At 37.1% G+C, this 72,089-nt stretch overlaps 2 protein-coding genes across 3 annotated transcripts; one reads left to right on the forward strand and one right to left on the reverse strand.

Moving 5' to 3' along the window:
• The first annotated feature begins 17,524 nt into the window (after positions 1-17,524).
• Positions 17,525-20,485, forward strand: LOC142167079 (uncharacterized). The gene is made up of 3 exons (XM_075227235.1): positions 17,525-17,570; positions 19,105-19,449; positions 19,995-20,485. The coding sequence occupies exons 1-3, from the start codon at positions 17,525-17,527 to the stop codon at positions 20,483-20,485; spliced, it is 882 nt and encodes a 293-aa protein (XP_075083336.1).
• An 8,516-nt stretch (positions 20,486-29,001) lies between these two features.
• On the reverse strand, positions 29,002-35,745 carry LOC107817143 (MADS-box protein AGL24). 2 transcript variants are annotated; one of them, XM_075226308.1, is made up of 11 exons: positions 35,424-35,642; positions 35,110-35,134; positions 34,827-35,009; positions 32,062-32,140; positions 31,520-31,581; positions 30,839-30,938; positions 30,691-30,732; positions 30,375-30,416; positions 30,086-30,243; positions 29,410-29,466; positions 29,002-29,217 (listed from the first exon to the last, which is right to left on the reverse strand). In XM_075226308.1, the coding sequence occupies exons 3-11, from the start codon at positions 35,006-35,008 to the stop codon at positions 29,202-29,204; spliced, it is 738 nt and encodes a 245-aa protein (XP_075082409.1). In that variant the 5' UTR covers position 35,009; positions 35,110-35,134; positions 35,424-35,642; the 3' UTR covers positions 29,002-29,201. The 2 variants fall into 2 exon arrangements, with proteins under 2 accessions (XP_075082409.1, XP_075082408.1); XM_075226307.1 differs by lacking the exon at positions 35,110-35,134 and having other exon boundaries at positions 35,424-35,745.
• Positions 35,746-72,089: the final 36,344 nt, after the last annotated feature.

A 72,089-nucleotide genomic window follows, 5' to 3' on the forward strand; every position in this document is an offset into this window, starting at 1 on the left:
ACTCCGGTGGGAAATTCTATTATTGCCTCCCGCGTTTATAGGGGTTGTGTGATTATAATTCAAGATCGAGAGACTACGACAGATCTCATTGAGCTTGAAATGGTTGACTTTGATGTGATTATGTGGATGGATTGGTTATACAAGTATTACGCCATTCTTGATTGTCATGCTAAAATGGTCAAGTTTGAGTTTCCTAATGAGTCAGTTCGTGAGTGGAAAGACAATATTGTTGAGCCTCGAGGTAAATTTGTTTCATACCTTAAGGCAAAGAATATGATCACGAAGGGATGTCTATATAATTTAGTCAGAGTCATTTACACAACTGCGGAGGTAACAAGCATTCAGTCTGTGCCAATTGTTAACGAGTTTCCTGATGTTTTTCCTGATGAGCTTCCGGATATTCCACCAGATCGGGTTATCGAATTTGGGATAGATGTGGTGCCAGATACGCAACCGATATCTATTCCCCCGTATCGAATGGCTCCAACCGAGTTAAGATAATTGAAGGAGCAATTGAAAGATTTACTGGATAAAGGGTTTATTAGACCTAGTGTATCACCTTGGGTGCGCCAGTATTGTTTCTGAAAAATAAAGATGGTTCTTTGAGGATCTGTATGACTTCAGGCAACTTAACAAAGTGACCATCAAGAATAGGTATCCATTACCTCGAATAGATGACTTGTTTGACTAGTTGCAAGGGGCGGAGTTCTTCTCAAAGATTGATTTAAGGTCGGGTATCATCAGTTGAAAATTCGAGAGAAGGATATTCCCAAAATAGCTTTTCGGACCCGCTACGGGCATTATGAATTTTTGGTGATGTTATTTGGGCTAACAAATGCACACACAGCTTTTATGGATCTAATGAATCTGGTTTTCAAACCATTTCTTGACAGTTTCGTGATTGTTTTCATTGATGACATATTCGCTTATTCGTGAAGTCAATAGGAGCATGCCAATCATTTGAGAATAGTGTTGCAGACACTTTTAGAGAATGAGTTTGTCACGACCCAAAATCCCACCACAGGCGTCGTGATGGCACTTAGTCTCTAAGACTAAGTAAGCCGAATATAAATACAATTCAAGCCAATTTGTATTTTGTTAAAATAGAAACCAACCGCGGAAATAATTACAAACAACCTCCCAAGACTGGTAATACTGAGTCACGAACTCTAACTGAATATATGAAATAATCTCAAGGATCGAATACTCAATAATGTTTGATTAATAATTAACAGTACAATAAAATGGAAAGACTCCAAGGGACTGCGACGACCAAATAGCTCTATCTTGAATCCTTGCGATCACACTATAACTCTGTCCGAGTCCGATATCTCCAATACCTGACTCTACACAAAAATGTGCAGACGTGTAGTATGAGTACACCACAGTCAGTACAAAAATGTGCATAAATGGCATAACATCGACTGGTCAACCTTCTTCATAGATTTGCCGCCATTGATACGCTGCTCCTGACAGCTGAAATGTGGTAAAGGCAACTCCGCTCACTTCCACAATACCCATGGTGCAGAGAATACTGTGACATTTTTCTAGAAATCCCTGGGCATCCTCTGTAGCAGTGCCACTGAAGGTAGGTAGACTATACCTCTTAAACCTCATCTCTTTTGTTCTTCTTCCGATGCCTCTGGCCCGACCTCTGGCTGAAACGGAATAACAGGTTGTACCAATACTACACCCTGAACCTGACCAATGTGAACTCGCTGCTCTAGAATACGAGCGGTAGGAGTCTGAGTTACTCCCCCAATCTATGAAATATTTTGCGCAACGGAGATCAATCCTGCCTGAGTTAATGTACCAAACATATTCAAGAACTGTGCTAAAGTATATTGAAGTCCGGGGTAACAATAGGTGTTTCCGGTACCTGTCCCCCAACTGGAGCTACTGGAGGCTCCTCAATTGCTACTCTAACAGGTGCTCTAGTCGCAGCACGCGCCCTTCTTCTGCTTCTACCTCGGCCCCGACCTCTTGCGGCCCTAGCAGTATGTGCGGGTGCCTGCTCATCTGACCCGGTAGTATGTGTCCTCACCATCTGTGAGAGAATAGAGATATAAAGGCTCAAATTCCGCAATCAATAAATCCGCACGACATGAATGAAAGAAGTGGAAATTTCCTAACAGTTCTGTAGCCTCTAGAAGATAAGTACAGACGTCTCCGTACCGATCCGCAAGACTCTACTAAACTCGTTCGTGACTCGTAAAACCTATTAACCTAGAGCTCTGATACCAACTTGTCAAGACCCAAAATCCCACCACAGGCGTCGTGATGGCACTTAGTCTCTAAGACTAAGTAAGCCAATTATAAATACAATTCAAGCCAAATTATTTTTTGTTAAAATAGAAACCAACCGCGAAAATAATTACAAATAACCTCCCAAGACTAGTAATACTGAGTCACAAACTCTAACTGAATACATAAAATGATCTCAAGGATCAAATACTCAATATTGTTTGATTAACAATTAAGAGTACAATAAAATGGAAAGACTCCAAGGGACTGCGACGACCAAACAGCTCTACCTTGAATCCTTGCGATCACACTCTAACTCTGTCCGAGTCCGATATCTCCAATACCTGGCTCTACACAAAAATGTACAGAAGTATAGTATGAGTACACCACACTCGGTACCCAGTAAGTATCAAGACTAACCTCAGTGGAGTAGTGACAAAGTACAATCAAGATACTCACTAGTCTAATAACCTGTGCAATATAGTATACAAAAATAATAGGAAAACAAATAACAATAATGGCAACATTAATCAACCAGTGATATACACAGCAGGGCAACAAGAACACCATTAATATTGCTCAATAAATAATAAGTACAAGTACATCCAATTAATCAAGTCCTTCAAATATAAATCTTTCGCCTATATGCTTCTCAAATAATAATCTTCAGGATATAATGCTTTCTAATAAAAATATATTTCGGATATACTCCCTTCAAATAAATATCTTTCAAATATGATTCTTTCAAATAAATCTCTTCCAAATATAATTCCTTCAAATAAATATCTTTCAAATATAATTCCTTCAAATAAATATCTTTCGAATAAAAGTCACCCTGTGGCTTCTCATTTCAGAATCATAAAATACGGGTCATCCCACTTTCATATTTCCACGGGACCTCGTGCTAATTTCTCTATCACAACCGCATGGACAACTCACATGTCAATATCATCATCATTTAACCACGGCACCTTGTGCCCACATTTCATATCACAACTGCACGGACAATTTACGTGCCAATATCATCATCATTTAACCACGACACCTCGTGCCCACATTTTATATCACAACTGCACGGAAAATTCACGTGCCAATATCATCATTATTTACTCACAGCACCTCGTGCCCATATTTCATTTCATAATCCGCCCGGCAATAGCCACAAGCTCCTAATTTCAACATAGATCACACTATTGTCAAGTTTACCGAAACAACAAGACAAATTACACAAGATATAAAAATAAACATAAGGAAAATCACAACATCACATAAAAATTACCAACGCAATAACTCCACATCATCACATATCATCCCTCACAATAGCTACCATTATCTCTCCTATAGCCATCCTTATCACTCCTATAATAGCCTCCCTTATCCCTCCACCCTGACAATATCAATCGACACCCTTATCGCTCCGTATAATAGCCACCCTTATCACTCCGCCCAGACAATATCCCAACACACATAACCACAGTGAAATGCTACCCTTTGTAACGACCCGACTTGTCGTTTTAAGAATTTATGCCTTGTTCAGCTACTAAAGGTCTCGAGCAGCTTCGTAATATATATTATGAATCACGTTCATGGTCGAGTTTGGTTTTCGGAAGATTCGGAATTAAATTTAAAGAAAAATTCTCATTTTGAAGCTTAAATGGAAAGAGTTGACCGGAGAGTTGACTTTTGAGCAAACGACCTCAGAATGGAATTTTGATGATGTCAATAGTTTCGTATGGTGATTTCGGAGTTAGGCGTGTGCCCGAATTTGGATTTGGAAGTCTGTAGGACAATTCGGTGTATTTTGGCGAAAGTTGGAAAATAGAAGATTTTTGGAAAGTTTGATTGAGAGTTTTTTTTTGATATCGGGGTCGGAATCCGATTCTAAAAATTGGAACAACTCCATTATGTCATTTATGACTCGTGTGAAAAATTAGAAGTCATTCCGTATTGATTTGACACATTTTGGCGCAAAATATAAAAGTTGGACGATTTAAAAACTCATAATTCGATTCGATGCGCGATTCATAATTTCGGTGTTGTTTGACGTGGTATGAAGCCGGGACTAAGTTCGTATTATATTTTGGGACATGTTGGTATAATTGGTTAAGGTCCCAAGGGCCTTGGGTTGATTTCGGAAGGTAAACGGAATGGATTTCGGACAAAGAGGGTTGCTGGAAATTTATGTTGCAGAGCTGTTCGCCAGAAATTTTTGGTGCGTCGAGCCAACTTTGGAAGCTTATATCTCGCAATCTATAAAGAATCTGAAAAAATTTAAAAATGTCAAAGTTTTAGCCCTTTGATTCTAGTTTCCATAAAGGTAAACCATTCATTATTTGGAGATTTGTACAGAAAGTTAAGTTGGATTGAATGAACGCTATTAGAGCAGTTTCGCCAGAAATTTCTGATGTGTGGAGCCGACTTTGGAAGCTTATATCTCGCAATTCATAAGAAATCGGAAAATTTTCAAAACATGAAAGTTGTAGTCTTTTGTTTCTAGTTTCCATAAATTTAAACCACTCATTATTTCGAAATTTGTACATAAAGTTATGATCGGTTGAATAAAGGCTGGTGCAAGTAAGTTCTGGTGTGGACTTTTAGTGACGGAAAATGGACTTTTAGTGACAGATGGACAGAAACTTAAGGACCAAAAATGGTCATTTCTTTCATTTCGTTTTGGATTTTTGGAGCACGGTTCTTGGACGATTTTCATGGGAAAATATTGGGGTAAGTATTCCTTATACTATAATGATTATATTTCATGATTCCATACTCATTTACATCATGAATCCGTGAATTTATGGAAGAAAAATCAAGATTTTTGCAAAATCTTCCAAAAACGAAAATTTAAGATTTGGAGGTCGAGTTGTTATCGGAATTTGATAAAATCAGTATGGTTGAACTCGTATCGGAATGGATATTCAAATTTCGTGAAAATTATGTCGGGTTCCGAGAGGCGGGCCCCGTGTTGGCTTTTGTTGACTTTTTAGAATAAATTTTCAATTCGACGTTTTATTATCTGGAATTATTTTCAATGAATTTTAATGAAGTTATACAATTAATTTGGATAGATTTAAGTTGTCCGGAGGTCAATTCAAGCAAGAAGGCTATTTTGGAATATCGGCCTAATTTCAAAAAGGTAAGTATCTTGCTTAACCTCGAGTGGGGGAATTACCCCTTAGGCATTGAGTCTTATGTGCCATTTGTGAAATGTGAAAAGCCGTGTACGCGAGGTGACGAGTACGTACTCGGGCTTATATGTGCAAAATTTATTGAGTTAAAGTCTTGGGCATATTGTGTAATAAATTGGATAATTATTGGTATATATTTAATCATCTAATTGTCATGCCTCAAATCACAATAATTGAACTTGTTTTTATATGACAATTCGATGTAATTATTACTTGTATAGTTATGTGATTTCCGTGAGTTTGATGGTTTGATATTTCTTGGAATTTGATTTCCTTATGAATTTTCCCAATGCAAATAATTAATTAAGCAAGCTTAAGAAGAAGTGTTAATATAATTATCTAAATTTGGATTAATGAAGGTATGCCCTATGTTGATTATTTTTCTATCTCTATTGATTATTTTTTAGGTTTTATATACATTGTGTGGAGCCTTGGGCTATTTGTTGTGAAATTAATTAATTTTGTTATATCCTTGGAATTGGTTGTAGCCATTGGGCAAATTGTGATATGAATTAATTTTTGTAACGTTGCCGTGAGAATATTTCGTGTAAATTATTGTGTTAATTGAGTTATCATTTTGAGGATATAAGGGTGGCATCTCACTGTTGATATTATATGGGCATAAGGGAGGCACTTAACTGTTGTTATGTGTGTTGGGGTATTGTCTGGGCGGAGCAATAAGGGTGGCTATTGATATTGTCAGGGCGGAGGGATAAAGGAGGCTATTATAGGAGTGATAAAGGTGGCTATAGGAGAGATAATGGTAGCTATTGTCAAGGATGATATGTGATGATGTGGGGTTGTTGCGTTGGAAATTTTTATGTGATATTGTGATTTTTATTGTGTTTATTTTTATATCTTGTGCAATAAGTCTTGTTGTTGGTAAATTGGTAATAGTCTGATTTATGTTGAAATTGGGGTCTGTGGCCATTGCCATGCGGATTATGATATAAAATTTGGGCACGAGGTGTCGTGAGTAAATAATAATGATATTGGCATCTGAATTATCCGTGCAGTTGTGATATAAAATGAGGGCACAAGGTGTCGGGAAAATATGATGATTTGATTATAGGCAGGAAGTGCCGTGAAAATGTGAAAGTGGGCTGAGACCCGTGTTTATAAAAAATATGAATGGGCTGAGACCTGTAGTTGTATGATTATGAAATAAAGTATCACATGGTGACTTTTTACTTGAATGAATTATATTCACAATATTTATTTGGAAGGATTTTTATTCAAAAAGATTTATTTGAAAGAATTACATTCGAAAGGTATTTATTTGAAGAAATTATATTTGAGAGAGATTTGTTTAAAGGAAGTATATTTGAAAGATATTTATTTGAAGGAATTATATTGAAAGAGATTTATTCGGAAGAATTATATGTGAAAGATATTTATTTGGAATACTTGATTTAATTGGGTGTACTTATATTTATAAATTGTTGAGCGTTATTAATGGTGTTCTTGTTGCCCTTATTGTTATTTGTTTCCTATTATTTTGTATATCTTATTGCACAGGCTATTAGACTAGTGAGTGTCTTGACTGTACCTCGTCAGTACTCCACTGAGGTTAGTCTTGATACTTACTGGGTACCGACCGAGGTGTACTTATACTACACTTCTGCATATTTTTGTACAGAGCCAGATATTAGAGCTATCGGACTCGGACAGAGTTAAAGTGTGATCGCAAGGATTCAATGTAGAGTTTCTTGGTCATCGTAGTCCCTTGAAGTCTTTTTATTTTATTGTACTGTTAATTATTAATCAAACAATATTGAGTATTCGATCCTTGCGATCATTTTATGTATTCAGTTAGAGTTCGTGACTCAGTACTACCAGTCTTGGGAGGTTGTTATATTCATATTTGTTCCACTGTTGGTTTTGATCATCTATTTAATTCAGATTCTATTAAAAATAATGGCTTCGAAATGTAATGGAAATCAGCTTACCTAGTCTTAGAGACTAGGTGCCATCATGATGCCTGTGGTGGGATTTTGGGTCGTGACAAGTTGGTATCAGAGCTCTAGGTTCATAGGTTCTACGAGTCACGAACGAGTCTAGTAGAGTCTTACGGATCGGTACGGAAACGTCTGTACTTATCTTCGAGAGGCTATAGAACAATTAGGAAATTTCCACTTATTTCATTCCTGTCGTGCGGATTTGTTGATTGTGGAATTTGAGCCTTTGTATCTCTATTCTCTCACAGATGGTAAGGACACGTGCTATCGGGTTAGCTGAACAGGCATCCGTACATACTGCTAGGGCTGAAAGAGGCTGGTGCTGAGGTAGAGGTCGAGGAAGGTCACGTGCTGCGACTGGAGCACCTGTCAGAGCAGTAGTTGAGGAGCCGCTTGTAGCTCCAGTTGGGGGACAGGTACCAGAAGCACCTATTGTTACCCTCGTACTTCAGGATACTTTGGCACAGTTCCTGAACATGTTTGGTACATTAACTCAGGCGGGACTGATCTCTATTTCACCAAATCCTACAGCCCATACTCCAGAGCAGCAGGTTCATATTGGTCAAGTTCCGGGTATAGTACCAGTACAAATAGTTATTCCGGTTCAGCCTGAGGTCGGGCCAGAGGCATCAGAAAAAGAACAAAAGTGACTTGAGAGGTTTAAGAGGTACGGCCCACCTACTTTTAGTGGCACAACTACAGAAAAGTGTCACCATATTCTCCGCACTATGGGTATTGTGGAAGTGAGCGGAGTTTCCTTTACTACATTTCAACTTTCAGGCGCAGCGTATCAGTGGTGGCAACGCTATGAAAAAGGTAGACCAGCCGATGCAATACCACCTACTTGGGCTCATTTTTCAGAGATATTTTTGAAGGAATTTGTTCCCCAGACCCTCCGAGATGTGTGGTGCACAGAGTTTGAACGGTTGCGTCAGGGCACAATGACAGTGTCAGAATATGCCATCAGGTTCAGTAAGTTAGCTCGTGGTGCACCTACTTTGGTTCCTACCGTTAGAGAGCAGGTCCGCAGATTCATTAAGGGGCTCGATTATGATCTTAAAATATGCATGGCTCGAGAGTTGCAAACAGATACTCCATTTCGGCAAGTAGTGGAGATTGCGAGGATGATTGAGGGTGTTTTAGGTGAGGAAAGGGAGTCTAAGGAGGCCAAAAGGTCTCGAATCTTTGGAGGGTTTAGTGGATTTTACTCTTCTTCTATGACCCATTAGGGCGGAGGTTCGGGCAGTCGGCTAGCTCAGTCTACACATCATATTACTCGGGGTGCCCCAGTAAGTTCTTATAGTGCACCACCGACACAAGATTCTTACAGTGGTTATTCCAGTTACCCGGTACAGTCTCAGTACGAGCAACCGCGACCGCATATGGATTTTTATGAGTATGGTGTTACTAGGCACATCATGAGAGATTGTCCCTGACTTGGGAGAGGTGGATTTCATCAGAACACTCAGGCTATAGGCCCAAATGCAGTTACTACCCCACGTGCACAGCCAGTTAGGGATGGAGGACAGGCGGGTAAAGGGCGCTCTAGAGGGGAGGCCCAACCCGTTGATATATTTGCTATGGTGTGGTTGAGGCCACTGCACCAGATGGTGTCATTACAGGTACGATCTCAATTTGTTATAAAAGGATATTTTTTCCTTAATTTGATTCGGTTCTGAATATTGAGGCGAGTACTCCATTATGCTCCGTTTATGAGTGAGCATCGTAATTTTGTGACCTACTTATATGTTTATCCCTGTTGGGAGATTTGATGATGTTAACCCGTGTCTATCATTCTTATTTTTATACACTAAGGAGGGTTATAAGTCCAAACGTGACTTGCTATTACTCACTACAGTAGGTTTTGATGTAATTTCGAAATAATTGATTTCAATTTTATGAATTGTATGCCCTATTGGTATGGGGGTTCATTATATGTTGTGAAAATTGTTTACGAAATTTATTAAAAAAAGAAGAAAGAAAGGAAATGGAAAATTTCAATTGGCACAATGTGCAAAATACTTGTGATTCAGAGTTGAGGGCGAGATCCTCGCATTTTTATATGATGTGAAATATTTAAACTGGACTACAAGCCGTGGTGGAAGTTATATAAGGACGAGATCCTTCTCGTGAAGAATTATGACTTTAAATTCTCCCTTTGTGAAATTTAAATTGTACTATAGTACTAATAAGGAGTCATGCCTGTTAGGCTTATTAGATAATTGTTCTATGTATTTCTGTTCATATTTAGCCATAATTGTGCTGTAAATATTGAGTTTTAGCCTATAAGGTGAATGTCGAGATGGCGTTAAATGCGATTCATTAATTCGGATAAATAATTATGAGGTCTTCATGCCTTGCGTGTTGCTGTCAGTGTTGTGAAAATGTGAAAAGAGATTTTGATTAATATGAGGTTAATTGAGGATGCTGGATTTAATTATGAACAGCTATTACGACCAGAGATGTGGTTATGGGCATACGTACAATGTGTGCAGGCACGAAATTGCTATAGCCGGTTGAGACCAACACAGTGTGTTAATATGATAATCAGGCTTTCTGAAATTGATTGGAGTGTAAGAAATTGGCTTTAAAGCTATAAATATGGATTAAAGAAATAATCTCAACTGAGATGGTATTGTCGGACACATGCTAATATGCAGTGATAGAATCACCCGCGAGTATGTATGTAATAACATACTCAGTAATTTAAAGTCCTCAAAATAATTCTTGGCACGTTCGAGGACGAACATATGTTTTAAAAGGGGGAGGATGTAACGACCCGAATTGTCGTTTTAAGAATTTATGCCTTGTTCAGCTTCTAAAGGTCTCAAGCAGCTTAGTAATATTTATTATGACCCGCGCGTGTGGTCGAGTTTGGTTTTCGGAAGATTCAGAATTAAATTTAAAGAAAAATTCTCATTTTGAAGCTTAAATGTAAAGAGTTGATCGGAGAGTTGACTTTTGAGTAAACGACCTCAGAATGGAATTTTGATGATGTCAATAGTTTCGTATGGTGATTTCAGAGTTAGGCGTGTGTTCGGTTTTGGATTTGGAAGTCCGTAGGACAATTTGGCATTTTGGCGAAAGTTGGAAAATAGAAGATTTTTGGAAAGTTTCACCGAGAGTTGACTTTTTGATATCGGAGTCGGAATCCGATTCTAAAAATTAGAACAACTCCATTATGTCATTTCTGAATCGTGTACAAAATTTAAAGTCATTCCGGATTGATTTGAAACGTTTCGGCGCAAAATATAAAAGTTGGAAGATTTAAAAACTCATAATTAGATTCGTTGCGCGATTCGTAATTTCGGTGTTGTTTGACATGGTATGAAGCCTCGACTAAGTTCGTATTATATTTTGTACATGTCGATATAATTGGTTAAGGTTCGAGGGCCTCGGGTGGATTTTGGAAGTTAAACGGAATAGATTTCGGACAAAGAGGGTTGCTGGAAAATTCTGTTGCAGAGCTGTTTGCCAGAAATTTCTGGTGCATGGAGCCAACTTTGGAAGCTTATATCTCACAATCTATAAGGAATCTGAAAATTTTTAAATGTCAAAGTTGTAGCTCTATGATTCTAGTTTCCATAAAGTTAAACCATTCATTATTTGGATATTTGTACAAAAATTTAAGTTAGATTGAATAAAGGCTGGTAGAGCAGTTTCGCTAGAAATTTCGCCAGAAATTTCTAATGCATGGAGCCGACTTTGGAAGCTTATATCTCGCAATCCATAAGGAATCAGAAAATTTTCAAAACATGAAAGTTATATATTTTTTTGATTCTAGTTTCTATAAAGTTAAACCATTCATCATTTGGACATATGTTATGATTGATTGAATGAAGGCTGGTGCAAGCAAGTTCTGGTGTGGACTTTTAGTGACGTAAAATGGACTTTTAGTGACGGATGGTCAGAAACATAAGGACCAAAAATGGTCATAAATTCATATGTACACAAAGTCATGATCGATTGGATGAAAGCTAGTGCAAGAAAGTTCTGGTGTGGACTTTTAGTGACGTAAAATGGACTTTTATTGACGGATGGGCAGAAACTTAAGGACCAAAAATGGTCATTTCCTTCATTTCGTTTTGGATTTTTGGAGCACGGTTCTTGGGTGATTTTTGGGCGATTTTCACGGAAAAATATTGGGGTAAGTGTTCCTTATCCTATATTGATTATATTTCATGATTCCATATTCATTTACGTTATGAATCCGTGAAATTATGGAAGAAAAATCAAGATTTTTGCAAAATCTTCCAAAAACAAAAATTTAAGATTTGGAGGTTGAGTTGTTATCGGAATTTGATAAAATTGGTATGGTTGAACTCGTATCGGAATGGGTGTTTGGATTTCGTAAAAATTATGACGGGTTCCGAGAGGCGGGCCCCACGTTGACTTTTGTTGACTTTTTAGAATAAATATTCAAGTCGACGTTTTATTATCCGTAATTATTTTCGATGAATTTTAATGAAGTTATACAATTAATTTGGATAGATTTGAGTTGTCCGGAGGTCAATTTAAGCAAGAAGGCTATTTTGAAATATCGGCCTCATTTCAAAAAGGTAAGTATCTTGCTTAACCTCGAGTGGGGAATTACCCCTTAGGCATTGAGTCTTATGTGCCATTTGTGAAATGTGAAAAGCCGTGTACGCGAGGTGACGAGTACGTACTCGGGCTTATATGTGCAAAATTTATTGAGTTAAAGTCTTGGGCATATTGTGTAATAAATTGGATAATTGTTGATATATATTTAATCATCTAATTGTCATGCCTCAAATCACAATAATCGAACTTGTTTTTATATGACAATTCGATGTAATTATTACTTGTATAGTTATGTGATTTCTGTGAGTTTGATGGTTTGATATTTCTTGGAATTTGATTTCATTATGAATTTTTCTTATGCAAATAATTAATTAAGCAAGCTTAAGAAGAAGTGTTAATATAATTATCTAAATTTGGATTAATGAAGGTGTGCCCTATGTTGATTATTTTTCTATCTCTATTGATTATTTTTTAGGTTTTATATACATTGTGTGGAGCCTTGGGCTATTTATTGTGAAATTAATTAATTTTATTATATCCTTGGAATTGGTTGTGGCCATTGGGCAAATTGTGATATGAATTGATTTTTGTTACGTTGCCGTGATAATATTCCGTGTAAATTATTGTGTTAATTGAGTTATCATTTTGAGGATATAAGAGTGGCATCTCACTGTTGATATTATGTGGGCATAAGGGAGGCATTTCACTATTGTTATGTGTATTGGGGTATTGTCTGGGCAGGGCGATAAGGGTGGCTATAGGAGCGATAAGGGTGGCTATTGATATTGTCAGGGCGGAGGGATAAGGGAGGCTATTATAGGAGTGATAAAGGTGGCTATAGGAGAGATAATAGTGGCTATTGTCAGGGATAATATGTGATGATGTGGGGTTGTTGTGTTGGAAATTTTTATGTGATGTTGTGATTTTTATTGTGTTTATTTTTATATCTTGTGCAATTGGTCAAGTTGTTGGTAAATTGGTAATAGTCTGATTTATGTTGAAATTGGGGTATGTGGCTATTGCCATGCGGATTATGATATGAAATGTGGGCACGAGGTGTCGTGAGTAAATAATGATGATATTGGCACGTGAATTGTCTGTGCAGTTGTGATATGAAATGAGGGCACGAGGTGCCGGGGAAATATGATGATTTAATTATAGGCACGAAGTGCCGTGGAAATATGAAAGTGGGCTGAGACCCGTGTTTATGAAAAATATGAAAATGGACTGAGACCCGTAGTTTTATGATTATGAAATGAAGTGTCACATGGTGACTTTTTAATTGAAAGAATTATATTCAAAATATTTATTTGAAGAAATTATATTTGAGACAGATTTATTTAAAGGAAGTATATTTGAAAGATATTTATTTGAAGCAATTATATTTGAAAGAGATTTATTCGGAAGAATTATATGTGAAAGATATTTATTTGAAATACTTAATTTAATTGGGTGTACCTATATTTATAAATTGTTGAGCATTATTAATGGTGTTCATGTCGCCCTTATTGTTATTTGTTTCCTATTATTTTGTATATCTTATTGCACATGCTATTAGACTAGTGAGTGTCTTGACTGTACCTCGTCTCTACTCCACTGAGGTTAGTCTTGATACTTACTGGGTACCGACCACGGTGTACTCATACTACACTTCTGCACATTTTTGTGAAGAGCCAGGTATTGGAGCTATCGGACTCGGACAGAGTTAAAGTGTGATCGCAATGATTCAAGGTAGAGCTGCTTGGTCGTCGCAGTCCCTTGAAGTCTTTTCATTTTATTGTACTGTTAATTATTAATCAAACAGTTTTGAGTATTCGATCTTTGAGATCATTTCATGTATTCTATTAGAGTTCGTGACTCAGTACTACCGGTCTTGGGAGGTTGTTATATTCATATTTGTTCCGCTGTTGGTTTTGATTATCTATTTAATTCAAATTCTATTAAAAAAATGGCTTCGAAATATAATAGAAATCGGCTTACCTAGTCTTAGAGACTAGGTGCCATCACGACGCCTGTGTTGGGATTTTGGGTCATGACACCCTTATACCTACATAATATCAATAGTGAAATATCACCCTTATATCCTCATAATAATAACTCAAATCACAGAACACAACACAATCAATTCCTATAACAATTTGCCCAACAACCACAACCAATTCCAACGATATAGTAAAATCAATAAATTTCTCAAAAATAGCCCAAGGCTCCACACAACATATATAAAACCTCAAAACAATCAACAAATATAGAAAATACTCAGTATAGGGCAACACCTTCATTAATCCAAATTCCTGATAATTATATTAATACCTCAGTTTAAACTTATTTCATTAATTATTTGCAGATGGAAAATCCATAATATAATTATTTTCAGGAAATATCAAGTCAACAAACTCACGGAATTCACATAAATATTCAATTAATAATCACATCAAATTGTCATATAAAAACAAATTCAACAAACGAGAATTGAGGCATGGAAAATTGATGATTTAATAAATGCCAACAATTATCCAATTTACTAAACAATAATGCCTAAGACTTTAACCCAATAAAACTTTCACATATAAGCCCGAGTACGTACTCGTCACCTCGCATACACGGCTTTTCACCTTTCGCAAATGGCACATAAGACTCGATGCCTAAGGGGTAATTTCCCCCACTCAAGGTTAGGCAAGATACTTTCTTTTATTTTTTGAAGTTAGGCCAATATTCCAAACTTGTTTTCTTACTTGAATTGACCTTCAGACAACTCAAATCTATCCAAATTAATTCAATTCAGTCAATACTAATTATAGGGATTAATTCTATATGAAAATACTAATTTTCCAACAAAATCCAAAATTTAACTCAAAAATCGCCCGTGGGGTCTATGTCTCGGAATCCGACGAAACTCCCAAAATCCGACAGCTCATTCCGATATGAGTTCAACCATACCAATTTTATCAAATTCCGATAACAACTCGACCTCCAAATCTTAAATTTTCATTCTTGAAAAGTTTTCCAAAAATCTTGTTTTTCTTCCAATTAAATCCGAATTAAACGATGAATATAACCATGAATTTATGAAATATAATCACTTTAGGATATAGAACACTTACCCAAGTCAAAGTCATGAAGAACTCCTCCAAAATCGCCCAAAAATCGTCCAAAAATGAAGAAATGAGCAAAAATGATCAAACCCCCATTTTAACACTCACTGCCTAGCGATCTTCGCGCCCGCGATGGGAAACACCGCGCCTGCAGTGTCCGCACCTGCAATGATTTCTTCGTACCTGCAGTCTTCGCACCCGCGGCAAAACTCCCGCTCTTGCGATGTGCGTGCCTGCGATGGTTTTCTTCGCGCCTGCGGTCTTCGCACCCGCAGAAAATTTCGTCGCGCCCGCGGTGCCTAGCCAGCCCATGCATTTCCGCTTCTGCGACTCATGCCTCATTTCCGCGAGCTCGCACCTGTGGCTGTCCAAGCACAGGTGTGATTGCATCAGAAGCTGGGAGCTTCAGCTGTTGCTCTCCAAGTTCAAACTTGGTCCGCGCCTCGTCCGGTTAACACCCGAGGCCTCCGGGACCCCGTCCGAATATACCAACAAGTTTGAAATCATAAAACGGACTCGCTCGAACCCTCGGAATGCGTAAAACAATATTAATACTAAGAATCATACTTCAAACCAAATTGATTGAACTTAAAAATTTTAAATTTTTCAAACTTACTCCAAACGCGCCGAAACATATCAAATCAATTCGGATTGACCTCAAATTTTACAAACAAGTCATAAATGACATAACGGATCTATAAAAAGTTTTAGAACTGGATTCCGACTCTGATATCTAAAAGTCAACTTCCCAGTCAAACTTCCCAAAAATTCAACTTTCGCCATTTCAAGCAAAATTTCACTACAGACTTCCAAAAAATCTTCCGGACACGCTCCTAAGTCCAAAATCACCATACGGAGCTATTGGAATCATCAAAATACTATTCAGGGGTCGTTTTCTTAAAAGTCAACTCTCCAGTCAACTCTTTCCATTTAAGCTTAAAAAATGAGAATTGTTCTTTAAATTAAATTCCGAATCTTCCGAAAACTAAACTCTATAATACACGCAGGTCATAATACATATTACGAAGTTGCTCGAGACCTTAAGTCGCTAAACGGGGCATAAATTCTTAAAATGACAAGTCGGGTCGTTACATTCTCCCCCTCTTAAAACATACGTTCGTCCTCGAATGTGCCAAGAATTATTCTGAGGATATTTAATTACTGAGCGTATCCTCACACACATACTCGCGGGTGATTCTATGTCCCCGCAATTTAACATGGGTCCGACAACATCATCTTAGCTGAGATTATTCCTTTTTACCCTCATTTATAAACTTTAAAGCCAATTTCTTACACTCCAATTAATTTCAAAAGGCCTGATTTTCCATATTAACACATTATATTAGTCTCAACCGGCGGTAGCAATTTCGTTCCTACACACATATTATACGTATGCCCATAACCATATCTCTGGTCATAATAGTTATTTATAATTAATTCCAACATCCTCAATTAATCTCATTTTAACTAAAATCTCATTTCAAATTTTCTCAACACTGACAGCAACACGCGAGGCATGAATACCTCATAATTATTTATCCGAATCAACGAGTCGCATTTAACACCACCTGGGCACTCACCTTATAGGCTAAAACGAAATGTTTATAGCACATATATAGCTAAATATGCACAGAAACATATAAAATAATTATCAAATAAGCCTAACAGGCATGACTCCCTATTAGTACTATAGTACAAATTAAATTTCACAAAGGGAGAATTTAAACACATAAATATTTTTCATCACAAGGACCTCATCCTTATATAACTTCCACCGCAACTTGTAGCCCGGTTTAAATATTTCACATCATATAAAAATGCGAGGATCTCGTCCTCAACTCTGAATCACAACTATTTTTCACATTGCGCCAACTGAAAATTTTCCATTCCCTTTCTTTCTTCTTTTTAATAAATTTCGTAAATAATTTTCACAACACATAATGAACCCCCATACCAATAGGGCATAAAATTCATAAAATTGAGATCAATTATTCCGAAATCACATCAAAACTCACTGTAGAGAGTATTAGAAAGTCACTTTTGGACTTATAGTCCTCAATGGTGTACAAAATAAAAATGATAGACACGGGCTAACCTCATCGAATCTCCCAACATGGATAACATATAAGTGATTCAAAAAATTACGAAGCTCACCCATACGCGGAGCATAATAGGAGGACTCGCCTCAATATTCAGAACCGAATCAAATTAAGGAAAAATATTCTTTTATAACAGATCAGGATCATACCTGTAACGACACCATCTGGTGTAGTGGCCTCAGCCACACCATAGCAAATATATCAACGGGTTGGGCCTCCCTCTCTAGGGCGCCCTATACCCGCATGTCCTCCAACTCTAACTGGTTGTGCGCGTGGGGTAGTAACTGTATTAGGGCCCATAGCCTGAGTGTTCTGATAAAATCCACCCCTCCCAAGTCTGGGATATTTTCTCATGATATACCTAGTATCACCACACTCATAACAACCCCTTTGAGATCATGGCTGCTCATGCTGAGTCTGTGCCGAATAACTGGAATAACCATTGTAAGAATTTTGTGTCGGTGGTGTAATATAAAAACTTGCTTCCGCGAGCTCGCACCTACGGCTGTCCAAGCACAGGTGTAATTGCACCAGAAGCTGGGAGCTTCAGTTGTTGCTCTCCAAGTTCAAACTTAGTCTGAGCCTCGTTCGGTTAACACCCGAGGCCACCATAGCCCTGTCCGAACATACTAACAAGTTTGAAATCGTAAAATGGACTCGCTCAAACCCTCAAAATGCGTAAAACAACATTAAAACTAAGAATCATACCTCAAACCAAATTGATTCAACTTAGAAATTTCAAATTCTTCAAACTTACTCCGAACGCGCCGAAACGTATCAAATCAATTTCGATTGACCTCAAATTTTGCACACTAGTCCTAAATGACACAACGGATCTATAAAAAAAATTCAGAATTGGATTCTGACTCCGATATCAAAAAGTCAACTCCCCGGTCAAACTTTCCAAAAATTTAGCTTTCGCCATTTCAAGCAAACTTTCACTACGAACTTCCAAAAATATTTTTGGACACGCTCCTAAGTCCAAAATCACCATACGGAGCTATTGGAATCATCAAAATTCTATCCCGGGATCGTTTTCTCAAAAGTCAACTCTCCGGTCAACTCTTTCTATTGAAGCTTCAAAAATGAGAATTGTTCTTTAAATTAAATTCTGAATCTTCCGAAAACCAAACTTGAAAACATACGAGGGTCATAATACATTTTACGAAGCTGCTCGAGACCTTAAGTTACTGAACGGGGCATAAATTCTTAAAACGACAAGTCAGGTCATTACAGTGTTATATGCCAAATCTTCTGTGTGAATTTTGGCTTGAATCAGTGGCATTCTTGGGTCATGTGGTATCTCGTGAAAGTATTAAGGTTGATCCTCAAAAGATTGATGCGGTTAAGATTTGGACTAGACCAACTACACTAACAGATATCCGTAGTTTCTTGGGATTAGTGGGTTACTATCAGCGATTTATTGAAGGTTTTTCTACTATTGCATCTCCGTTAACCAAGTTGACATAGAAAGCTACGAAGTTTCAGTGGTCGAATGCTTGCGAGAGAAGTTTTCAAGAGTTGAAAGTTAGATTGACTACGGCGCTGGTATTGACGTTGCCAATAAGTTTTGGTGACTTTATGGTTTACTGTGATGTTTCTAGAGTTGGGTTGGGTTGTGTCTTGATGCAGAAAGGTAAGGTTATTGCTTATGCTTCTAAACAGTTGAAGATCCATGAGAAACACCATCTAACCCATGACTTGGAACTTGTTGCGGTTGTATTTTCTTTGAAAATTTGGCAGCATTAATTGTACGGTAAGCACTATGAAGTATACACCGACCATAAAAGCTTTCAATATATATTTAAGCGGAGGGAATTAAACTTGAGGCAAAGGAGATGGTTAGAAAAAGATTATGATTTAAGCATTCATTACCATCCGGGAAAGGAGAATATGGTAGCCGACGCGCTAAGACAAAAGTGAGGAGGTACTTTGGCGCATTTACCGATAGCTAAAGAGATTTATGTTTGTGTTATAGCACATTCCTCTCTTATTGAGCATGTCAAGGCTAAGCAATTTGAAGATCCAAATTTGGTGGATATTCGAAATGGTGTACAATCTAAAGATATCTTCGCTTTTTCTCTTGACGAAGATGGGGTGTTGAGGATGAACAGTCGCTTGTGCGTGCCACATATTGATGGACTTCGTAATGAAATTATGGCTATGGCACACAACTCAAAATATTCTATACGTCCAGGGTCCACAAAAATGTATAAGGACTTACACGAGATCTATTGGTGGAATCGAATGAAGGAAAACATTTCAGACTTCGTGGCTAGATGTTTAAATTGCCAGCAAGTAAAAGATGAGCATCAAAGAACTGGTAAGTTGGCTCAAAATATTGAAATTCCACTTTGGAAGTGGGAGATGATTAATATGGAATTTGTGGTGGGTTTGCCTCGCACCCGCTTGAAGCATGACTCAATTTGGGTGATTGTAGACCGACTTACAAAGTCGACGCATTTCTTACTAGTAAAGATGATTGACACGGCACCACAGTATGCTAAGTTGTACTTGAAAGAAATTGTCAGACTTCACTGTATTCCAACCTCCACTATATCTAATAGAGGGGCCCAATTTACTGCTCATTTTTTGTAGTCCTTTCAAGAGAGATTAGGTACAAGTGTCAATTTTAGAACCGTTTTTCATCCACAGACCGACGGACAAGCTGAGAGAACTATTTAGACGGTTGAGGATATGTTGAGGGCTTGTGTCATTGATTTTGGTGGGAATTGAGAGGAACACTTACCTTTGATCGAATTTACCTACAATAATAGCTATCATTCTAGTACCCAGATGGCTCCAAATGAGTCTTTGTACGGACGACGTTGTAGATCACCTATCTCGATCTTGTATATGGTGCCTTAGAGAAGGTGGCTTTGATTCAACAATGGCTTAAGACTGCTCATAGTGGACAAAAAAGCTATATAGATGTACATCGACGTAAGTTGGAATTTAAAGAGGGTGATCAAGTGTTCTTGAAAGTATTGCCAATGAAGGGCGTTATGAGATTTGGGAAGAAGGGAAAGATAAGTCCTAGATTTATTGGTCCATATCGTATCTTGAAAAGGATTGGGGAAGTAGCCTATAAGCTGGAGTTACCTGCATTGATGACTTTGTTTCATCCTATTTTTCATGTATCAATGCTACGGGGGTATGTGCCTGATCCTGCTCATATTGTCTCACCGGAGGTAGTAGAAATAAATGACGGCTTAACTTATGACGAAGAACCTGTTGAGATTCTTGATAGACAAGTCAGTAGGTTGAGGACTAAGGACATAGCTTTAGTTAAAATGTTATGGTGTAATCATGACATCGAGGAAGCTACTTGGGAGGCCGAGAAAGATATGAAAATCTGATATCCACACTTATTCGCGACTTCAGGTATGACTATTTTTTTTAGAAATTTTGAGTTTAGAGTTTATCATAATCTTCCGTGGGGCAAGTGATTGATGGATTTATCTATTGCACATGGTTGTTAGAATTGTCTTATGGTAATGAATTTTATTATTGTGATGTTGGGAGAGGCTATGTACTGGTGTCTGGAGATATATGAAGTCGCGGATACATTCATAGAGGTAGATGTGATGAGTAGAGTCATGTGGGGCCGTTTATATTGTATTTTTATGGCTCGTTGTGAGGTTGGAATTTTGGGATAAGCCTATTAACGAAGGAAACTCTGCCGAAAGTTTTAAAAATTTAGAGAGTTAGTAAAATTTTGAAGCCTTAAAGAGCTAAGGAGTAAGAAAAAGGCTTAGAGATTATGCTTTCAAACATTAACACGACCAAGAATTTACATTCGAGAATGAATGTTTCTAAGTGGGGGAGAATGTAAAGCCCCGCAAATTCTTTTAGTTAATTCCTACTAATTTTGAGCTTGAGAATGCAATGTAATTAAATTTGATCTACATGATTATTTGAGTGTAACAAAGTTATTGAAATGCTTAAGGATAATGTCGATAGATAATCATTGAATTAGTGGAGGTTACAAGGTCATCAAATGCATTTGGAGTATATCAAGTTTCTATGTCATAAGTGCTGAAATTTTGAGAATTCAATAGTATGTAACCAACTTGAAGAGTTGGAATTTAATAAGAAAGGATTTAGAAAACTAGAAAAGTTGTTGGCCAACAAAGAGACAAAGGGGACAAGGATATAAAAATGGGGTAGGGGTGGGGGTGGGGGGACAAGGAAATTAATTAAATAGCAAAGATAAGGGAATAATAGAAGTAATTATGAAAGACAAAAAGCAAGCATATTAAGTTGGGAAATGGAATGATTAAAGTTGAAGACCAAAATTTTGCTTTAGTGATGGAATAAATTTGAACCCAGCATGAGACAATGAAGTGCAGCGAAGGCGTGCAACTCAGCACCCGAAATTTAAAACTCACAGCTGAAATTTTTATAGGCATTTCGTAGAGAGAGAAATTATATTATTTTGGACTTTGGTCTTGGGGATTAAAAAGAAAGGGGAGCTATTTACCATTAATACATCTTCAAGGTAAGAATTAAATGCATTTCTTTGATAGATTTGGTTCATTTATTATATCTCTTAACCCTCCAACATCGTGGGATTCATAGATATTTGAAGATAATCTTAATGACATTTCAAGAAACTCAAATCTTGAAACTTTTAGGGTTTGACAAAGAGGTAATTTCTTCACTCCAATCTTATGTACTATACTCCACGGGCGTAGTAGAGTATATTTATGAAGTTAGATTTGTATTAAAATATCTATTCATAAAATCCTAGAAGCTAGTCTTGAAATTGAAGAGTTGGTTGGTAAAGATGATGAATAGTGTTGGGTCTTGTTTGAACGATGTTATTTTGAGTTTCTAGTGGAACGACTAGATCCCATAACAAGTTTAATGAATGAGTTGGAGTTAAAATTCAAGGATTGACCTTCAAATGATGAAATGAGGATTTTTGTTAAACTTATGAAATTGGACTTTAAGTGTCAGACACTTAGTTGGTTTAGTTGGTATCAATGTGATGCGTTCTTGAATTATGTGAGTTCGTCTATGTAGATTGTGATTCATTGTCATTATTGGATCATTTGGGGGTAAGGTTGAAAGTAATTTGAGGTACGTTGAAACTTACTACCCTCGGAACTTTTCTCCATACTCATATCGAAACACGATTAAATTGAGTTTCTAAATATGAGTCATAGCTTGTGGGGACGATCGAGTTGGGACTGTACCATTCTTGCATCATAAAAGATTTAAGTGCTATGAATATTATTTTTTGAAATGTTTTATCTTAATTTTAAAAAACTAAATAAATAGGGAATAACACTTGTAGTATTTTTTTTTAAAATGGAAATACATGAGTTGTGAAATATTTTGGATTTAACTATTCTCAAATAATTGATTTGGCTATAAATATCATCATTGATAAATGTAAAGATTTTGAGAGTTACTTAAATTCACTGAGATTGACCTTGGATACTTTTTCTGATTAGGTCATGAAATTACATATGTCGGTGTAGTTGTAGAACCTACCTTACGGTTGGAAACTACGACAGAGTACTTCCCATTAGGGGTATTATTGTGCTACTTTATTAGTATGACTAAGTCGATTCGTGCGGCACAACGAAGAGACGACCTAAGCAAGTAGGGTATATGATACTTTCCACTAGGTAAATAACCTAGTTGACCTTCTTTCGTATTGGTGATGGTATAGTTCTCCCGGTAAATAAAAATTCTAACATGATTTTGCAAAGATAAATGCTAAAGGAAGACTTTGAAATATATTTTACTATATTATTTTATTTTACTTTCTAAATTGTTAATTGATATGAAGGCTTCTTTCTTGATATCAATTATTATTGCACATCTTATATCTTCTTAAATCTTGTCCTATTTTCTTTTGGGGAACGATTCATGATTCGTACTAGGCATGTGGAGCTTAGGCCTTTCGACTACATTTTTATTTTTGTATTTTCAGGGACTGGACCTGAGCAGCTTGGGCTGCGTGGATAGGGCAACTCTAAATTTACCGTTGACGTTATTTGGCGAGACTCCACGCTAATATTCGTAGAGGACTTTATTATATTACTATTCTTTCGAGCCACCAGGTTATGCCTTGGTTGACTATCCCATTCCGTGTCATAGAGATTCCATAAATAATAATAGTATTCATTTTAGGTTGTAATCCTATGGCTACTTACATGGCGTGCATGAATGGAACTTTCTTTTATCTTTATGAAGCTTTTCCTTCAAAGGAAAAATAATTACTTAAAGACATTTTTCATGTTTTGTCGTATATCTTAAAATGATTATAATTGAAGAGGCTTTCGCATCCTCCTATTAGGCATATAGATGTGTATTAATCTATGGGATGATTCACTCGGGTCTGGTAGAGTACTGGGTGTCAGTCACATAGTTTTAGGGCATGACATGATAGGAGAGGCTACACACGCGAGGTCGAGGCTCGACATCATCTCCCTTATTACAGGGATTTGTTGGATTTACTTAAAGTCGCGTAGGTACATATATACTTAAGTTTACTTGGCCTGGCTTGATATGTGTAACGTTTACTCATGATTCTTGTGTTTATTAAATAGTTCGTATGGAGGCCATATAGCGACGCGCTCATAGCTAGTTTGCTTGATTATTGCTCCCCCCAACCGAGCTATGTGGAGCTCTTCCGTCCCACTGATATGTCTCGATATAGTCGAGCATCATGCCACCGAACGAGTGAGTCCTTCATCATGTTGGTCACCCGCAGCTTGTACCTTTTTCCGCCCATTTGGCACGGGACACATTACTAGCGGGATGATCGTTGCAGGGTTGACCAGACATACGTGGCATGGCTAGAGGCCCAAATTGAGGTTTGGGACCAGAGGTATGAACTAATTCCGCCATACCCTCCACCTGACCGTATGGATGGCGAGCATGAGTACATGGGTTGGTATGGAAGCGTTACCCGACTTCTTGTCGGGAATCCCGTTTATCGCGCTGGTGGTCGGTATATTCCTTACGCCGGGAGGCATGAGGCAGTAGTATGTTAATTGTTATACTTACTTATAATGTTACATTATTCTTCTGTAATTAATATTTTGTATGTTATGCAGGCTATTGGCTTGCATTAGTTCTACCAGTTGGGACTGCAGATGATGCAATATACATGCGAGGGAACGACAGCTTTGCACGTATTTGGCCGTCGGGTTACTGATTTTGCCGCCCGAGGAGTACCATCATGGGCCATCAGTGGAGCCTGAACGTGGTAGATGTGGCAGGCATGGTCGGCGAGGACGGGGTCCCCCGCAAGGGGGCATTGAGGCACCCATGGAAGATATTAGAGATGATCAGCCAGGTGAACACCCTGAGTCACACGATGATCCTCATTATATGCAGTCATTTAGCCTTCAGTTGTCGCCAGGGACTTCGCAGGTGACCCCTCTGCTCTATTTTTTATTGCGGGCACGACCATTACGCGGCAGGAGTGGGATCAGTATTTTTCGGATCCCCTAGAGCCATCGACGATTGCTGTTGATAGGCCGATACGAGAGGTGCATAGTGGGCGACGACTGAGTTATGGCTCATCACCGAAGGATGCTGAGGATATTTCACATACTTCATCTACTCTAGTGCACCTTGATGTTTCGACAGAGCATTGTGGCACTACTCAAGCGCAGGTTTGTTTGTATTACTATTATTTCAATTTATTTTTATATCATTGATTAGTCAGTAATATCTAAAGTATTTTTATTTTTTTAAAGATTTCGTCATCGCCTGTCACGGAGGCCATATTGTGCGATACTGACTTGCCGGAGACGGATGATGTTATTCAGGAGCCCGATGAGACCATGGTATGACCATTAAAAAATTTTGTGCTAACACGTACGTAGTTTTTTCTATTTCATATACTAAAATATCTTATTATTCTATAGGTTGCTGCTGGCTCAACGGCCGCTTCTACCGAGTCTGGCAGCCTTACTAGATACACCTCAGGCCAGCCAATGCTTTTAAGCATACAAGCTGTGAGACTCATTGATATGTATTATTAGTTGTATATATGACATTAAATATATAATAACAAGATTATTTATGTTTTACATAATTTGCGCATGTATTTTTTATTTCTCGTTTTATTTATTAGTTTAACACTAGAACACAAAAAAAAACGACAGCTTAACATAAATTTAAATTCGTTACCAATTAAAGATAATACATGACACGTACAATATAAAAATAAAATACTACACTAAACGCATCCATGTGTTTGTTTAGTCACTATCTCCCATTATTCTATGCTTCAACCACTTAAATTTCTCTTTTCACCTATTTTTTTTTTCTTCTTTTGCCTCTTTTAGTTTCTCCTTCACTGCCGCACATTGTTATTGTAGTTTCAAGATCTGCAGTTCATATTCACCGGTCAGATTCCAAATGTTTAGCAAACATGATTTATAGTATTCCTGGTTAATGGGTTCATCATACCATTTTTCAAAACCACATTGATTTTCGTCCTACTAATGGGATGATAACACAAGAATATTAATTAACATGTTATTTAAAAACTATTAACAAATATTTTTTCAAAAAATAATAACATACAACTTGTTTACACATCCAACGTCTGCGTCCCAGATTGTAATTTGACCAACATGGCTTCAAAATCGCACGTTTGTCATAGTAACAACTTGGTACGTCATTGTGTCCAGTCATGTCGCAATGCTCGAAAATAAAAAATTGATGGAAAGTTTTTCTATTCGTTTCGTTACAATGCAACTATTAACTAAAATGCGCGAGATTTTTATAGGCAGCTAAGAGTGATTTTAGGTTACATAATGCATATTGGTGAGGCGTTATGTTTCGCGTGATAATGATTCTTTAGGGTACAAGTGGGTCAAGCTTTTTCAGGTCGACAACTTTTTCAGGTCGATAACTTTTTCAGATCGACATGACAATACACATAGCGCATATTGGTGAGGCGTTATATTTCACGTGATAATGATATTTTAGGGTACAAGTGGATCCAACTTTTTTCTGTCGACGGCTTTTTCAGGTCGACATGGCAATACATATAGAATATATTGGTGAGGCGCTATATTTCACGTGATAATGATTCTTTAGGGTACAAGTGGGTCCAGCTTTTTCAGGTCAGCAACTTTTTCAAGTCGACATGATAATACACATAGCGCATATTGGTGAGGCGCTACGTTTAATATACAAGTCCGTGCAGTTTAGTTCTTCTTAAGCTGAACCAAAAGATCAGTATTCAAAGAGCATTTGAATAACCATTAAAACATCCATTTCAGAAATGCCACTAACATTTAATAAGTAATTTAGAAGAGGCACAAAGGTGAAGGTAATTCAAAAGATTCACATGGAACACGTCATAACACATTCGATCCCTACCTTGAAAAAAATATGCTAGGTTGATATACATATTTGGTTGATGACAAGTGGTATGGTGTTCTACGTCCCTTGAAAAATAAGTCTATCAATATACACACTGATCTCAAAGTTGCAGAGCACATTATTGAGGGCGAAGCGTATTCTACAAAGCCTGAAGGTATACGAATTTGGGGCGAAAAACTATAGTGGGTTCCCCTTTACTCCAAGCGATGTGATTATAAAGTACTATGTCACTGGCTTTGTAGAATGCGCTTCGCCCTCAATAATGTGCCATGCAACTTTGAGATCAGTGTGTATATTGATAGACTTATTGATAGAATACGTCCCTTGGAAAATAAGTCTATCAATATACACACTGATCTCAAAGTTGCAGGGCACATTATTAAGGGCGAAGCGCATTCTACAAAGCGAGTGACATAGTACTTCATAATCACATCGTTTGAAGTAAAGGGGAACCCACGTTGATGCCTCTAGGTGAAGAGGATAAAACTTATATGCACTCATTATTTGTATCAAATCAATTAATGTAAAACAATTGTCTTGCATATAAATGTTTTTCACTTAATGATAGTCATATGATTTATTTTTGGAAATTTTACATTCTATAGCTAAATAATGCAATATATTTATTATAAACCAAAATAATTTTAAAATAATATTATTTATAGTTATTTTTTATATTTTATAGCAAAATATAAATATATGCAACTGATCCTCAACTTTTCCTTCAACCCTCTCTTCTCCCTCAATTCTGTCTCCCTTTTTCTCTATCTCTTCAGCGAGGCCAGCGTTTAACATTGGCACCGTAGTGCAAAAGCTTCACAAGGTATTAGCTTATTATGTTTGTCAGGCTTTATAGTTCGGGTAGTGGGTGATTAATGTATTTGATCACTTTAATTTCTTCGGCCACTTACCGTCATGGCCAGATCTGTTCAGATTTCCGGTGACTCTGCTTCAGATTTTCTTTTTCTCCAGCGACTCTACTTCAGATTTCCTTTTTCTCTAGCGACTCTACTCCAGATTTTCAAAAGTTCGGTGAAAAGAATAAATTTGAAACTTTTCGATATGGATTCATGGCTTCTTCTCCTTCTTTGTATCTCACATCTGAGTAATTTGTCCAACCGAATTGTGGTTAGATACAATGTGATAGTGTATTCTAAGACATGGCCGGATTTTTGTTCGTCTCCATTTTTAGTTTTAATACAATGTATACATTATTTTTCTTGGTTGGAAAATGCCACCTCCGACAAACTTTCTTCTTTTCTTTGCTATTGAGTCGCATACAAAATACAAATACATTGTATTTTGTACAATACACTCAAATACATTATGTTCTATACAAATACATTTTATTTTTTGTGGAAGATCCCTATATTTTTTGAATTTTTGTTGTTTGAATACAGCCAAACTAAATGCAGTGAATTGAATATAGCGTAAAAGCAACTAGAAATGAATATAGTGAATTGAATAAAGTCGAATATCATTCTTTTGTGATTTTTTATTGTTTGAATTGTGTGTGTGTGTGTGTGTGTGTGTGTGTGTGTGTGTGTGTGTATATATATATATATATATATATATATATATATATATATATATATATATATATATATATATATATATATAATTGAATAGAGCGGTATACACCCAATTTCTTGATTTTTTATTGTTTGAGTACAACTGAATTCAATATGGTAAAATTGAATACAATGTAAAATATATAAGAATGAATACATATGAATTAAATACAGCGTATATAATCGAATTGATACACGCTGATTTATTGCGCTTTTCTTTATTAAACAACTATAATACCTATTTTTTTAGGGGAATTACCTTATTGTATTTATAAATACAGTCGCGTGAATATATGAAATACATCACAGAAGCAATAAAATTGTAGCTATGGCCAATAAATATGAATATTGTAGCTATATCACGTTAATAGCCACTTAACTATAGTGATTTTTGAAAATTTCTCTTTATTTTTTTAACTCTAATTGATAACTCTTATAGTTAATTATTACTCCACTTGATTAGGTGTTAACATCAATGAGGGTAAGTATTTTTCTCATTTTATTCTGTTACCATACATAATTGGGAGAAACACACGCCTATCTTGATTATAATCATATGAATGAAACTCAAGCCCAAGACGTTGATTGCTAGACAAACTATTGGTTGAGATCTCTATTTGTTCTCATAGTTATTATCTTAAAAGGCTTAAACACATCCATACTAATTTTGATTTTTGATAAAGATAATCTTGAGCTAGTTATGTTAACCTTCATAGTTAGAATTTAAACCACCAATTTACCTCAAATTTTCTATTTCTATTTATTCTTTCCCTTGATTACTTCTTGTTTCCTAGAATAAAAATGGTGTACTAAATATTTGACATGCACAAAAAGAAAGCTTTTAAGATTGGTTTAATATTTTGCAGTTAATTCTATTGAGGTGGGTGAACTAGTATTAAAAGCTCATTTTAGAGTGGTCAGTTTAGCAGCAAATGGAATTGAAAAGAGAAAATGATACCATTAATTTATCTGCAGTCTGCCCTTTCTTAAGTAGTCCACATATACATAATACATAGTACAAGTAATGGCAATTCCAATATATTTCAAAAAGGGCAAATCTATATGCCACTCATTGCCTTAATAGTCTGCATATCCGAAAATTATGACAATCTCAACAAAACTCCCTGTTTGAGTTTCATTAGTTGAATGGTAGCCTGATAGAAAAGTATATTTGGAAATCCAAAAATAATAAGGGAAAGAGTTAAAATACAACATGTTAATATATATATATTAACTCAATACAACATCCAAAAATAATAAGGGAAAGAGTTAAAATACAACATGTTAATATATATATATAAGGTAAATCCTGAATAAATAAATAGATAAATAAGAGAGAAGCTTACCCTAACTTCAAAGATGTATCTGAGCAATCATCCTCAACAGGAGTACCATTGTTACAACTGCATGCAGACATTGGTGGAGAACAAGTAATCAAAATGCAGCTTATTGTCTCATGAATTTCATTTAAATTATATACACAAACAATGTAAAAAAAAAATCTTACACTACTATCTGATGACCTAGAAGTTAACTATACGTAATTACCATATTAAGTGGAACAAATAATTCGATAAATAAGGCAGATAACAAGTTGAACTTTCACCGATAATGTACTTTAATTTATGTTGTCGGTGTAAAAAATAACTCAGTGTACGAAGTATATTTTGCGATCACGTAAGATTTGAGAAAGAACCGCACTCTAAGTGGGAGTGATGTAGACAGCCTATCTCTCATTTCATGGCTCGAATCAGTATCCTACATGACACAGGGAGACAACCTTATGCTCTAAGGTTCCCCTTCTTATGCCGCCATTAGGATATATAAGTTAAATCCTTGCTCCAAATGCAGCCTTGGCGTAACAGATAAAGTTGTTGCCATGTGACCGGGAGGTCACGGGTTCGAGCCGTGGAAAAGCCTCTTGCGGCTGAAATGCAGGGTAAAGCTGCAATACAATAGACCTTTGTAGTCCGACCCTTTTCCCGGACCCTGCTATAAAGAGTATATATAAGCAAAGCTTACCCTAACTTCAAAGATGCATTTGAGCAATCATCCTCAGGAGGAGGACCACTAGTAGAGACATTGGTAGTAATAGACTGATCAGAAGACTGGCCTTCTTCCATTACCATGCAATCCAAGTCTGTGAGTAAGGGCAACTTTCCTTCATTCATCATTGCCATCTATTTAAGAAGCACATTCAAAAATTTAATTTGTAGCATTAGAAGATGATCATTCAATTTAATTAACCCTGTTAAATAATTAAATAAATTGTATACAAAAAAAAGAGAAGGTTATTCCCAGGTGATTTTACTTTCTGTTTCAGTTGCTTGTTTTCTTCCATTAGCTCAGCACCCTGCATATATGATTTGCATTATTCAGGAGTCACAAAAAAGGGAGAAATATATTAAATACACCAAAATGGGATTTAACCTATATACACACAAGATAACCTTTTTTTCCAATCATTGTATTTTAAATTGTTTTGCAGGTTATCTGTCCTATTTGTCCAGGTCATCTTTTAGATGACATAATAATGTAAAACTTCTTTTTTACTCTCTCATTATATTGATATTTTAGCCCCTAATTAGACAAAATATGGGTTTAAGCTAATAAAGTCTTCTACTAACCTTTCTTTGAAGTTTGGTAATTTCATCCATAATTTTTGTACCCTGAGATGAAAACGAGTTTGTGTATATTAGAAGTTATTTAATTAGTATAACATCATATGTTTACTATTAGTCTTTAACATAATAAAGTGCAATATCGAGAAAAAACCTTGATCTCAAGCACATGTGTGAGTCCAGCTTCAAGTCTTTTCTCAATTTGTTGCAATTTTTCTAAGCTCAATCCTTCAAGTTCCTCGCCTTTCATCTGCCTGATATATAAAATATAGTATATCAATATCCAGATATAAAAATGTATGCTTTGATGAGAATGAAATAGAAATAAGATATTATTTGAGGAAAAAAATACTATAGCAAATTAAATAAGATATATACATGTGATTTTGTGAAGGGTGTGCAGCTTAATGTTATATACGCCTAGCCCTTCTACTTCTATCGAGGTATTATTTACATATGAAACATGAATTACTATCTAATACTTTATTCCTTTCAAGTTGGCATATATTCTTCTGAGATATTTATAAGAGTACTAAAATGTAGATCTTCTAATTCAAGTCTTCTATTCCCCCCTCTCTCTCTATATATATATAACGGTATAATTTTTTAATCGAAGGGTAGCTCTCTAAGTGACGATTTCAAATCTAAGCAATGACAAGAAATGCCAGGTACGTTTTTTAATATATCTAGGCTTTCATGAATAGAGTTATCAATACATGTGATAGTGAAAGTTAAGGCGCGCCAATTATTAATATGCACACCATTATAAATTATTAAAACAAAGTGCCAATAAAAGGAGTGATGGAGGAAAAGAAAGAATTGTTGAAGGCTATACCTCAGCTCACGATTCTTGTCAGCCAACTCCTTGATTAATTTCATGTTGAGGCTATTCTCTAGCTACAATATGATAAGCAGCAAATAAAGTTAGTAAAACATGCAGCTGTTGTGGATGTTATATCCTGCTTAATATTCAGCTCAAAAACAGGTTCAAAACATTTCTTTTGCCTCTAAAGAAACGTAGAGCTTAGTGTAAGCATTGTCATAACCATAAGTTGATCATAGGGAAAATACAATATTAAGAATTCACTCAGCAGCAAAAGAAATTCAGTTTGTCCAAATGATCGATAAAGCACCAATAGCCTCATCTAGTTACTCATACAATATTAAATCTACTATTTCCATCGTTCCAGTTCATGTGACATTGCTTGTTTCCGTAAGAATGACACATTTAATGAGAAACTTTTATAGCCACACAAATGTGATGACATGTATATGACTCCAGATTTTAAAAGTCTTTCATTATTTCTTAAACTCATAATCGAATCAAACTATGTCACATAAATTGATAGAGTATATAAGATGTTAAATAAAGATTACCTGTAAGTCTAGGGAAGGTTGGTCATCTTTCTCAAGGCTACTTGAGTGCAACTTATATTTTCCAAGGATATCCTCCATGCTGCATTCATGAACAAGGTGATTAATTATTGAGTTAATTCAAGTGTTTATCCACTTTTATACATATATTACCGTCGAGCAAAAATCAATGAATCAACTATGTCTCAAAACTATATGATTAGTTGGAGAGCTCATATATGAATGCTCTATATTTTGTTTCTTTTTAGTCAAGTCTATCTCATTTCAACACTATGTAATTTGCCTAAAAAGACAACCTTTTGGTTCTCTAATGTTGAACTACCAAATTATTAATAACTGGAACTCAAGCTTTCCCCTTCTCGTAATACATCATATACATAGAACAAAACTTTTTCCAGTATATATATATAAAGATAACTCTCTAATATTCTTCGCGAATATATCTTTAGTTGGAATGTCAATTGACAAGGGTCTACCTTAATTTGGAGAACATAATCTCTCTCAATTTATAAATCAACAACAACAGTAGCAACATACCCCATGTAATTTCACAAAGTAGCCTCAGAGAAGGTGTATGTATCCCTTACCCCTGACCTTTGTCAAGGTAGAGAACTGATTCAGATAGACCTTCGGCTCAAAAAAATATTAAAAGTGGCAGACACAACAAGTAGTAATAACAGCTAGATAAAGGAATAAGGTGATAGAATAATCAAAACGAAAGAAACAACATATAGCAAAAGAAATTTACAAATACAAAATTACGAAAATACGAGATTAATATTAATGTTACCGGCATGTAAAGGAGACATGCATGCCTAACTACCGATAGGAAGCTACGAATTTAACTTGAGAAAAAAGAAAAAACAACTAGTCAATAAAGTTCCATCCATATTCTGAATTATAAAGTAGTGCTAAAGTTGGTTCAATTTTGTATGCTTCTCCTAACGGCGTAAGGTTTTGTTCTTTCTGTGAGGTGCATGGAGCCATAAAGAGAGAGGTAATTTTGCAAATGGAGTGAAAATACTTGGCACTTAATAAATAATAACCCAAAATCTCATTGACATTATTTTGTCGATTGTGATCTTCCCTTTATGATTTTAATCATGAAGTTTAAATTCCAAAATATACTAGCGTCTGTATGTAGAAAGATTATACCAATTCAATATTTGCTCTAGGACTATACAATGTAGCATGGTAAAAAAGAAACATTAAAAGGCTGATTATAAGAACCTTAAATAAATGCTCAAGTTCACCTAGCAAGCAAAGGTCGAATTACAACCAAAGTAACAATTTAAAATTAGCAACCAATTAGTGGAATTATTACGTGGTTTTGTATATTACTATGCAATAGTAAAGAATCCACTAATTGCTTTCGATATTACTTCTATATCTTAATGTACGTTAACTTCAATGGATATTATCACTTTGCCATTATATACTTCAATAAGGGCACGTTCTGAATTAAAATATTAATTTGACTTAATCACAGAGATCATTTAAACAAATACTCCACACTAGAACATTCCATGACTCATTTTCATTTGTGGTCAAAGTGAAAAATTAAAAATGGAAAAAATTGTAGGACTAATAATCATAATTGTACTCTCGTGGAGCATTCTAAAGCACTAATTAGTTCCTAATTAGAAAATAAGCAATGAGACCCTTTTTAGTCTGCCCCTCCCATTTTCCAAAAGACATACTCCTATTTGTACTACTAATAGACCTATCTTGTCCATCTTAGCCAATAAGCTGACTGATGTATGGAAAGATTTGACTAAAGAAGGACAACTGACACGAAATTTATTACTAAAGGATATAAATTGGATATCGTAGTAATATCATATACTAAAAGGTAGTACTAATATAAACTAGATTATAAAATAGCAGTGTTTCAAAGTTAAGAAGAAAAACAAAATACCATAATTAACATTGATATATATAACTAGTAAGCAAATAAATACTACTAATGCTTATTTAGAGAAGCAGCACAGATTTGTATTCGGATTTCCTCCCTTCCCAAGTTTTGATGGATATGTATGTATAGGTGGAAAGCAACAAATTACTCGAAATTAGTTGACATTCGAAGGATATCACGGTTAGTAAAAAAGAATAAATCTACGGTAGGAAGTCCATGATTGCAGATGACTATCGATTCTTTCCAATTAGCTAAAAGTTGAGCAAAAATAACAATCTACATTGGTCAAGACAAAATATTTCCTAGGGTTTCTTTAATTAATATAATTGACGATTCTTTAGAACAAAAAACTAATTTAATTAGTATTCTCTTCGTTCACTTTTACTTGACACATTTTGATTTTTCATGCCCCTTAATAAATAATAAATAAAGTGCATAATTTAACATGATACCCATATTAATTGATGCATATTTTATTGGATTTGAGAAAATGATTTGAAATGATTAATAAATATTGTGGATATAATAAAAAGAAATTATGTTTTTCTTAATTTGCATAAAATAACTAATAAAAATAAAAATCTATTTTTAGTACTAAAAGTGAACGGATGGAATATAACATAAGGCGTGAGACACGAGGTAATTTTCTTGGAATAAAATCCGATAAATTTAACAGTTGTCTTTGCCTGTAGTAATACCCCTTTGCTTCCTCTTGTCACAAGAAACCAGACATGTCTTTAATTTTTCATCTCAAATTTTCTTTTAATATGTTCTTGAGTTAAGAATTATTATACTAGTTACTGTATTATATTGTATGTTAAACTTATAAGAAATAAAAAGAAACTGGTAATACCTGGAACTAGCATACTCAAAGAGTTTGCCAGTAGCAGAGAAAATGATGAGTGCAACTTCAGCATCACAAAGTACAGAAAGCTCAGCAGCTTTCTTGAAAAGCCCTCTTCTCCTCTTTGAAAATGTCACTTGCCTTGCGGTTATGTTGTCAATCTTCTTTATCTTAATCTTCTCTCTTGCCATTCTAAATTCACAGTAGCATTTCTTTTACTAGCTGTTTTCCGTACACTCACAAGTGCATAAACAAGAATTGAAAATAATACTTTTACACAATTATATCATACCTGAGTGACTGACAGAAGATTGTTCCTATATTATGTTGTAGATGACAGTTATCGACATCACACAAAACAAAAGAACACTATTTCACACACTCATACGAAGTTAGGGTACTACACAAAAGAGAGAGAAGAGAGAAATCTGGATTCTAGAGATACTAGATATTTGTGAATTTAGAACAGTAATGTAATACTAAGTAAAATTAAAGAAACCCTAAAAGAGGGAAAGAGAAAAAAAAATTAAAGAAACCCCCAGTTCAGATCCAGTTAGAAAACCTATGAAAATGCACCAATTATTGGGTATGAACGTGCTAGAGTACCTCTCAAGTTACAAAACGATATAGTATATGCTTTGAATTGGCGAATCGGCACTGTTCACTTCTTCTTGGAACTGAAAAAACAAAAAACAAAGGAAATTTTTTATGTTTTCAAGAGAAAGATGCTCCTTGTTCCATTTCCTTTTCCTTCCTTCTCCTTCTTAGCTTGTTGAAGATATTATTCGTCTATATCAGAAGCTCCACCAATTAAAACTCAGAGAGGCTGAAAAAGAAAATTAAAACCGAAAGAGAGAGAGAGGAGGAGGGTGGATGCTATGTATGGTAACTTTACAGCTAGTTACATCAAAAGATGTGGTTCAGGAATAGGAAAGTCCGCGTTTACCTCTTATAGCAAAATAGAACATATACAGTATCACTGTCCTTTACTATTGAAGTCATATATATCCATAGGAAGACAGTAAAACAAGCAGTTCGGTCCATAAAATATTCTGCATTTATGAAAGGTCCAGGAAAACCGTATTCTAAGGGGTGTAATATAGATATTCTATCCTGATGTAAATATAAGTAACTAATTTCGCGACACGAACCCGTAACTTACAAGTCACACGAAGATCTCTTAACTGTTGTTTCAAGACTCCCCTTCATAAAGAGATAGTAATGTAATATATCGAGTTATTTAGTACCATATATTTTAGGATATTAATCAATTAAACCTATAATTACCCTTAAATAACCTAAAGGACGTGAGTTGTCCGTGCGTATTATAGCGCTTGGACTGAAGGAGTCCCTCCGGTATCTGTACACACCCCTAGTGAGCGCAGGTACCTACTAAGTGCGAGTGCTGAGTGTTAAGCAAGTGGGAGGACTGAGTGACTGTTGCTCTGAGAGGATGCATTGATTTCATTATTGTTGTACTACAATTGTCATATATCCCTTATTTTGGAAAATTTCCGAAAGATATTATCTCATGTTTCAGTCAAACCTGATATGAAATTACTCTTTGGGCCTTAATTGTTGAACTTGCAAGCATGCTTACTTTCTTATGTTGGAAATTACTATAATTGGACTTAGCTAAGAAGCTCGTCACTACTTTCAGTTCTTTATTTAGTATTGTTACTTGCTAAGTTGGTTGTTGTAACGATCTGACCGATCGTTTTGAGAGTAATAGCCCTGGTCCCCTATTTACTGCTTTCCCTGTATCGTTTTCTACTTATGTGACTTGCCGAGAGGTTTGTTGTGGTTTCAGAGTGATTTGGAACAATAAATCCCTAAAATGAAAGCTTAAGTCTTAGGATTTTTGACTGTAGTCGGAAATATGTGAAGACGACTCCCGAGTGGAGTTTCGTTAGTTCTGTTAGATCCGTTGGGTGATTTTGGACTTCGGAGCGTGTCCGGACTGTGAATTTTAGGTCTGTAGCTGATTTAGGCTTGAAATGGCGAAAGTCATTTTTTTTGGAGATTTTGACCGGTAGTGAACTTTTTGATATCGGGGTCGGACTCCGATTCTGAAAGTTGGAGTAGGTCTGTAATGTCAATTATGAAATGTGTGCAAAATTTGAGGTCAATCGGACGTGGTTTGATAGATTTCGGCATCGGTTGTAGAAATTTATAGTTTCTAAGTTCATTAAGTTTGGATTAGAGGATGATTCGTGTTTTGTTGTTGTTTGACGTGTTTTGAGGGCTCGACTAAGTTCGTATAGTATTTTAGAACTGGTTGGTATGTTTGGTTGAGGTCCCGGGGGCCTCAGGTGTGTTTCAGATGCTTAACAGATTGAATTTAGACTTTGGCTAGTTGCTGAAGATTTCTGGTTTTGGTGTAATCGCACCTGCGCAAGGCTGATCGAAGGTGCGAGAAATATGGCGCAGAAGCGGAGTTGGGTGGATTGGTAAGGGGTCACAGGTGCATAGAAAAGTTTGCATCTGCAATGCCCGCAGATGCGCACGGCTGACCACAAGTGCAAAGAGAGAGCGCAGAAGCGGACAGGATTCCACAGGTGCGTGCGCCCCCTTCATCGCAGGTGCGGAGGCAGAGGAGAGTAAGTGGTTCGCTATTTTCGCCGCACAAGTGGACGCGCAGGTACGAGCCGAGGTTCCATAGGTGCGGAAATGCTTGGGTAGAACCTTTTTAAGTGAGGCTTCGAGGTTTTTGGTCATTTTCTTCATTTTTGAGCTTGGGTTGGTGATTTCTTGAGAGCATTTTCGAGGAATTTCGTGAGGTAAGTTCCTGGTGGTTATTTTTGATCAATAATTTTGCTTCCCCATTTATTTTTTCACATAGTTAGTGTGTATTTAAGGTCGAATTTGGGAGTTGAGGCTAGAGATTTGAAGAGTTTGATTTGAGGGTCGAGTTGATGTCAGATATTGGTAATTTTTATATGGGTGAACTCGTGGTTGATTGGGTGTTCGTATTTTGTGACTTTTACCAGATTTCGAGACGTGGGCCCAGGTCGACTTTTTAGGACGGTTTTTGAAATTTTTGTTAAAGTCTTGATTTCATTAATTAGATTAGTCTATTATAGTTGTATTTATGATATGTAATTGTTTTTGGCTAGATTTGGGCCATTCAGAGTCGAATAATCGAGGAAAGGGCATTCTAACTAATTGATTGAGCTTGGTTCGAGGTAAGTGGCTTGCCTAACCTTATGTGGGGAAAATCCCCTTAGGATTTGGTACTCTTGTGATATGTGAGCGCCGTGTACGTGAGGTGACAAGTACGTAATCTGTTTGTCCTTTAATTTGAGTTATACCGTTTAAATGTGTATTAGCCTGTTTTCATTCTTAATTGAGCTACTACAATATGTGTAGCTATCCTGTTTAGTCTAATATTGCATGTCTACGTGCTCTAACTGCTTATTTGAACTCTGTGAAGCATGCCTAGTTGATTTCCTGCTTTTCCTTGTTCTCTATCAGCATAACTGTAGAAATCTGCCCGTTAACTGTTGTATTTATCGGTTTGAGCTGCATATTTACTTTTGAGACTACGAGGCGGTTCCTCGAGAGTTCTCCCTGTATATTTACTTCTGAGACTACGAGGCGGTTCCTCGGGAGTTCTCCCTGCATATTTACTTTTGAGACTACGAGGCAGTTTCTCGGGAGTTCTCCCTGCATATTTACTTTTGAGACTACGAGGCGGTTCCTCTGGAGTTCTCCCTGCAAATTTACTTTTGAGACTATGAGGCGGTTTCTCGGGAGTTCTCCCTGCATATTTAATTTTGAGACTACGAGGCGATACCTCGGGAGATCTCCTCGCGCATTTACTTTTGGGACTACGAGACGGTATCTTAAGAGCGCCCCTGTTGTTATCATATTATTTGTGTGTTGTTATTTCTCTGTGAATTTCTTCTGTTAAATTCTCCATTTTTACTGCATTTTATTATATCACTTGTCTTGTTATTATATCCCAGTAGGGTCTGGACCTGACCTCATCACTACTCTATCGAGGTTAGGCTTGGCACTTACGGGGTACCGTTGTGGTGTACTCATGCTACTCTTCTGCACATGCTTTGTGTGCAGATTCAGGTACTTCTTATCATCCCCGCTATTAGCTGAGAGTGCTTGTTGTTGTATGGAGACTTCAAGGTACATCTGCCGCGTCCGCAGACCTCGGAGTCCCCCTCTATTCCCTCTTATGCCATTTACCTTCCGTACTTCTTTTGTTAGACTCTGGTGTATCGAAATATTAGTTTCCTTCTGTAGCTTGTGACTTATGATGTTTCGGGTTTTGGGAAGACTGTGTATTTATAGAGTATTGGTTATTGTACATGCCGAGCGGCATTGTTACTAGTTATTCAGTTATCCACTATTGTTAGTTGCCAAGTTTTACTTTCGTTTGTTATTTTTCGCAATTTGTTAGGCTTACCTAGTCGTAGAGACTAGGTGTCATCACGACGTTATACGTAGGGAGTTTGGGTCGTGACAAGTTGGTATCAGAGCTCTAGGTTCATAGGTGTCGTGAGTCACAAGCCAGTTTATTAGAGTCTCGCAGATCGGTACGGAGACGTCTGTACTTATCTTCGGGAGGCTATGGAACTGTTAGGAAAAATTATACTTTTTTGATTCCTTATCGTTCGAAATATGTTGACATCAAAAAATTCTAAACTTCTATATTCTATTCTTTCTCACAGATGGTGAGGACCTGTTGTCACACCCCAAACTTGAAGAGGCGTGGCCGGCACCCGGTACCATACTCGGCTACTGGGCATACCACTCTGTAATTGTGAACTCTAGAGAGGTAACCCTCAACCTAGGCCGATGAGGCCATATTCTGAATCATCTGAAAATATCGTTTCTCTCATCTGAGGGGTAAACATACCCAAAAACTCATATATATATATATATATATATATATATATATATATATATATATATATATATATATATATATATATATAGAGAGAGAGAGAGAGAGAGAGAGAGAGAGAGAGAGAGAGAGAGAGAGAGAGAGAGAGACGGGACAGGGCCTCGACCTAGCCATCAAACTTGTATATATAAAAAGGACTACAAGGTCTAGACCTAGTAACTCCGGGGAAGTGGAGTTTTCCAACCAAGCTGATATTTGGCTCTGTCTACTGGGAAGGTCTATCCAGCTGTCTATCAGTACATGCAGGCATGAAATGCAGCATCCCCAGCAAAGGGATATCAGTACAAAATAATGTACTGAGTATGTAAGGCAACAGAAAAACTGAAAGTTGAAACTGAACTGGTGATATAATAACTGAATGTAACTGGAGTAAAAAATAATCTGAAGATATGCTTACTTGCTGATACTGTCTTAGCTCTCTCCATATAGTATGTAAAATAGTTGTCCGACCCTATAAGGCTTGGTATGTGTAACTACCCTGCCGTAGTAGGCTCGCTCATAGGCGCTTGGTCATACTAGGCTCTGTATCTCGGCCATTCTGGACTCGCTCATAGGCGTTCGGCCACAGTAGTCTCGGTATATAACTTACCATCTGATCAGAGGTTGCCCAATAGGGGCCTGTCCACCGATTATAACTCGATGGGTGGTGAAAATACTGTAATACTGTATATATATAGACCCTCTACTCTCTTGACTGGAAGAAGACAATACTCAATTGAATATAAAGTCCCGATAAGGGAGAATACTGTAACTTATGAAACTAGGATTATGTATATAAATTTAGGAGTATGAACTTCTCTTTATGCTTCGTTACCAAACACATATAGTTACGGGATCATGCCAAAATGAAGAAAGGTTTACCCTTAACATACCTTATCACAATCTTTCCAATCACCGAGTTTAACTCGCCTCTTAGTACCTTAATCTACAACAACGATAATAATACTATCATTAAGTTATGAAAGGTACAACTATCGCACAAAGAACGACAAGCTTAGTTTGTATTAAAACGGGCAGTATCTCCCCTATAATCCTTACTTCTTCCAAATTCAAGATAACACCAACAACACAAGAATAAAACAATATCAACATGTATACATTATTTTCCAACCTTATATACACCACAAAATACTACAAAACAGCCCAACACACCAAATCTCTTCATACACAAAACGACCACCGTAGTAGTGTCAAACAGACCGAAAATATTACGACGAACGAACATACCACCACCCTGCATTTATGTGGTGTTTATCCACATACTTCCTCCTCTAAAACTCCACAAAACAGTAATAAAACACACAGCCCAACAACACCACAAAACAATCCATAAAACAGTCGTCAAAACAGTCCGCTACAAGTGAATAACTCGAACTCACGGCTTCCAATCACCGTCCCGTGAGTTCTTAAAAATATAGAATGACTTACTATGCATCTACAGCAGAAAAAATGGATGAAAGAGATCAGTAAACTTACCTTATTTATTGGATAACTCAGCTTCTTTCTTTGTTCTTCAAACTCTAGGCTTTACCTCCAATTAGAACTCGAAAGGGAGAGAAAATCAATTGGGGTTTGTGGGCAATTTTTGGGAGGTTTTTTACAGAGATTATGTCTGATTATTTTTTCCTATTATCAGTCTAATATATGAAGGGCATAGGCCTTTAAAAATTCCTCTTTGGACAGCCCGAACTGGCCCATTTTGGATTCTCGTTTAAGCAAGTAGGTGACAGTCTGTGCATTCTTGCAAAAATGCTCATATCTCTCTACTCCGATATCGTATTGACAAACAGTTTACTGAGTTAGAAAATAGACTCATAGATCCTTAATTTTATGGGTGGAACACCCCATAACTCTAAGTATATTTGGAGAAAATGGCAGTTACATTTGACCCAAAGTTTCAGTAAAACTTATGAACATAACTTGTGCTGACTTTCATCGACTTTTGTTCCACCACTCGCTTGACTTCAAAGCATAACACACTACTATCATATGATTAACATAACTCATAACATAACCTCTTTATAATGTTAAACACCCTGGTCTCACCCCAAAAGTACATACTATAATATTCCCAACTTGTCGACTTTCGACGAAACATTATTTTCTTCAATTCCTTTAGCTTTTGAACCTTCCAACCCTCTTTGTACTTGTTGTTCATGATCTTCAATATTTTTTGCCTCCGAGGTAACATGATTAACTTACTTTGTAAACTTTTCAAATATGATTTCTTTTATGAGCTTACATCAATTGACTTACGACGTACTCGTACGTACAAAAACATGGGTTATAACATCATTCCCCCCCCCCCTGAAACATTCGTTCTCGAATGTTGACTGGTTCACTTATCAATCTCATAACCTATAGATCTTATAAATACTTTATTGCTGGCCTTTCCATCTAGGCAACTGTTCTATGAATAAATCCATAGGCCAGGATATTCCCCGCTTTAGGCCTCTTTCTTACACCACGACTTGTGGTCGGAATCCTTCCAATCTCGTAATTATTTCGACCTTCTGTCATGCAGCTTGTACGACTTTGTCCTTGTATGTGCTCCTATGCGACTCTTCTGTTCCTTTTCCTCCAGCTTTTAGCCAATCTCTAGGCCTCACTTTGGGAACATATACAGAACTATGACAAGTTGTTCCACCCGGTGTATATAGGTGTAGTGAAGTTCTTCGCTCGGTACTTTGTCAAACTTACGACTGTTGCGATATCTTGTTTCGTAGCCTTGTAAATATATCATTATTGCTTTACTACATCTAGGTAGGTTATACTATACCATCACACTTACTTCGGTTTATTGATGCCGAGGTTTGCTACCCAACTCGAGGTTACCCTCTCGCTGCTTATCCAATATGTATAAATCTAAGTCATTTAGTTCTTACTCATTACTGTTCATCTTAAGAATGACGGCCTAATATCATCTCATACTTTGGAACTTTTATCTGCCTATTGTTGATTCACCTCAATGTTGATCTATAATCTACCACTGATAACTTGAAACCTCTTACGTAATACATTGTCCTTAGGGATCACGCCTCATTAGGGAACATCTGAAGTTATTTTCTTGATCCACCTAGGCACGATACTATACTTCAATAACCGTATTTCATCGCATCCCAACGTGATTCAGCTTATGAGAGATATTCCAATCTCATGCAATTCATGAAATCCCTTCTATTTGAATCATTAACCAATCAATGGCCTTAACGTCATCCTCTTATATATCACAATTACACCCTTATTCTACTACCAGGGCAACGTTTCATCTCTTCAAATTTCTCATAGTCTTAGACTCCTCTGAGTTCATTCAGGCTATACTGAGTTTTTTTATAACTTACGGAAACCTTCAGCTCTCTTGTTTTGATGGGCTTAATTCTGAGGCCTTACCTATTCTCGTCACCTTCTCAATCACCTCTGCTTATCCTTACTCCTATCCACCTAAAACCTTGTTGCTCTACCATACTTTAGCTTGCGACCTTCACATATCTATTTATAGTACTCATAGCCTTCCTTTAACTTTCTAGCACCATACATTTCCTTATGTTATTCTGGAACTTCAAGCGAGACATCAAATCGTCTCTAACTCTTCTTTACTCTCTTAACTAGACCTCTCGGTACTTAGAAACTATAGGCTAGAAGATATGTCACTGGCAACACCACTATCATTTGTGGATACTAAATCACGGCGCTTCTAGCCCTCTATCTGATGTATGGACTATTCACAACCTTCTACACTTGAGCATCTCGTACCTTCATAACCTTTACCTTACTTAGCTTTTAATCTCGCATTGTATCTTATGTCTCTTTCATAACCTCCTTTCCACATAGGTAGAATTCACATCCACAACTTGAAGCTCTACTATAAACTTGAACTTCTAGTGCGTACACTATCCGGCGGGAGCTTCATACTTACTCCTTATGAGGCTGGTACTTTGTTTTTATCTGGCTTTATTGTAGAGTCGTTATAGAATATGGTTATTGTACTATCTTTCTTGTACCTCTAATGTTAAGAGTGATTTTTCAATGCTCAGAATCATGATTTCTATAATTATATTGGTCTAATAATCAGACTCATGATTCACTTACCTGATGTAACTCGTTAGTTTCCTTTTCACTCCTAGCCTTTAAGTAGGCTTAAGCTATCTTCCGATCTGCTGCTCAGGGTATTATTACTTTCGCCTTTGGTGGATGCCATGAAACATCCATAATATAATCTTCTACCAATTCAAGCCTTTGTCTGTGAGGTGGACTCAATTCTTTCTTTTAACTTTATACCGGAGTCTCCTATAGCTGTAGGAATGTCAACATATATGCTGCATGGATAATACTCTGAAATGTTAAGTGCGGTCATAACGTAACTAACTCTAGGTCATTGATTGAATAATTTCTTTCGTGCCTTCTCAGTTTTCTTTAAAAGTGCGCAATTACTTCTCCTGGTCGTTCTGCCACTTGTTGCATGAATACTTGGCTTATCTTAGTTCCCAAACCTATTGGAATTTCATACAACTCATATGATCTCATATATTACTTTTGATTTTTTACTTCCCGTTCATTAGCCACGATAGGTGCCACTTTCTTATGGAGTGTATACAATATTGTAGGGAGACTGTTGTTACAAGATCATTTCTTCTTTAGGTCAATATGCTTATGTTGAAGCCTTCTTACTTATTTCCTCGGCTAGTCTTTCGTTGTAGCACTTAGGGAAAACCTTCTAACTCTTCTAAATCTGGGAGCTTTTTACATCATATACCTGACAAAAATTTTGATGTGCTGACTCGCCAATAATTATCCTTAGTTACTTATCTCTGCTCCCTTATGCTTGTAGGGTTCTGCACTCAAATTTTTATTATCTCCTTAGTAGCACTCTCTTTTATTTCCATAACACTTATACGGTACCTTTTACTGCCCCAACTTCTATCAGAATATTTTCTCAAGGATTACGATGCCGTATCTACGAGACCGAATTTCCTATGTTGGGTTTCACTTCGTTTTTCTTGCATGATCTACTGATTTATCTGAGACCTCTTGTCTATCCATGACTAGGCTCTTCCTGAATTCCTGAATGAACTACTAACTACTCGTCAGTCCATGCTCATATTTACATTCTGGGTAACCTCTCTTGGGTTATGTCTTCTGTCTTAACTTAACTTTTGCACTGACTCCTAATGTATCAAGTGTTCATTCGTACTTATTTATCAATAACATCTAGTGTGGGAACCCTTACTGCCTCTCCCTGGCATCGTGCTTGCATAATGTTCTAGAGTCGTATCATGTCTGTAGGATCTGAATAAATGCAATATCATTCATTTCGCCATTTACTACATTCTTCTTTTACTATTCCATAGTTACCTGAACCACTTAACTCCGACTTAATACCATGTTACACCATCTTCCCCCCCTTTAAAAGAGTATTAACATTTAATGCTATGAAGACTTACTTATAAATATTTTATCTCTTCATCTTTGACATCTTTTCACGTCTTTATTGACACTTACTCGCCTTGCCGTAACCCTTATGTACCAAGGATAATTGAATATCTTACACACGACGGTATCAGATACCTAGTGTAACTGGAACACTTGGTCCCTTAAGCTTAACTTTGCTCAAAGTGCTTGCTTTAGGGAAACGTCTTCCTGAGTGACCTTTAAAGGTTATTCTTCTATTGTCGATTGTATTATTTCTGGAATGCGATCTTTGAAATTCTCTTGATATCAACTATCATCACCTCATTCGATCCCTAATTGATGTTCAGTTTATCTTGTTCACTAGCCCATGTTGATTTCTATTACTCCGGGGGTCTAAATGTTTTATTTTGGTAATCACATTGGACGCACCAACTCATTTCTCGAAATGAGGATATGAATTTTGGCCTATACTCTTTTATTGTCTCAAGGCATGTAACCTTTTGTCTTTTCCTTCACTTGACTATAAACTTTGACATCATATCATATTTTGATTTACTGTTATCACCAATTTATCACATCTTACTCTTTTACCCGTATATATTGGGGTGAGGCGGCATGACCGCTTTGTGTGGGGATTATGAAATTGTGGAACTGCACCTCCACCCGCATACATTGGGGTGAGGCTGTATGATCGCTTTGTGTATAGTTTTGGTATTGTTAGGGTGAGGCGTCATAGCCGCTCTATGTTGGTATTGCTATCGTTGATGCATTTCCACCCGCATACATTGGGGTGAGGCGGCATAGCCGCTTTGTGTAGGTTCTTGGCACTGTGGTTATACATCCACCCGCATACATTGGGGTGAGGTAGTAGGGCCGCTTGATTAGAGTTGTGGTATTGTGCTTACACCTCCACCTGCATACATTTGGGGTGAGGCGGCGGGGCCGCTTTGTGTGAAAATGATTACAGAGGATCTCATCTTAAATTCTATAAATGTTAATGACAGCTCTTGATAAGCTTGCTTTGGTTTAAACAGTTATCTATATTATTCTATTGCCGCCCTGATTCATCATATTCATATTGTATTTCTAAATTCTTAAATTGGTGTTTGGTTTTCATACTAGTACTATTCGACTATACTAACGTCCCTTTTGTCGGGGGCACTGCATCTTTAAATGGATGCAGGTGATTCCACAGCAGGACATATTGATCAGTGATAGCAGTACACCTTCTTCCCAACTGACTTGGTGAACCCACTTCATCCCGGGGTCATGTATCTTTTGTTCTTTGTGTATTCTGTTTGAGGTATAGCTGGGGCCTTGTTGCCGGCATTATCATTGTACTCTTCTTTATCTATAGAGGCTCCGTAGACATAGTGTGGGTTGTGTATTGGTGCTGGGAAAGACAAACTATGTTATATTGTGGTTATATTACTTGTCCCATTTGAGACTTCAAAAGTGATGAAAACTATTGGTAATGAATTTGTATTGCATACATGATCACGTTTTTGTCAAAATTAAGGAAAATATGTATTATCTTCATTCGTGGATGAGTTTGGGTAGAAGAAAATCTAACAGGCTTGCTCGGTCGGTTTCACTCGGTTGAGTGTCGGTTGCGCTCCTCGGTTTTGGGGCATGACATTGACCTAGGCTCTACATATTCCTATGTGTCCTCTATTTTGCCCCGTATTTGGGCGTATCTCGGGATTCTTTGTGTTCCCCTGTTTATGTGTCTACTCCTGTGGGAGATTCTCTTGTTGTGGACCGCGTGTATCGGTCATGTTTGATTGCTCTTAGTGGTTTTGAGACCAGAGCCGGTTTATTATTACTCAGCATGGTAGACTTTGATGTTATCTTGGGCATGGACTGGTTGTCGCCCCATTATGCTATTCTTGATTGTCACGCTAAGACCGTGATAAATAGTGTCGCCAAATCTTCAAGACATGAACAATAGCTGCTAACTCAAGGTCGTGGACATGATAGTTCTTTTCATGCACCTTCAGTTATCTGGACGCGTAGGCAATCACCCTACCGTCCTGCATCAATACCGCGCCGAGACCAATTCGCAACCCATCACAATATACAGTATAAAACCCCGAACCTATAGGCAATACCAATACTAGGGCTGTAGTCAAAGCTGTCTTGAGCTTCTGAAAGCTCTCTTCATATTCCTCTGTCCACCTGAACAGTGCACCCTTCTGGGTCAGCCTGGTCATAAATGCTACAATGGATGAGAATCCCTCTACAAAACGGCGGCAATACCCCGCCAAACCAAGAAAACTCCGGATCTCCGTAGCTGATGATGGTCTAGGCCAACTTTACACTGCTTCAACCTTCTTCGGATCCACCTGGATCCCATCACTTGATGCTTCATGACCCAATAATGCCACTAAGTCTAGCCAAAACTCACACTTTGAAAATTTTTCATACAACTTCTTTTCTCTCAAGGTCTGAAACATAGTCCTCGACTGTTGCTCATAATCCTCTCGAGTCCGGGAGTACACCAGAATATCGTCAATAAACACAATGAAGAATGAGTAAAGATAGGGTCGGAACACACTGTGCATCAAGTGCATCAATGTTGTTGGGGCGTTGGTCAGCCCAAATGACATCACAAGGAACTCGTAGTGACCATACTGAGTCCTAAAAGCAGTCTTCGGGATATCTGGCTCCCGAATTTTTAACTGATGATAGCCTGAACGTAAGTCAATCTTGGAAAACACTGTGGTACCTTAACTGATCAAATATGTCATCATACGAGGCAAAAGATATATGTTCTTCACTGTAACTTTGTTCAACCGGCGATAATTAATGCACATACGCATAGAACCATCCTTTTACTTCAAAAACAAGACCGGAGCACCCCAAGGTGACACACTGGGCCGAATGAAGCCCTTATCAAGCAACTCCTGTAACTGCTCCTTCACCTCCTTCAATTTAGGAGGAGCCATATGATATGGAGGAATAGAGATGGGCTGAGTGCCCGGCAACAAATCAATGCCAAAATCAATATCTCTATCGGGCAGCATGCCCGGAAGATCAAATGGAAACATATCTGGAAAGTCCTCACTACTGGAACTGACTCAACTATAGGGGTATCAATACTGACATCTCTCACATAAGCTAGATACGCGTCACACCCCTTCTCAACCATTCGTTGAGCTTTAAGAAATGAAATAACTCGACTAGGAGTATACTCTAAGGTACCTCTCCACTCTAATCGCGGTAAACCTGGCATAGTTCGCAGTACTCAATTCATCTAGGTGCCACAAAAATGTATCAGTGGTGGAGGAGGATGAAGAAATACATAGTGTAGTATGTGGCTCGCTGTCTAAATTGTCAGCAGGTGAAGTACGAGCATCAGCTGCCAGGTGGTTGCTTCAGAAGTTCGAGATTCCAGAGTGGAAATAGGAGCGGATCACTATAGATTTCATTGTTGGACTCCCTCGGACTCATTGGAGGTTTGATGCAGTCTGGGTGATTGTGGATAGGCTGACCAAGTCAGCTCATTTCCTGTGATGACTACCTATTCTTCCTAGCAGCTGGCTCGAATTTACATCCGCGAGATTGTTAGGCTTCATGGCGTACCAGTATCTATCATCTCTGATCGGGGTACACAGTTTATATTACAATTCTGGAGGTCCGTACAGCATGAGTTGGGTACTTGAGTATAGCTGAGCACAACATTTCACCCTCAGATGGACGGACTATCCGAGCGCACTATTCAAATATTAGAGGATATGCTCAGTGCGTGTGTGATGGAGTTTGGAGGGTCGTAGGATCAGTTCTTGCCACTTTCAGAGTTTGTCTACAAAAATAGTTATCAGTCGAGCATCGAGATGGCAACGTATGAGGCTCTATATGGTAGGCGATGTCAGTCTCCAGTGGGCTGGTTCGAGCTGGGCGAGGCTAGGTTATTGGGTACAGACTTGGTTCAGGATGCCATGGATAAGGTGAAGGTGATTCAGGATTAACTTCGCATAGCCCAATCCAGATAGAAGAGTTATGCGGATCAGAAGGTTCGCGATGTTGCATTCATGGTCGGAGAGCGGGTCTTGCTCAGAATTTCGCCTATGAAGGGCGTTAAGAGGTTCTGGAAGAAGGGCAAGCTGAGCCCAAGGTTTATCATCCCATTTGAGGTGTTTCGACGTGTTGGGGAGGTTGCTTATAAGCTTGCCTTGCCTCCTAGTCTTGCAGGGGTCTATCCAATATTCCATATTTCTATGCTCTGGAAGGATCACGACGATACGGCTCATGTGTTGGATTTCAGCTCAGTCCAGTTGGACAAGGATCTATCTTATGTTGAGGAGCCAGTGGCTATTTTGGACAGGCAAGTTCGAAAGCTGAGGTCAAAGAACATTGCTTCCGTGAAGGTTCAGTGGAGGGGTCAGCCGGTCGAGGAGGCGAATTGGGAGACCGAACATGATATGTGCAGCCATTTTCCTCGTCTTTTCATCACTTCAGGTATGTCTCTATACTCGTTCGAGGATGAATGATTATTTTAAGAAGGGGAGGATGTAACGACCTGGCCGGTCATTTTGAGAGTAATAGCCCCGATCCTCTATTTACTGCTTTTCCCGTATCTTTTCCTCTATTTATTTTGGTTTCAGAATGATTTGGGACACTTAGTCCCTAAAATGGAAGCTTAAGTCTTAGGATTTTTGACTCTAGTCGGAACTGTGTGAAGACGACTCCGGCATGGAGTTCTGTCAGTTCCGTTAGCTCCGTTGGGTAATTTTGGACTTAGGAGCATGTTCGGACTGTGCATTTGAGGTCTGTAGCTGATTTAGGCTTAAAATGGCGAAAGTTAAATTTTTAGAGATTTTGACCGGTAGTGGAATTTTTGATATTGGGGTTGGATTCCGATTCCGGAAGTTAGAGTAGATCCGGAATGTCAATTATGACTTGTGTACAAAATTTGAGGTCAATCGGACGTGGTTTAATAGGTTTCGGCATCGATTATAGAAATTTATAGTTTCTAAGTTCATTAAGTTTGGATTGGAGGATAATTCATGTTTTGTTGTTGTTTGACGTGTTTTGAAGGCTCGAATAAGTTCGTATGGTAATTTAGGACTGACTGGTATGTTTGGTTGAGGTCCCGAGGGCCTCGGGTCTGTTTCGGATGCTTAGCGAATTGAATTTGGACTTAGGCTAGTTGCTCAAGATTTTCGGTTCTTCTGTAATCGCACCTGCGCAAGGCTAACCGCAGGTGCGAGCCCGCATGTGCGAGAAATAGGGCGCAGAAGCGGAGTTAGGTGGATTTGTCAGGGGTCGCAGGTGCATGGAAAAGGCCGCATCTGCGATGCCCACAGATGCGCAAGGCTAACCACAGATGCAAAGAGAGAGCGTAGAAGCGGATAGGATTTTGCAGGCGCGCACTCGCAGGTGCGACCCCTTAATCGCAAGTGCAGAGGCAGAGGGGAGTAAGTGGTTTGCACAGAAGCGCTATTCTTTCCGCACAAGTGGACGCGCAGGTGTGAGCGCAGGCTCCGCAGGTGCGGAAATGCTTGGGCAGAACCTTTTTAAGTGAGATTTCGAGATTTTTGGTCATTTTCTTCATTTTTGAGGTCGGGTTGGCGATTGCTTGAGAGCATTTTTGAGGGTTTTCGTGAGGTAAGTTCCTGGTGCTTATTTTTGATCAATAATTTTGCTTCCCCATTTATTTTTTCACCTAGTTAGAGTGTATTTAAGGTGAAATTTGGGAGTTGAGGCTACGGATTTGAAGAGTTTGATTTGAGGATTTGAGGATTTGAGGGACGAGTTGATGTCGGATATTGGTAATTTTTATATGGGTGAACTCGTGGTTGATTGTGTATTCGTATTTTGTGACCTTTACTCGATTTTGAGACGTGGGCCCGGGTCGACGTTTTAGGACGGTTTTCAAATTTTTTGTTAAAGTCTTGATTTTATTAATTAGATTAGTCTATTATAGTTTTATTTATGATATGTAATTATTTTTGGCTAGATTTGGTCCATTCGGAGTCGAATAATCGAGGAAAGGGCATTCTTACTGATTGATTGAGCTTGATTCGAGGTAAGTGGCTTGCCTAACCTTGTGTGGGTGAAATCCCCTTAGGATTTGGTACTCTTGTGATATGTGAGCTCCGTGTACGTGAGGTGACGAGTATGTACACAGGCTATTTGTTATAAAACCCCGATTTATTTTACTGAGTAGTAATATGTTTTTCCTTTAATTTGAGTTATACCATTTAAATGAGTATTAGTCTGTTTTCATTCTTAATTGAGCTATTACAATATGTGTAGCTATCCTGTTTAGTCTAATATCGCATGTCTACGTGCTCTAACTGCTTATTTGAACTATGTGAAGCGTGCCTAGTTGATTTCCTGCTTTTTCTTGTACTTTATCAGCATAACTGTAGAAATTTGCCCGTTAACTGTTGTATTTATCGGTTTGAGCTGCATATTTACTTTTGAGACTACGAGGCGGTTCCTCAGGAGTTCTCCCTGCATATTTACTTTTGAGACTACGAGGCGATTCCTCGGGAGTTCTCCCTGCATATTTACTTTTGAGACTGTGGGGCGGTTCCTCGGGAGTTCTCCCTGCACATTTACTTTTGAGACTACGAGGCAGTACCTTGGGAGATCTCTTCGCACATTTACTTTTGGGACTATGAGATGGTATCTTGGGAGCGCCCCTGTTGTTATCACATTGTTTGTGTATTGTTATTTCTCTATGAATTCCTTATGTTAAATTCTCCATTTTTATTGTATTTTATTATATCACCTGTCTTGTTATTATATCCCAGTAGGGCCCGGACTTGACCTTATCACTACTTTACCGAGGTTAGGCTTGGCACTTACTGGCTACCGTTGTGGTGTACTCATGCTACTCTTCTGCACATGTTTTTTGTGCAGATTCAGGTAATTCTTATTAGCCCCGCTATTAGCTGAGAGTGCTTGCTGTTGTACGGAGACTTCAAGGTACATCTGCCGCATCTGCAGACCTCGGAGTCCCCCTCTATTCCCTCCTATGTCATTTACCTTACGTACTTCTTTTGTTAGACTCTAGTGTATAGAGATACTAGTTTTCTTCTATAGCTTGTGACTTATGATGTTTCGGGTTTTGGGAAGACTGTGTATTTATAGCGTATTTGTTATTGTACATGTCGAGTGGTATTGTTACTAGTTATTCAGTTATACACTGTTGTTAGTTGCCAAGTTTTACTTTCGTTTGTTATTTTTCGCAATTTGTTAGGCTTACCCAGTCGTAGAGACTAGGTGTCATCACGGCATTATATGGAGGGAGTTTTCGTCATGACAGTTGTACTCATAGCTGCTTGGCGTTCGCTGACCTTGACTCTCTCTCTCCCTTTGAGTTTTGCACTGTTCTATATTTTCAAATAGTGTGTTATCAGTCAGACTTTGTTATCATTTAGATGCTCATGTACTCAGTGACACCGGATTTTGAGAGTATTTTGTATTGAATTTAAATATTATGGTTTCAAACTTAAAAGAAATTGTGTTTTATTGAGGTTGTCGGCTTGCATAGTATTAAGATAAGCGTCATCACGACAAGTGTGATTTTGGGTCATGACAAGTTTGTATCAGAGCCTAGGTTACATAGGTCTCACGAGTCGTGAGCAGGTATTTTAGAGTCTTGCGGGTCGGTATGGAGACATCTGTACTTATCTTCGAGAGGTTGTCGAACCCTTAGGAAAATTTCACTTCCTTGTATTCTATCATGCGGATTTGTTGATCCCGGAAACTAAATTTCTGTTATTCTATTCTCTCACAGATGGCGAAGACACGTACTACTGGATCAGATGGTCAGCCACCAGCTAGGGCCGTGAGGGGCTGGGGCCGTGGTAGAGGTCGGGGTCGAGGTAGAGGTCGAGGTGTAGCTCGCACGGCAGTTGGAGCAGCACCTGCAGCACCACCAGTTACTCCAGTTTAGGAGCAGATTCTAGATAAAGTTGTGCCGGCGGGACCAGCTCAGGCACCAAGTGTGCCTATTGTGATTCCAGGCCTTCACAAGGCTCTAGCACATATATTGAGTATTTGCACAGTCCTTGCTCAGGTGGTTTCGGCTCAGGCCGTACAAACCACTTCTCAGGGCGGGGGAGTGTAATGACCCATATTTAAGTTAGGGTATGTTAGTCTTTTAACATAAAAAAAACAATACAAGAAAAAAAAGGGTGGGGGGGAACCTAATCAATTTAAAAGAAGGGCAAAAGCCCACGTGAACCAAAAGAAAGAAAAGGGAATTGGGGAAAAGGGAAAGCACCATTGTTGCTGCAAAAAAAAGCAATAAAAAATGCAGAGAAGGGAAAAAGAAGAAGAAGAAGAAGAAGATAAGAAGAAGAAGAAGAAGAAAAAGAAGAAGAAGAAGAAGAAGAAAGAGGCTGGAACAAAACTTTGGAATTGGGAATAACTAATTTGGGAATAATTTCACTAAAGTTTGTGACGTGAACTTGCCTGCTAGATCATTTAAGAAATTGATTTAGACATTGGGTATGCTTACATATAACACCAAACTTTCTCAGGTGGATACGCAAGCAACATCTTAAGTTTAGAGGCTTGTTAAAAGGTTGGTTAATTATTTAAATAAGATAGTAACTGCATATATAAAGACTTAAACCTATTCTGTAGCAGTTGCACTTACCAGAAGGATTGAAAATATGGACATGATAGGCTTGCAAGAACTCACATAAGAAGATCGAGATTAGTATATCTTTTAGTATGGATTTTAATATGAGTCGAAGATTTAAAAATCAAGAATGTTTTGAGATATTAAGCGATCCTTTTTGGGTTGCCACATCTGTGAAAAATTTATAGTAGTTAGACATGTGTTTAAAACTTTTAAGATTCAAGTTAAGAGAAGGAAACCCTAGCTAACCAAGTTGTACTTGATATGGTTGACTCTAACATACAAATGGATATGGATTAATTATCTTCTTACCATGCTACCCTCGGTTACTATGGAAAGACTATTAGGTTTGATGAACTTTAAAAGCTAGTTTTGTCCAAAAAAAGGATTATAGGTTTTAGAGACAAGCAAATTATATATTTTGAAGACTTAACGGTTATAGAAGAAATGTTTTTTGGATCTCATAGATATGGTAAGGGGCACAAGAGAAGAAATACTTAGTTTGAGGGGGGAAAAAAGAAGTATCATAATGATAGATTCTCTAATGTATTCCTAAGAATTTACTAGGACTACCTCAAACAAACACAGAGTTCACATAAAAGTCAAGTGGAAATCACACCAAATTATCATATAAAAACAACCTCGGCAAACAAGGAATGAGGCATGACAAATAAGGGATTTAATAAATTACAATAATTTTCCAATTTAATACTTAAGGGCGTCTACGAATTTCAACCGATATAATATGCACATATAAACCAAGTACGTATTCATCACCTCGCGTACATGGTTTTCAATTACACAATTTTCACATAAGACTCAATGCCTAAGGGGTAATTCCCCCACTCAAGTTTAGGCAATATACCTTTTTGAAGTTATGCCGATATTCCAAAATAGCCGTCTTGCTTGAATAAATTCTCCGTACAACTCAAATCCATTCAAATTAATTCAATTCAGTCAATACTAATTATAGGAATTAATTCCATATGGAAATACTAATTTTCCAACAAAATCTGAAATTTAACTCAAAAATCGTCTGTGGGACCCACGTCTAGGAATCTGACGAAACTCACAAAATCTGACAACCCATTCAATTACGAGTCCACCCATACTAATTTTATCAAATTCCGATAATAACTCAACCTCCAAATCAAAAAATTTCGTTCTTGAAAAGTTTTGCAAAAATCTTGATTTCTTCCATTTAAATCCGAAATATATAATGAATATAACCATGGATTTATGAAATATAATCACTTTCAAATATAGAACACTTACCCCAATCCATATGGTAAAAATCGCTTCAATCCGAGCTCCATAGCTCCAAATATGTCAACAATGGCTGAAACCTCAAAATATAGCTATTGCCCAGGTATTTACTCTTCGCGATCGCGGAAAATGCTTCGCGATCGCGAAGCACAATTTTTCTCAGCCCAAAATTTGCCTTACGTGATCCCGAAGAACAAGTCCTCAGCTCTTCCAGACAAACTCTAGTTTAATGGTCATAACGTTTTGTACAAAACTCCAAATGATAAATGGTTTAACTTTCTGAAAATTAGACTCCAAGGGATATAACTTTGATTTGTTCCTCATCTCCCAATTCCTTATAGATTTTGAGATATAAGCATCCAAAGTCAGCCCTATGCAACAGAGATTTTCAAACTCTTCCCAGAAAGCTTGTAGTGTATCTACCATAACTTTTTGTACATAACTCCAAATGACAAATGGTTTACCGTTATGAAAACTAGACACAAAGGGATATAAATTTCATTTTTGGATCATCTCCAAATTTCTTATAGATTGCGAGATATAAGCTTTAAAAGTCAGGTCAGTGCAGCAGAGGTTTGTTCTACGCGATCGCGAAATAGCTTCTGCGATCGGGATTCACAAGGCCCCAAACTGTTGTTTACTCTTCGCGAACGCGACCTAATGTTCGCGATCGCGATGCACACCTCTGTGGACAGAAACCAACAATTTAAAATGGCCTAGAAATAGTTCGAAACCACCCCGAAACTCACCTGAGCCCCTCGGGACCTCAACCAAATATACCAACAAGTCCTAGAACAGCATACGAACTTAGTCAAAGCCTCAAATCACATCAAACAATGCTAGAACCACGAATCATGCCCCAATTCAAGCTTAATGAAACTAAGAAATTTTAACTTCTACATTCGACGCTGAAACCTATCAAATTAAGTCCGATTGACCTCACATTTTGCACACAAGTCATAAATGACATAACGGACCTATGAAATTTTTCAGAACTAGATTCCAACCCCGATATTAAAAAGTCAACTCCCTAGTTAAACTTTCAACTTAAACTTCATATTTTTCTCATTTCAAGCCTAATTTAACTATGACCTTTCAAATAATTTTTCGGGCATACTCCAGAGTCCAAAATCACCATACGAAGCTATTGGAATCATCGAAATTCTATTCCGGAGTCGTTTGCTCGAAAGTCAAACTCCGGTCAACTCTTTTCATTTAAGCTTCAAAAAATAGAATTGTTCTTTCAGTTTAATTCCGAATCTTTCGAAAATCAAACTCGACCGTACACGCGGGTCATAATACATATTACGAAGCTTCTCGGGACCTTAAGTCATTGAACGGGGCGTTAATTCTTAAAACGACAAGTCGAGTCATTATATTTAGTCTGGTTATCATCAGCTTAGAATAAGAAAGGAAGATATTTTGATGTTGCCTCTAGTACTTGGTACAAACATTATTGTAAGGCCTCGTAAATTTTTTTTTTAAAACCCGGATTCCATGATGCCAAAGTAGGCGTAGAGGTTAATAATAGTAAAAAAAATTCTATGGCAGAAGTACGCATTTCTGCGGCCCATTTTGCAGCTGCAGAACCACTCTGCGAACCGCAGACTAGTCGTAGAGTGGGGCAGATTTCTAGGGCATTTTTGATATCCAATTTCTCGGCCATTATGCGACCGCATAACCGTTTCGCGAGATGCATTCTTGTCACATATCCCGACTTGGGATTTTTTGGAGAGAGGTTCTGCGGTGCACTATGCGACCACAGAACCGTTCGGCGGTGCATTACGCGACCGCAGAACAGTTCTGCGGTCCGCATAGTGACCGCTGACTAGGTCAGTTTTATTCCAGTTCTGGCACCCATTTTCGAGTTCATTTCATGGACCGCATAACCACCCTGCGTTCGCATACTGGCACCCATTTTCGCGTTCATTTCACGGACCGCATAACCACTCTGCGTTCGCATATGCGACCGCATAACCTATTCCGGGGCATCATTTTGGGTGTTTCTAAACCCGACCCTATTCCGTTAAAACACCTACCATGGACTATTTTGAGCATATTTTCTGATAATTTTAGAGTAAAGGAGAGGGTCCTAGAGTGAGAAGTGATCTTCATCAATTGCTCTCCAATTCTCACTTAAAACCTTGAAGATTATCAAGAGTGGCACCTAGGTCTTTTTCCTAAGAGGTAAGATTTTATCACCCAAACTCTTAATTCCATAATGTAACTAGAATGGGGCCATTAGTAAGGCAATTCATGGGGATGGGAGTGCTTACCTTGCATGCATGTATCCTTGAAGTATGTGGGAAGATTGTGAGCTAAAATGATAGAGAATGGATTGGGGAATGATGGAATTTTTCCACAAAAAGGGCCTTAAAACATTGATGCACACCTAGTGTTTGATAATATGCTCAAATGAGTTAAAACCATGTTCATCTTCCTAATTGTGGTTCAACTTGTTATATTTCTAAAATAAATTGAAGTTGCTAAGAATTCCGGATCATTTTAGAGTTTAAGAAGCTCAATTGAGGTATGTTGGCTAAACCCTCCCCCCCCCCCTTCTTCTTAGAATCGAACCCCACGGTGTTCATGCAATTGGAGTAAGCTCTTGATCATTATAGAATTAATAATGTGTTTGTGTTGAAGGATGTAAGTTCAATATTTAGTCTAAATGCTTCATCATGTTATCTTGTTATTTGAGGATGTGTTCAAAAATGTGGAATATGTGTTAGAAATGTTAAGACTTCATGTCAAGATTGAAATGAAGGTTGTTATGCCAAATTGTATGAAAAGCCTCTATGTGCCTAAGATTCTCAAATTTCTCATATGTGAATTTAATGTCTTGAATGGGAAGCCTTATTGTTGTTGATAATGATAATGATATTGAATGTGGAAAAGGGGTCTGGAACTATGAAATACAGACAAGTTCCAAGAATGAATTTGTAACTGTAATCACTAGTGCCAAAGAATCGAAAGTATATGAAAGAAGTACGATGTTAGAGGATTGACTGAAAAAGGTAATGTCTCAAATGAGACGGCCTAGTCGATCGGGCCGAGATCGGACTCCGTGTAAGAATACGGTGGTATTGTGGATGAAATTGTGAAAATGGTTGATGTCTCAAATGAGATGGCCTAGTCGATCGGGCCGTGATCGGACGCCATGCCGCACACATGGTGGTACTGTTTTGGAAATTTATAATGAAATTATGGTAATGTATCAAATAAGACGGCCTAGCCGATCAGGCCGAGATCGGACTCCGTGCAAGAATACGGAGGTATTATGAATTGTGAAATATCGGTACTAAAAGATCACCCAACCTAATAATATGGAAATTGTCTTGAAAACGTATATGATCCTTAACTTGTTATTTTACTCTTATTTGAAGCCCTTATTGAATTCTTGATTGTTCCTCTTGTATTATTATTCATTCTATTGAGTTGGTGTTTTAGCTATACATACTAGTGCTATTCGACGGTACTAACGTCCCTTTTGCCGGGGGCGCTGCATCTTTAAATGGATGCATGTGGTTACATAGCAGACAGAGTTGATCACAGATAGGTGTTGCATCCCCTTCTCAGCGGACTCGGTGAGACCCATTTCATTCCGAGGTCATGTAATATATCTTTTGTTTATATTGTTGTACTTTTGAGGTATAGTCGGGGCCTTATTATCGGCACCTTCTTTACACTCTTTTTTGGTATCTTTAGAGAATCCGTAGAAACTATGTGGGTTGTATATGGGTGCTAGAAAGGTCAAATGGATTATGTTATATTTTGGATTTAGTTCCACTAAATCACAAAAATGTATGTATTTTGGAACTTAACAGGGAAGTAGCAAAATGAATGATTTAGTAATATCTATATACGTGGTCCTTCTAATGTTTAGCGAATAAAAACATGTTTTCTCTTTATCATGGGTGAGTTGGGTAGAAAGTATCTATCATACTTGCTCGATCGGGTTCACTCAGTTGAGCATTAGTCGCGCCTCCCGAGGTTTGGGCATGACAACTATGAGTTACCTATGATGTCCTTTAGATTGGCCAATGCTCCAATTGCATTGATGTATATAATGAATATGGTGTTCAAAGTTATTTTTGGAAAAACTAATTCATAGTTTTTACTTACCATATTCTGGTATATTCTCGTACCCGGGAAAAGCACGAGACTTACTTGAAAAATATGTCAAAGACGCTGCAGGAAAATCTACTTTTTTTTCAAGTTCTTCAATTAGATGGACTCTATGGTATTCATGGGATACATGGTATCTAAGAATGAAAAAATAGTAGATTCTAAGAAGATAGAAACAGTTCATAAATGGTCTAGATCCATTTCTCCTACAGAGATTACATTTTGGCTTGACAGGCTACTATAGGCATTTGTGTAGGATGTTACACCCTGTGCGTCCCAAGGTAACGTATAATGAATACGAGACTTGTTAATCATGATTTAAATAATTTAAAGTCAAAATATGACTATATATGATGTTTGGATAGAAAATATAAAGTTTGGGGAAAATCATATTTAAGTTGCGAAAAAATTGACTAAGGATTTGCCTTGTAACAGAGCTTTTTGAGAAATGAAATATGTGTGCTATATGAGGTATTTTGGGACATATTATATAAAAAATTTAAGGTCTTGGAATTTAGTTTCCAACGCTCTTAACCGTTCATTCATACGACATCCGGATAAAAAGATATAATCGTCGGAAGATGGGCGAATGAGAGGGTGCCAAGCTAGCACCTCTTTGACTTTTCAAAAGTTGATATATATGTCTTAACTCTTCTCTCTCTTCATTTTTACATAGATACCATAAAACGTGTCCTTGAGCTCTCTAATAGTGTTTCAAAGAATACTAATATCCCGGGTACGAAATCGAGAAGCGATAACATCAGAACAATCTGTACGACGTAAGTATCGCTATATCGCCTCTCTTTTTCTATGTAGTTTGAGATTTTGAATGTATTTAATAGTTGATAAAATTCCTAATTTATGTATTTAAGTGTTAAATATCAATTAATTTTGATAAATTCATTTCCTAATATTTAGAACTCACGGGACGGTGATTGGAAGCCATGAGTTCGATTTATTTCACTTTTAGTGGACTGTTTTGTAGTCCACTCGTGTTGGCCTATTGTATTGCTGATTTATGGAGTTTGGAAGGATGAAGGGCGTGGAGAAATACCACATGTGGTAGGGTAGTTGGTTGGTCGCTCGTTGTTGCAATTTCAGATTAATTGATAACTTATTGATTGGGTATGTTATGGTATATTTGAGGGTTTTGTTGTATTGAAGGTCCCGAATTATAGTTGGGTTGTTTTTGAGTTGCTGATTATATTGTGTTTGTATCTCGCCTATAGTAGGCTTGCGGGAGCAGTGGAATCAGGGAAAATGTTGCCCGTTTTATTTTAGAATCGAGTTATCATTTGAGATACGTGATATACCACCGCCATCTAAGTTGTACATGTATTTCTTTGTTATAGGGTTGGTGCGCTAGTTGTCATAAGCTTTTTGTTGAGTTGCATTGACGACTTGAGATATGTTAAGGTTATACCTTATTTCCTTTTGGCGTGATCCATATGATGCAATGAAACGAGCAAGCACGCAACTTTCACAAATAATTCTATTCCTAGAAGTACTAGGGTTGCCTATGTTCTTAATTCCCCATATGTCCTACTATCATATTGTTTGTTCATGGGTTTCATGATATTTCTGAGAGATCTTATAGACTTACATTCATTATGCAATACATTCATTTATACATGTACATTGACCCATGACCAGATGGCGTTATATACACGTATGTTATATGTATATGGGATATGGGTAAAGGTTATAGTGTTGTATACGTACCACCACCTGATCAGCTGGTATACATTTATGATTTTGCCCACAGAGGATGAGATGAAATAATGGGATACCCTCAGAGGCTTGATGATATTATGTATGCATATACCTATACATGATATGACATTTATACACATATGCATGATATTATAAATGTTTCATGATTCACAGATCTATTCAGACTTATAGGTTAAGTCATTTACTCCATGTTTCTTTCATGTCTGTTATATACTAATTTTTATGCCTTACATACTCGGTACATTATTCATACTGACGCCCCTATTGCTTGAGGGCCTATGTTTCATGCCACAGGTGCAGGTAGACATGTTGACGGTCCCCTATCTTAGGATCCTTGCTCAGCGAGAGTTGGTGTGTTCTATTTGATCCGGAGCTGCTATTGAGTTTTGGTACGATACTTTTGTATACATATGGGTATGCCGGGGACCGGTCCCATCCTCTATACAGTCGTACACTCTGTTAGAGGTCTGTAGACAGTCATGTATAGTTGAATAGTATGTGGTCTTGTCGGCTCTCCCGACCCCCCATATATATATATATATATATTTCCACGTATGTTGTTCATATGAATCAGTAGTTTATTTTCAGATGTTAGGCATGACCTACACTTATTTCATGTTTATATCTTAGACATATACTTAGGGGTGTTCAATAGGTAGCACTCGGGCACTCGTCACAGCCCCTCGGTTTGGGTCGTGACATAGGATTTCTCTATAATAGCATCACCACTCACCAAGTTAACATAGAAAATTACTAAATTTTAGTGGATGGAGAAATGTACAACGAGAAAGCATGTTTGACAATTACACTAATGTTAGCCTTATTCCAATAGGCTCTAGAGGATTCACGATATTATATGATACTTCGAGGGTATGATTAGGACATTTTCTCATACAAAATAGTCTCGTGATAGCCTATGCTCTAAGGAAATTGAAGAAGTTCAAGTCGTATTATGCCATTCATGATTTGGAGATGGTCATAGTGGTATTTCCTTTTAAGATTTAGAGTCACTATTTATACGAAGAAACTTATGAGATTTATACCTTGCACAAGAGCCTGAAGTACATTTAAAACCAACAAAGATATAAATATTTAGCAATGCTGATGGAGGGAACTACTGGAGATATAATTGTGCTGTTTTATATTGTTCGGGAAAGATAAATATTATAGCTTATGCAAAAACAAAAATAAACTATGGGTTATGATACAGATCTTGGAGGATATGTTGAGAGATTGTATTCTTGAGTTTGGAGGTAATTGGTATGATTATCTACCTTTAGCTGAATTTGCTTACAACAATAGCTTCCAGTCCTGTATTCAGATAGCTGAATTCAGATGGCTTACGAGGAGGAGTCGATGGCTATTGTCGATAGAAGAGTGAGGAAGTTACAGTCAAAAGAAATTGTGGTGGTTGAAGTCTTGTGGAGAAATCATATCATTGAAGAAGCTACTTGGAAAGTGGAAGATGATATACGAGTCAAGTATCCTCATTTATTTCGGTCTACAGGTACATACTTGAGTTAAATTCGGGGACCGAATTTCATAAGTTGGGTAGGATGTAATGACCCATATTTAAGTTAGGGTATGTTGGTCTTTTAACATAACAAAAAAAAAGAAAAAACCTAATCAATTTAAAAGAAGGACAAAAGCCCACGTGAACCAAAAGAAAGAAAAAGGAATTGGGGAAAAGGGAAAGCAGTGTTGCTGCTATACAAAAGCATTAAAAAAACACAGAGAATGGAAGAAGAAGAAGAAGAAGAAGAAGAAGAAGAAAGAGGTTGGAACCAAACTTTGGAAAATAGGTAATATAATATTCTTATATTTTGTTTTACTAATATGAGAGTATAGAAATTTATTAATTTGAGTTATATAGTGAGATTGACTAATATAATTAGAAACAAGAAAAGAATAAGTAATGCTTCCCTTAACTCATATCACTTTGTGGAAGAATCATGGGTGCCTGTAGAACACTTTGTAATGAAGATTTATTTTTTTAAAACAAATCAAATTCTTAATATCTTTGTATGTAGTAGTATGAATTAATATTTGAACAGACATAGAAACAAAGGCAATTTGTTGAAGGCATTCTTTTTAATTCAAAGGATAAACTTTCTTACTTCACTTGCTTAAGATTATATTCTAGGTGTATATAATTTTGTTAGGTACGAAAGAAAGTATTGCCGATAGTGATCCTATATGATTTAGATATATACACATAGTTGGAATAATTTGGGTAAAAGAAAATTAAAAAAATATAAATATACGAGTAAGTTAAAATTGATAGATTATATGCTAGTTGAATTACTCATAGCATGGATAAATATAATTCAGCGAATTAATGGTATAACATAAAACTCTGAGGATTTGGTTCTAAATTTAGCTATGAATTAGCTTAAACAAAGAAATTAACACAAGATCGATATTGATGTGATTATAGATTAATTGAAGAAAGTCGTACAGATCACTCGAGGCGACGTGTTTGGTATTTCGACACGAGTACTTGAGTAGTAATCTTACCGCAATTTGTGTTTTCATAACCTGCATGGTTTATACCTGACTGTTAATTAATTTCCCCCAATTAAGGGGTCTATTCCGGACTCCTTTCTTACTTGATATGGTACTTAATAGTTTACTTGAGATATTTGCTGTTATTTAAAATGTTCTCATGTTACTAGATATGTTTTACTATTACTAGAGATATGATTACCGTTGCCGAAATTGGATTACATGATTTGATAAAAATTGAAATGCCCTGTACTGTTTTGAAAATTCTTCCATGTGAAGATTTACTGTTTACAAAGAAAAGTATGAATGGGAGAAGACTTTGAAGGATCCCGTAGCTAACGGCGGGTTTGTTAGACATGGTGCACCTTGTATTTACTGATTACCGAGTACAGTTAGAGCCCTCACTAGTGGGAAGGTAGAACTAGCATACAGTTACAGTTTTTCCTCGAGTAGGGACCTACAATTATATTTGACTCCTCTTATGAAGGGGTCCGCATAGTGATACAGATTACATGATCCTTTTCTGAAAACCTCCCAAATATAAAGATTTGATATGACACAATATTTACCGAGTTTATTACTGAATTGTTAAATTGATTTTGTTACATGAAGCACATGATGAGACTGATTATTATTACCATTTTAAAAAGGGCATTACATTTTGTGATTATTATACAAGCGTGTTTTCTGACTTATCCCCTATTAAAAATGGTTGTGGTTAAGTAGTATTACTCACTGAGCTAGTGACTCAGTCCCTACTATTATTTTTACAGAGATAGCAGTAGACACAAGCAAGGATTTCGTTAATCAGAGTACACGAGTTGGCAATTCCTGATGAGCCCCGCATTTATTCGCGTGGGTAAAGATTGTTATTAATTTGTTATAGTCTCTTTCTTGAAACTCTTAGAGTCGCTCCATAGTCATTTTTATGAGTGTAATAAGTATTCTTTTATTGATATAGACTTGTGATTCGTATTAGACTTCTTATCGTATACTTGGAGATGAAGTTAGTATTATTGTGTTGGAAATATTTCGTGAATGAGGATTATAACTTGTTTGGTCAATATAGGTTGGTTGTGTTGTTGATTTCTAAGACAGGTTTATTTTTGGATAGTCCTAAAACAGGGAAAACTCTGTCCGATTTTTTGTAAATTATCGATGAGGCTTACTTGGGAGCACTTGCTCCTAAGTGACAGTCATGATCCTAAATTGGGTCGTGACAGGGAGGTACTCATACCCCTGTTTCCCGTATTCCATAGCAGGTAGTGCAGGGACTTCAGATACCGGGGCACTACCAGCCCAGTCGGTTGCAGCTGCTCAGGCCCCGGTAGTCCCTGTTATGGCAGATGAGGAGCAGAGGAGACTTGAGAGATTTGGGAGGCTTCGGCCTCCATCATTTAGCGGTGCTGAGTCACAGAATGCTCAGGGTTTTCTGGATAAGTTCCAGCATATGCTTCAGACAGCAGATATTCTGGAGACCAGTGGGGTCTCGTTCACTACTTTTTAGATTTTTCGGGCTGCCTTCAGATGGTGAGAGGCTTATGAGAGGTGCAGGCCGGTCGGTGCAGTACCACTTACATGGCAGGAGTTCTCTATTCTCTTTTTGGAGAAGTTCATTCCGCAGTCTTGTAGGGAGGAGCTGCGCAGACAGTTTGGGCAACTTCAACATGATGGCATGTCTGTGACCCAGTACGATATGAGGTTTTCTGAGTTGGCTCGTCACACAGTTTGGTTGGTTCCCACTTATAGGGAGAGGATTATGAGGTTCATTGATGGCATCATGTATCATCTGTGGTTGCTTCTGACTTGGGAGAGGGTATCTGGTGCCACTTTTGATGAGGTGGTTGACATTGCTCGGCAGATAGAGGTGGTCCATAATCAACCTCTATTTGAAAGTAGGCATTTGGACATAAAAATTATAATTTCTGAAAAAAGTAGATTTTGGAATTAAGTTGAAAGATTATATTTGAAATTTGAAATTATGTTTGGACACGTGTTTCAGTTAAAAAAGTATTGCATTTTTGTGAGTGGAGAATTTTTTTTCGGAAAAACTTGAAAACTTACAAATTTACGCAGACAAACACATTTTGAAGGGAAAAAAAAGGAAAAAAAATTCCTGGACAAACGGGTCCTAATAATGAGTAGCACGTTGTCTAAAGATATACCGGGAAAAAACATATGTTAATTCGGGATTTAATTCTATAAATTTAGGACTCGAATTTCAATCATTAAATCCATCACTTTGTTTTAGTTTTGAGTTCACAAATTAATATTTTTTGCAATTTAACTGGTTTTTTTATAAAGAGATATCTGGGTCTAGGCTAAATTTTGTGGGTTCAAATGTACCCAACATCTATACTACTAGATCCCTGGGAAAAAATAGAGTATTAACTAAAAGCTTTTAAAACTTTGAATACTCTAGATTACTTTAAAGCATGAAAATAAAAATAGTATTTCGTTTAACACATTTTTCAGACTCTTTGCATGTTTAATGAGATTTATTTGTCAGAAAAATAAACGTTTTGTTAGCCCCTCCTATAACTACCATATGTACTTAATTAAGTGGATTTTGTTAGCCCTTGTTAGCCCCTACCATATGTACTTAATTAAGTGGATTTTGTTAGCCCCTCCCTAAGTGGGATTATTCATATCTAAGATACATTTGCAAGATTCAATAATTATCTTAAGAGGATAATGTTGTATATCTTCCCTCTTAGTTGGACAATGAAATTCGTTAGTGGATACGATTTGAGCTAGGGGTGTTCAAAATCGAACCGAAACCGAAAACCGAATCGCAAAAATGGCTTAATTGCTTATTGGTATCGGGTTAATAGTTTAACGGATGGGGAACGGATTGAAATTTTTTTATTAACGGCTTATCGGTTTGGGGACGGATTATTCAATTTTCTTAACGGATAATCCGTTAACCCGTTAAGAATATATATGTATATTAAATAAATAATAAAAATTCCTTTCTTATCGTGGGTCGTGGCATTATACAAGCATAAGTGTTAAAACTTAAAAGTATTTCTTTACAGTAGTCCAGTACCCTTCTTTACCAATACTCTATTAAGCATTTAGATTTGAGACATTAGAAAATAGAAACCCTAATGTCTAAAAGTATTAATTTCAGTAATACACCCAGCAGCCAGAGCAGCAGACTCATGGTATCCCTCTCGCTAACTCGCCTCTCCATCTCGCCTCTCCCTCTCGCCAACTCGCCAAGTCGTCTCGCCTCCCCCTCCTGCCATAGCCAGAGCCCAGAGCAGCAGATGGTAAGTTTCTTTTCTTGTTGAAATTTCAATTGTTGCCTTCTCTGTCTTGTGATGTTTTGAGATCGATTTTGACAGTTTCTGTTTAAATATCTATTAAGGAAATGGTTATTTTCATTCCTTTTCTTTTCTTGTTGTAGTGACTCATAGCATGGCTGAAAATATACAAAGTGATAAGATGATGGGTGAAAGTGGGGCTTCTAATTCAAATGCAATAAGCCAATCTGAAACAACGGAATCAAATATAACCAAAAAAGGGGAAAAAAAAGGTCTATTGTGTGGGATCATTTTACAGAAATTATTACTTCCGAAGGGAGTACAAAAGCAAAATGTGATTATTGGTTTATTGAGTATTGTTTTAAGACCAAATACGGTACGTCGACACTTCTTTCTCATATGTTTAAATGTCCTAAACGCCCTGCTATTGTTGATAAAAAACAATCAAATTTAGGTTTTCAATCTGTTCCGGGGGTAGTCAGGGTGACGTAGCTGTTGTTACTTGAAAATTTGATCAAGAAGAGTGTAGGAAGGTGTTATGTCGTATGGTAATAGTTGATGAGCTTCCTTTCAGCTTTTTTGAGAAAGAAGGTTTTAGAGACTTTATGAAAGTGGGGCAACCTTATTTTCGGATCCTTTCCCGTAGTACTGTAACTAGGGATTGTTTTGATCTTTTTAATGAAGAAAAGCAAAAGTTGAAGAGGTCTTTTATAGAAACGAAATAAAGAGTATGTATTACCACTGATACCTGAACTTCTATACAAAGAATTAATTATATGTGTATCACTTCCCATTGGATTGATAGTGAATGGAATATGCGTAAAAGAATAATTAATTTTTGTCCTATTATTAGTCATAAAGGCGAAGATATGAAAAATGGTATTAGTAGATGCTTACGTGAGTGGGGGATAAATAAGATATTCACTGTCACAGTTAATAATGCAAGCTTCAATGATGTGACAGTAAAAGAATTGTCTAAGCAATTAATAAAAATAGGAACTAATTTGATGAACGGTAATCACCTTCACGTGAGATGTATGGCTCACATCATGAATCTTGTGGTCCAGGATAGTTTAAAAGAATCTTCAGTGTCTATTGAACGTGTTAGGTATGCAGTGAGATATGTTAGGCAGTCTCCTGCGAGGTTGAAGAGGTTTCAAGAATGTTTTGATGATGAACAACTCAATTATAAAAAAGCTTTATGCTTGGATGTTCCAACTAGGTGGAATTCCACCTACTTGATGTTGCGCAGGGCTGTTGAATTTGAAAGTGCATTTTCACATTATGCATCTAGTGAAATTGGCCTAAGACATTATCTTGAGCATTCTTATATTGAAGTTGGAATTCTTACAGGTGAACTTTTGAGTAGTGATTGGGAGAATGTAAAAAGAATTATAAAGTTTCTTGAAATCTTCTATCTTCTTACTTTGAAAATATCTGGATCACGTTCTTGAAATTTGTGCGGTTGCTGTTTATTTGAAGTAATTGATAGCAAATGAAGATACAGTTTTAAGTGAAATGGCAAAGAATATGAAGGAAAAGTTTAATAAGTATTGGGATGATCCAGGGAAAATGAACAAGATAATTTTTATCTCATGTATTTTGGATCCACGTTACAAGCTCGAATCAGTTGGTTATGCACTTGTATAGATATTTGGTGAAGATCCCGGGGCAACTATACAAGCAGAAGTGAAGAAGTACATGACTTCATTATTTAGTGAGTATGTAAAGTCCAGCTCAAAAGGTGTCGTGCTTGCTTCTTCTTCAGATTGTTCTTCATTGAACACTTCTACTTCCGGGCTTTCTGACAATCAAATAAGCACCCAAAATACAGGACTTTTAGAATCACTAATGCAAGATATAAAAAAATATAAAAGTGGGAGTGGAGGTGTGGATACTAAAACAGAGTTAGATAAATATTTTGGTGAAGAAGCTGAGGATGACACTAAAGAATTTGATTTTCTTCTCTAGTGGAAATTGAACTCAACTAGATTTCCTGTTCTTGCGGAGATGGCTCGTGATGTATTAGTGGTTCCAGTTTCAAGTGTGGCATCTGAATGTGCGTTTAGTACGGGAGAACGTCTTCTTGATTTATTTAGGAGTTCATTAACTCCTAAATTGGTAAAATCTCTAGTGTGTCTTCAAGATTGGCTTCGAAATGAAAAATTAAAACAACCTGTTAGTGTTGAGGAAGATATTGATAAAATCGAGCAGCTTGAACAAGGTAATAATATTGTTACTATATTTGTTGTATATAAGTGTTGTGGATATGCTTATATTTATCACACGACTCATTATTTTAATTTATTTTCTTCAGATTTAGCCAACGATGGAAAAGACCCTTCCGTAATTGACGTGTAGTGTTAATATATCTGGTAAGAATTCGAATTGTAATACAATGTTAATATATTAACAACAAACATGAATTTTTAGATCAACAGTTTATATAATTCTATTAATTAGCTCAAATTTTAAGGTGTGTCTGCAAACTCATTGATCTCATTTTGTAAAGTCTTGTGCCCTCAAGCTATCATATTTCAAGCCTGCTACCATCTGAGTTATATAGTGCTAGGCTGTTGGATATTAGCAGTTTGTTATTTCTTGAATGCTATTAATAATGTAAATGGTTCTACCATTGCGGAGTGATTCCAAAGACTCTTAGGTTGTTGTTTGAATTTTGAAGCTGCAGAAATTAAAGCACCGATAGGCGTTAGCTGCAGCAGTTATATTTTGTGGATGTCTCCAATTGTTATAGATTTTATGTCTAAATTTCCATTTTATCTCTAGTTGTATTCTATTTTGGACTCATTTTGACAGGTGTAATTGCCATGTTAGGACGTGTTAAGTGTTAATAGAATCTCCATTCATCATTATTATAAAACAGTTAAGATTTCGAGTGGTTACTATATATGGATAGTAAATTGGTGATTAATAAGCATGTGTAAATATGTGTATAAAGTTTTGTACTATTTGTTATTTCTATGTATGGATTAATCACGTACTAGCAAATAGTGATTTAAGCATGTGTAAATTAAATATCTTTACAGCTTTGCCTTTAGATCTTTTTTATCTAGATCTTTACATATTAAATTAGTATTGATGTGATCTTTATGAAAATGGTATGTGTGTCATGTGCAATTGCATCCATTGCTCCAATATTTGTAGTCTGAACATAAAGCAGCGTCAGTGGGGCACTAGTAGATTTCTCTAGTGTTTAGAGGTGTCAATTTTTGTGTAACAACTAATAGGTTTTTAACACGAAGGACCAAAATAGTCCTCTGTAATATAGATTGAACTAGGCCAATAAACCGCCCGATAATAGCTAAACCGATATCAATTCGCCCGATATCTTATCGGGTGGCTAGCAGATTAATACATTAAAAACCGATAACCGATAAGGCGAACCGTTAAGAGTAAATAACCGCCCGATCCGCCCTATAAGCAGCCCTAATTTGAGCATACTATTGTAGCACAACAAGAGGATTGTTAGTCATTTAATTATTATAAAATCATCTGGCCAGTCAAGCATTGATTATTAATTTATTATTCAAAGCATCCATCTCATTTTGCGAACTAATTAAAATTGTACTGTTCTACGACCTACTTTTTGGATGAGGTGATCTATGTTGTCATTTTGTGTGGGTAATGGCTTTTCCGTGCAAAATAGCCTAATCCTACCCTACATTTTAGCCTATTTCACTCTCGGGGTCTCGTTTGGTACAAAGATAAGAAATAAATAATACGAGAATTTAATTTGAAATGTGTTTATCCCATATTTGATTGGGTTAAAATTATGGTATAACTAATCCCGGTAATAATTATCCCGAAATTGTAGTATTTTTTTATCTCTATGCAAGAGTGGATAACTAATCAAAGGATAATTAATCATGAGATAACTTGTTTCCCAACCAAACGATCCCTCAAAGTCTCATTTCCTAAACCACAATCCTTATGCAGGGGCATATTAAGCCTTCCGACTACGGGTTCAAATGAACTCGTAACTTTTGAAACATAGTATAGATTTATATATAAAAATCTATTAAAATCTTGACAAGTATTAGATTTAAACACATAATTTTAAAAGTACAATGAGTTTAATATTAAAAAACTAAAAAAAGTTGAACTGATTAAATTTAAATCTTGGATTCGCATATGCCCTTGTGAACTGAAAAAATAATATATATAATCATCAAGGGCATTGTTTATCCGTAAAATGATACATTTGAATTTATACATGGTTTATAAACAAGTGAATCGATTTGATCCTAAAATGATAAATAAATTAGACAAAAATATAAGATTTAGCCTTGAAGCTGAGATAAAACAATATAAATCTTGGTTCCGAGAGCTGAGCTTCCGGAAACAGAAATAATAATACGAATGAGTGAGAAAGTAAAATATTATAAGTTTTGAATAGAATATAGTGTATGCATGCTAGAAAATTCGTGTCCTCTACAACGGTTGGGGAGCTCACTATTTATAGCTGCACCTAGGAAACAAGGTCCTAGGATCAAGCCCCTCTTAAATGACAATTATGAGGGTCATTGAAGAATGTGCAACGGTAGGCAGTGAATGTCATATTATTCGTAATGGACCCTGCACTTAACGTTATAGAATATTCTTCATTAAATGCTATCGGGTGGCATGTGTTTAATTCACCTTTATGAATACTATTCTCTTCGAGATCGTTGTCTTCAGACATGACTATCTTCTGTCTTCGGCTCCACATGTCGCTTTCTCATGCGATCATTAAATATGAACATATTTTACCTATACAAATAGTCCCTCTGCTTTCCGGTGGCACAACCTTGTGTCACCGGGAAGTTGGTAGAGATACCCTTTTTTGCAGAAATTTCTTTGACCCCCTCTGAAAAAAATTTGACGGTTGATTAAACATACGTCTCTCCTCATTTAATGCCCCGAGCACGTGTCATCCCACGATTCAGCACCACTTTTGCCGGTTATTGAGGTAATTATGGTCACAATTTTAGCCGCCTATTCTTTTACTTATACGCATCAAACTTCTTTATTTACACTTTATAATTTTCCAAACTTTCTCAAACTCTCTTTACTCAACTCGTATTTGTCTTTTACTTTCTCTAACCTTCCAATAACAATGGCTTCTTCTTCCGAAAATCCTAGTTCCTCAAAGAACAAAGGTAAAGCTGATGATGATGCTCCTCTTATGGTGAGCACCATTATTCCAAGAAGTTTTGTCACAACTAAGGAATTTGAAGGGAAATATCCTTCTGCTAACCTCGCACGTGGGCGGTTGTGTGTATCATTCTTCTATCCGTCCTTCCAATATTCCTGTTGTGAAGGAAAACTAGCATTTTCCTGATTTAAACATCATCACTCCTGACCTGGAGGAGCAGATAACCTTACCCAAGAAGGGTTTCACGTATTTTTATACGTATCCTTTCACTTTGGAG

The sequence above is a fragment of the Nicotiana tabacum genome, chromosome 12 (assembly GCF_000715075.1).
Source record: "Nicotiana tabacum cultivar K326 chromosome 12, ASM71507v2, whole genome shotgun sequence".
Classification (NCBI taxonomy): domain Eukaryota; kingdom Viridiplantae; phylum Streptophyta; class Magnoliopsida; order Solanales; family Solanaceae; genus Nicotiana; species Nicotiana tabacum.

Bases quoted from the DNA above. Each gene is read 5' to 3' on its own strand.
- LOC142167079 (XM_075227235.1), top strand. From the start codon at position 17,525: ATGGCTGCTCATGCTGAGTCTGTGCCGAATAACTGGAATAACCATT. The intron at 17,571-19,104 runs GTAAGAATTTTG...TTTGTGTTATAG, and splicing joins GAATAACTGGAATAACCATT to CACATTCCTCTCTTATTGAG. The intron at 19,450-19,994 runs GTAAGTTGGCTC...ATGGTGCCTTAG, and splicing joins AGATGAGCATCAAAGAACTG to AGAAGGTGGCTTTGATTCAA.
- LOC107817143 (XM_075226307.1), bottom strand. From the start codon at position 35,008: ATGGCAAGAGAGAAGATTAAGATAAAGAAGATTGACAACATAACCGCA. The intron at 32,141-34,826 runs GTATTACCAGTT...TCATGAATGCAG, and splicing joins TTTGAGTATGCTAGTTCCAG to CATGGAGGATATCCTTGGAA. The intron at 30,417-30,690 runs GTTAGTAGAAGA...TCATATATGCAG, and splicing joins TTACCAAACTTCAAAGAAAG to GGTGCTGAGCTAATGGAAGA.